Below are 72089 nucleotides of genomic sequence, written 5' to 3' on the forward strand. Positions count from 1 at the left end.
GCATCAAAAACTTCATTTTTTGTGTGGAAAACTGCCTACAGGTCAACACATACGACTATAGGTCGACATATAGAAGTTTATTTTTTGCTACACGTCGATACATACGATGCATAGATCGGCTCATGTGCTGCAGTATTAAAGCCTATAGGTTCTATCTCATGTGCCGCCTCTACATGTTGGCACATAACATGTCCAATGTAACAACCCAATTTTAGTAATTATTTCTTATATTATTATTATTATATTATATTATATTTATTTAGAGTGTTAATTAATTAATTGGTTGTTAGGTAGTATAATAATTGATTATATTAATTAATTTGGTGTGTTAATTAATTATTTAGTTGATATAAGATATAATGAATAATTGAATTAATTAACTTGGTGTGCATATTGAGTTGGTTTAATTTATTTGAATTAAATAGAGATATTATAATACTAGGTCTTATTGGGCCTAATAATTAAATTAGGGGTATCATTCTTTAAGCCCAAATATAATAATATAAATAGTAAGAGGTGAGGAGAGTGAGAAGTAGGATTCATTTGCTCATTTGACGGCAATAGAGAAAAAGAAGAGGAAAAGTAAGGAGAAGAGGGGAAGAACAAGAGAGAAGCTAGGGTTTCTAGAAAATTGAAGAGGTAAGGGGGAGAATCCTTATTATTATGGGTTAGTATGATTGGGTCAATGGGTAGAAGTATGTATAGGTTAAAATCCCTAATTTTGTATGGTTGTTTGAAATTGTTAGGTTTTGATGAGTATTCGTGATTTATGGTGATTTATTTGTGTTAAAACTGTAAATTAACTTTATACACTTAGAGTATTGTATGAGTTATAATTTTCTGAACGTTTGACTTTTTACGGAATCGAAATCGGAGGTCTGAAAGTCCTCCAACGATGAAAAACGCAGAAAACTCTGCATTCTGTTTTATGTTAACCGGTTACCCCCTGAGCGCTAACCGGTTACTTGCTTGAAAATTTGCGCAGGAAACTGATTATGTTTTATGTTAACCGGTTACCCTCCGAGCGTTAACCGGTTACTTGCTTGAAAATCTGCACAGGAAATTGATTCTGTTTTATGTTAATCGGCTACCCACTGAGCGTTAACCGGTTACTTGCTGTGAAAAATGAAAAATTGAGATTTTAAGAGTTGTATTCAATTTGGAATGAAATCTAAGTGTGCGTATTTGATAATTAGCCTATATTTGTGAATGATATATTGTTATGAATGTGTATATGTACCATTGGTGGATAATTCATAGAGTTGAATTATGGTGATATGTGGAATGTTAAGATGGTAGAGATGATCTTAATTGCATATGTGTTGGTATTTGTACATTCATTCATGGCATGGTCGGCTTCATGGTGGAAGCGGTGAAACTGTGGGTTCACATGGCATTAGACGTTGATCCTTGAATGGAAATAGGCGTAGCAGACGTTGATCCTTAATTGGAAATAGACGTAGTGGCTTGGATTCTAGATATTGAATCGGAAAGCGGTGGAACATTGGGTTCACATAGACGTTGATCCTTAATTGGAAATAGACGTAGTGGCTTGGATTCTAGATATTGAATCGGAAAGCGGTGAAACGTTGGGTTCACATTGCGGTACCACATGCATAGAGTCACATGTCTTGCATTGAGTCACATTAGAGTTATGTGATAATTGAGTGTATGCATTATTGTGATTGTGATGTGTGTATTAGATATGGTAATTGAATTTGATGATGTTTGGATACATAACTTGGCAAAGTATGTGATTATGTGATAATTGTAGTTATGTGTATTTTTGGGAATATAATATTGGATTTGAATATTATACTCCTTGAGTTTTGATGTATGCTTGAAACCTGTGAAATAAATATTGGTTAGTATTATTTACATGGTTATACAAGGTGTGATGAATTCCGTTAATTGTTAATTTAATCATTGTTCCTTATTATACTTCTTCATAATGATTTGAATTCTCACCCTTCTGTTTGAATGTTGCCTTATATGGCATCGTGTAGATACTCCAGAGTAGTATTGCTGAAGTAAGCGGAAGGTAGCTCATTCAAGATTTAGCCGGAGAGCTTCCGTGTTTTAGCTTAGAGACTAGGTAATGAGTCAATGCTCTGGTCATGTAACACGGGGTAGATTAGTAGTATTGAACTCGTATCCTATACTTGTTTCAGGTTCAAGAATAAGTATTATATTATTTCTTGTGAACATGCTTATTTGCAATTGCTGTTTGAGAGGCCATAGTGCCTAATATTCTGAATATGGTTTTATTTTACCTTGAGGAGATTATTGAGAGATGATCATGGTATGGGACATGGATCATTTTATGAAATACACGAGTATTCATTGTTTTTCGCTGCGAACACATATTCTTGAATATTCATGATAATTGAAATGTGTTATTTTAAATGACCAGGTGTATTGTGTATTGATGATGAATGATGTTTGGTTTTTGAAAGCATTTAGTTTTTGAAAACGTCGATGTGACGCCCTTTTGTTTATATGCTTGCTTATTTACTCTGATTATATGTTAAGTATTTTGGAGTAGAAAAAGGGGTGTTACATTAGTGGTATCAGAGCAGGTCGGTCTGTCCGGCCAGGTTGCTTAATTATGTTTGTTCCCTAGTATGCGACATGTGTGTGAGAACACTGTCGATGCTTGTTTTATTTTCCATTGGCAGGTTGGGAATGAAATAAGTGGGGGAGAAGCGTATGCTTCTATTGGATGTTCCAATTGTATCGAGCTTGGACATTATGTTGTTGCATGCAAAAGTGTAGTGTTGGCTAGTTAACCTGTTTTGAGAATGTTGTGCTTTTCCTGAACCCGAAGAGAGGTCGGTTTCGAGGTTGGTGTTGGTTAGAAGTTAATCGGGTGTATATCAACTGTTTTGAGAAGACGGTTATTTTTCCTGAGGTTGGTGCTAAGGAAGATTGGTTTGTATCTGCTAAGCAAGTTGATGAGTCGGTGCAAGGTGGTGCCGAGTTGTTTATGTTGTTGGCAACTTTGGATATTCGTGAGAAGAGGACGATTGAAGAATTGCCAATAGTTTGTGAGTTTGCGGAGGTATTTCCGGAAGATATAAGTGATTTACCGTCGGAACGTGAGGTTGAGTTTTTGATTGATTTAGTTCCTGGAACTAGTCCTGTATCGATGGCTCCCTATCGAATGTTTGCTTCTGAGTTGAAAGAGTTGAAGAGTCAACTTGAAGACTTGCTCGAGAAGAGGTTTATTCGTCCTAGTGTGTCGCCGTGGGGTGCATCTGTTCTGTTGGTCAAGAAGAAAGAAGGTTCTATGAGATTATGTGTTGATTATAGACAGCTGAATAAAGTGACGATTAAGAACAAGTATCCACTTCCGAGGATTGACGATCTGATGGATCAGCTGGTTGGAGCTTGTGTGTTTAGCAAGATTGATTTGAGGTCTGGGTATCATCAGATTCGTGTAAAGGCTGAGGATATTCAAAAGACTGCTTTTCGGACAAGGTATGGTCATTACGAGTACTCCGTGATGCCTTTTGGTGTGACTAATGCACCTGGTGTATTTATGGAGTATATGAATAGAATTTTTCATGATTATCTGGATAAGTTTGTTGTTGTGTTCATCGATGATATATTGATTTATTCCAAGAGTAAAGAGGATCATGCCGAGCATTTGAAGGTTGTGTTATCGGTGTTGAAAGAGAGGAAGTTGTTTGCTAAACTCTCCAAATGTGAATTTTTGTTGAGTGAAGTAAGTTTTCTTGGACATGTGATTTCGAGTGGTGGTATTTCTGTGGATCCTACAAAGATTGAAGTTGTATCTCAGTGGGAAGCTCCTAAGTCTGTTGCTGAGATTCGAAGTTTCCTTGGTTTGGCTGGTTATTATAGGAAGTTCATTGAAGGATTTTCTAAGTTGTCGTTACCATTGACGCAGTTGACTAGGAAAGGTCAAGCTTTCATTTGGACTTCGCAGTGTGAAGCGAATTTTCAAGAGCTTAAGAGAAGATTGACTACGACTCCTATTTTGATTTTACCGGATCCGTTAGAAACTTTCGTTGTGTATTGTGATGCTTCTTTGTTGGGTTTGAGAGGTGTTCTGATGCAAAAAGGGCAAGTGGTAGCTTATGCTTCAAGGCAACTTAAAGTTCATGAGAGGAATTATCCGACGCATGATTTAGAGTTGGCCGCCGTTGTGTTTGTGTTGAAGCTTTGGAGACATTATTTGTTTGGATCGAGATTTGATATGTTTAGTGATCACAAGAGTTTGAAGTACTTGTTCGATCAGAAAGAATTGAATATGAGGCAAAGGAGATGGTTGGAATTCTTGAAAGATTATGATTTTGGTTTGAATTATCATCATGGAAAGGCGAATGTTGTAGCCGATGCATTGAGTAGGAAGTCATTGCACATGTCTATGTTGATGATTCGAGAGTTTGAATTGTTGGAGCAATTTAGAGATTTGAGTTTGGTTTGTGAAGCGACGCCTTCGTGTGTTAAGCTTGGTATGTTGAAGCTTACGTGTGGCATTCTTGACGAGATTAGAGAAGGTCAGAAGTCAGATTTGAAATTAGTCGATGTTATGACATTGATTAATCAAGGCAAAGGTGGTGACTTTCGGATTGATGAGAATGGTATCATGAGGTGTCGTGATCGAGTTTGTGTTCTGGATGTTGCAGATTTGAGAAAGAGGATTCTTGAGGAAGGGCATAGAAGTGGTCTGAGTATTCATCCTGGTGCTACTAAAATGTATCAAGACTTGAGAAAGATGTTTTGGTGGCAAGGTATGAAGAAGGATGTAGCGGAATTTGTGTATTCATGTTTGACTTGTCAAAAGTCAAAGATTGAACATCGAAAGCCGTCTGGTTTGATGCAACCGTTATCTATTCCCGAGTGGAAGTGGGATAATATCTCTATGGATTTTGTTTCGGGTTTGCCGAGAACATTGAGTAATTGTGAGGCGATTTGGGTCGTTATGGACAGGTTGACGAAATATGCTCATTTTATTCCGATAAGGATGGATTATTCGATGGAGAGACTGGCTAAGTTGTACATCGAAAGGATTGTGTGTTTGCATGGTATTCCGTCGAGTATTGTTTCGGATAGAGATCCGAGGTTCACTTCGAGATTTTGGAAAGGTTTGCAAAGTGCTTTGGGTACGAAGTTGCGTTTAAGTTCGGCATATCATCCTCAAACTGATGGTCAAACGGAGAGGACTATTCAGTCACTTGAAGATCTTTTGAGGTCTTGTGTTTTGGAACAAGGAGGAAATTGGGATAGTTTCTTGCCTTTGATCGAGTTTACGTATAACAACAGTTTCCATTTGAGTATTAGAATGGCACCTTTTGAGGCTCTTTATGGTAGAAGGTGTAGAACTCTTTTATGTTGGTACGAATCGGGAGAGAGTGTTGTGGTTGGACCCGAGTTGATTCGAGAGACTACGGATAAGATTAAGATGATTCAAGAGAAGATGAAGGCTTCTCAGAGTCGTCAAAAGAGTTATCATGATAAGAGGAGTAAAGCTCTTGAGTTTGAGAAAGATGAGCATGTGTTTCTTCGAGTTACGCCAATAACGGGTGTTGGTAGAGCTTTGAGGTCGCGTAAGTTGACGCCGCGTTTCATTGGTCCTTATCAGATTTCCGAGAGGATAGGTGAAGTGGCATATCAGATTGCATTACCACTGTCACTTTCTAATCTTCATGATGTGTTCCATGTGTCTCAATTGAGGAGGTACATTGCGGATCCATCGCATGTTGTTCCATTAGATGATGTTCAAGTGAGGGATAATTTGACGGTTGATACATCACCTATGCGAATTGAAGATCGAGAAGTGAAGAAGCTTCGTGGTAAGGAGATTGCTTTGGTGAAAGTAATATGGGGCGGAGCCGCCAATGGCAATATTACTTGGGAACTCGAGGATAAGATGAAGGAATCGTATCCGGAGTTGTTCGTTTGAGGTATTTTCGAGGCCGAAAAACTTTTAAGTGGGGGAGAGTTGTAACAACCCAATTTTAGTAATTATTTCTTATATTATTATTATTATATTTTATTTTATTTATTTAGAGTGTTAATTAATTAATTGGTTGTTAGGTAGTATAATAATTAATTATATTAATTAATTTGGTGTGTTAATTAATTATTTAGTTGATATAAGATATAATGAATAATTGAATTAATTAACTTGGTGTGCATATTGAGTTGGTTTAATTTATTTGAATTAAATAGAGATATTATAATACTAGGTCTTATTGGGCCTAATAATTAAATTAGGGGTATTATTCTTTAAGCCCAAATATAATAATATAAATAGTAAGAGGTGAGGAGAGTGAGAAGTAGGATTCATTTGCTCATTTGACGGCAATAGAGAAAAAGAAGAGGAAAAGTAAGGAGAAGAGGGGAAGAACAAGAGAGAAGCTAGGGTTTCCAGAAAATTGAAGAGGTAAGGGGGAGAATCCTTATTATTATGGGTTAGTATGATTGGGTCAATGGGTAGAAGTCTGTTTAGGTTAAAATCCCTAATTTTGTATGGTTGTTTGAAATTGTTAGGTTTTGATGAGTATTCGTGATTTGTGGTGATTTAATTGTGTTAAAACTGTAAATTAACTTTATACACTTAGAGTATTGTATGAGTTATAATTTTCTGAACGTTTGACTTTTTACGGAATCGAAATCGGAGGTCCGAAAGTCCTCCAACGATGAAAAACGCAGAAAATTCTGCATTCTGTTTTATGTTAACCGGTTACCCCCCGAGCGTTAACCGGTTACTTGCTTGAAAATCTGCGCAGGAAACTGATTCTGTTTTATGTTAACCGGTTACCCTCCGAGCGTTAATCGGTTACTTGCTTGAAAATCTGCACAGGAAATTGATTCTGTTTTATGTTAACCGGCTACCCATCGAGCGTTAACCGGTTACTTGCTGTGAAAAATGAAAAATTGAGATTTTAAGAGTTGTATTCAATTTGGAATGAAATCTAAGTGTGCGTATTTGATAATTAACCTATATTTGTGAATGATATATTGTTATGAATGTGTATATGTACCATTGGTGGATAATTCATAGAGTTGAATTATGGTGATATGTGGAATGTTAAGATGGTAGAGATGATCTTAATTGCATATGTGTTGGTATTTGTACATTCATTCATGGCATGGTCGGCTTCATGGTGGAAGCAGTGAAACTGTGGGTTCACATGGCATTAGACGTTGATCCTTGAATGGAAATAGGCGTAGCAGACGTTGATCCTTAATTGGAAATAGACGTAGTGGCTTGGATTCTAGATATTGAATCGGAAAGCGGTGGAACGTTGGGTTCACATAGACGTTGATCCTTAATTGGAAATAGGCGTAGCAGACGTTGATCCTTAATTGGAAATAGACGTAGTGGCTTGGATTCTAGATATTGAATCGGAAAGCGGTGAAACATTGGGTTCACATTGCGGTATCACATGCATAGAGTCACATGTCTTGCATTGAGTCACATTAGAGTTATATGATAATTGAGTGTATGCATTATTGTGATTGTGATGTGTGTATTAGATATGGTAATTGAATTTGATGATGTTTGGATACATAACTTGGCAAAGTATGTGATTATGTGATAATTGTAGTTATGTGTATTTTTGGGAATATAATATTGGATTTGAATATTATACTCCTTGAGTTTTGATGTATGCTTGAAACCTGTGAAATAAATATTGGTTAGTATTATTTACATGGTTATACAAGGTGTGATGAATTCCGTTAATTGTTGATTTAATCATTGTGCCTTATTATACTTCTTCATAATGATTTGAATTCTCACCCTTCTGTTTGAATGTTGCTTTATATGGCATCGTGCAGATATTCCAGAGTAGTATTGCTGAAGTAAGCGGAAGGTAGCTCATTCGAGATTTAGCCGGAGAGCTTTCGTGTTTTAGCTTAGAGACTAGGTAATGAGTCAATGCTCTGGTCATGTAACACGGGGTAGATTAGTAGTATTGAACTCGTATCCTATTTGGATAAGTATTATATTATTTATTGTGAACATGCTTATTTGCAATTGCTGTTTGAGAGGCCATAGTGCCAAATATTCTGAATATGGTTTTATTTTACCTTGAGGAGATTATTGAGAGATGGTCATGGTATGGGACATGGATCATTTTATGAAATGCATGAGTATTCATTGTTTTCCGCTGCGAACGCATATTCTTGAATATTCATGATAATTGAAATATGTTATTTTAAATGACCAGGTGTATTGTGTATTGATGATGAATGATGTTTGGTTTTTGAAAGCTTTTAGTTTTTGAAAACGTCGATGTGACGCCCTTTTGTTTATATACGTGCTTATTTACTCTGATTATATGTTAAGTATTTTGGGGTAGAAAAAGGGGTGTTACATCCAATTCACACATGACTTGTATAGGTCGACCTATAGATCAAAAATCTTGAAAAAATGCATTTCTTTCGATTCCTTTTTCATTCCTTTTGCTTCTCATATTTGTTTTCATACATATACTTGATACATGCATCATTTACTAGTAAGGTTTCTAGTGAGTAAAACCTATACGAAATCAGGATTTTAAAGTATTCTCATCATCTTCAATCTCGATTCTATGCATACACACAACCAAACTACACATGATCATTTTTTATTGGGTGCCATCTAGATTAGGGTTGATAACTTTCAATTTTGGTTTTTTGTACCGTATATTAGGTTGAGAACTTTGAGGATTTCAAATCAGAAAACCAAAGTGAGGTTTTCCTTCACGATCTTTAGGGTTTGGAGGTTTTGGACAAGATTACTCAATCCGGATACGACTAGGTGAAGTCTTTGAAGAATGAGAGGTTCTTGGAAAATGAATAACGTCGGACGGTGGATCGCATTGGTAAATCTTGGGTTTTAACAAGTGTGTGCTTGGAATTAATTTGACTGAGTGAAAGTTTTGAAAAACAAGGGTTTTCGTTCAAAGAAGTAGTGCGAGACGGTGAGTTTAAGCGACATTCCTGTTTACTTGATCAATCTTTGATCAAGGGTTTTAGAGGTGGTAGAATCAACATCAAGTCTAGGGTTTATAGGGTTAGATTTCTAAATCTCTTGTATACACACATTTGCAAAGTAAGATATAATATATTATCTCAATTCATATCCGAATTAAGGGCAGACGTACTTATAGCAAGGTCGATTGAGGAACTGTATAAATAAATCCTTGTGTACTCTCTCTATCTCTCTTTTATTTTCGGTTTGCAAATTGTCGATTGCATTGACCGTTTGATCAATATTGTTTGGATCGTAATTTTGAACATATTTTAAAATTGGTTTTGTTGTTTAGATCATAAACCAATTGATTATGATTGGATTTTTAGAACAACAATACTACATAGAATTCCAAACATTATTGATTGTACACTAAGTGTTCGATAATTTATCTCACTTTATTTTGTGTGTAAATTTTCATCGGAGATAGACTTTTATGTATTACTTTGCAATCAAGGAGTTGTGATTAGTTGTTGTTGATCGATTTATGGGCCATCATCACAACATTGTCGTTAATACACATATCTAATCTTTTTGGTAGCGGGTTCGGTTAGACGATTTCTGATCCAGGATATTTGTAATTTGGTTCCACGCCATAAATTTTTCAAACTATTTTTTTGTTAAGTTTTAAATCGGGATCTATTCACCTCCTCTAGATCTAGGCCTATCGTCTAACAATATTCATGTGAAATAAGATGTGGATATATTTAGAGTTGAGTATTGATAGTTAGAGTTGAGTTTGTGCATTAAATGAGTTGTGTTTTTTAGTCACTGGTATGTTCAGAATTGAGTTGGAGAGTTAGGGTTAGAGTACGCCTTGTGACTCTTAATTTTTGAATAAAAAGTGGTAGAGTTATTTGTGAGCTTTGCTGAGTCATGAGAATACCTTGTTGAATGTTTATGGTTGTATGATGTTGTTTTTACCCTGTTGATGAGCATTGTAGAGAAATTATATATTTAACTATTATGCCGAGTTATAATGAAATTGTTGAGTTATGTTGAGATGCGTGGTTCAGAGGGGAACCAGTGTTGTGGCGTTATATTGAGATGTTTGGTTTAGAGAGGAAGCATTGTCGTGGCATTGTATTAGCGATGTTTTAGGTTCAGAGACGAACCTGAAACAAGTATTAGGTAGAACTAACTTGGGATTTATTCGTCTTGATCAAAAGAATTATCTTCGGGAAAAAAGGCAAATGAGTATGGTACATGGAGAAGCCGGTTATCTATTGCAATATTTTCAAAGAAAGTCTATAGGAAATCCAACTTTCTATCATGCATATCAAATGGATGCTGAAGAACAAATTACCAATGTGTTTTGGGCAGATGCATTGATGTTAATTGATTATGAGTATTTTGGTGATGTTATATCTCTTGATTCAACATATTGCACAAATAGTTCACATAGACCACTGACACTATTCTCGGGATTTAACCATCATCGAAAAGCTGTGATTTTTGGGGCTGTTTTATTATATGACGAAACAGTTGAGTCATACAAGTGGCTCTTTGAGACCTTTTTAGAGGCTCATAAGAAGAAAATGCCACAAACAATATTTATTGATCAAGACCACGCAATGGCAAGAGCATTAATTGAGATTATGCCCGAAGCTTATCATGGCTTATGTACATGGCACTTAATGCAAAATTGCATCAAACACTTAGGAAATTTGATGAAAGGTGAATCTCATTTTCTTAGTGATTTTAAGAAGTGCATGTGTGAATATGAAAATGAAGACCAATTTGACAAAGGTTTGAGAAATCTTTTAGTAACCTATGATGTTAAAGAAAACAATTGGTTTCAAAAAGTGTACACTATAAAGGAGAAGTGGACATCATGTTATATGAAGAAAGTTTTCACATTAGGAATGAGAAGCACTCAGCTTAGTGAAAGCGTGAATGCAGGTATTAAAGGATTTATGAATGTGAACTTGGATATAATCAAAAAATTTAAGTGCTTTGAGGATTTTGTAGAAGAAAAGTGATATAATGAATTAAAGTGTGAATATGAAGCACGACAAAAAATTCCAAGACTAAGGAATTCATATTCAAAAATCTTGCAACAAGTGTCTGAGCTTGATTGATTGTGTTATTGCCATGGAAAGTAATTTGGGCGAGTGGCGAGTGTCACTTGATTTGGATAAGAATTCAGTTTGTTGCTCTTGTCGTAAGTTTGAGAGTTTTTGCATACTTTGTTGTCATTGTTTAAGAGTTTTTATTCATATGGATGTCAAATCAGTTCCAGAACATTATATCTTAAAAAGGTGGACAAAGTTAGCTAGAAGTGAGACTTCATGTAATGTTGATGTTAGCTATGTGGACGAAGATGTTGATTTATCTCCAGCCCAAAGCTACAAGGATATTTGTCCTCGCCTTATTAGGATAGCCACTGAAGCATGTAGAAGTCCAGAAGCATTCACATTCCTTTACAAAATCACTAATAAATTGGATAGGCACATGCTAGAGTCTCAAAAGAATCAAGTCAATATTTCTCAAGTGAATGGGTTTATTGATAAAGTTAAGGAGTCTACAAGCATCCATGATGATTTGGCACAAACAAAAGGATTAAAAAAAGAGAAGGCAACAAGAGTTCAAAACGCTCAAAAGGTTGGGTAGAGTCTCAACCTCCCAAAAGAAAGAAAAATGTTGGCTCTAAAGCTTCACAAATTCAGGTATTGTTGAATTATTTCATTTAATTGTTGTCTTTAGTCAATTACAAAAAATTATATTTTTATTTTATGTCGTGTAGAACAATAAAAGGCGTGATTCACAAACACAGGTTCAATATGAGGTATCCAATACAAGTGCGTCTATTTGACTCAATAATTCATACAACATATCATCAATTGTAAGTCAATATCAGATTGAGTATGTGAACGTATCAAGAAATATTTAGTGATTGAATGATTTTATGTTTTTATGTTTTGTGTAGGAAATAATACTCAATTCGGTGCCAATAGTTTTACTCAATTATTGATGATAAATTTTAAAAATTATATAAATTCTACTATTTATTCAGGTTATTTTTTTAACTATTAACTTATGTTCTTTTAATTATAGGAAAAAATTCATGGAGATATTATAAAATTAAACCATCCATAAAAAAGTGAAGAAAACATATTTTCAACAGTGACCTGCTAATATTTCCACCCCTGGGTTATGCGGATCTAGTGACTATTTTTTTTACATGTTCTTCCTTGTATGTAAATAATTCACACTGTTCTGCATATTTTAAATTTTGGTTTATGATTTGTGACTTTGTGACTTTGTGCATTAAATATATTGGTTAAGTTATTTTGAAATTTGTTTATGTTTTTTTTTAATTAGAGATATTAGTAATTGTTACTTGTTAGTATTTTACTGAAAGTATATATTTAGGAAGAAATGATTCAGATTGATGAATTTGTTAATTTTTTTTTAATAGTAATTATTATTTAAAGAAATGAGATTGTGATTCTATCTCTTTATAATATTTAATTTAATTTTAATTATAGACATCATTTTAATTTGAATTGAATTAATAACAATTCTAAAAGTATTTAACATAAAAATATTAGAAATTTCAAAAGTAATAGTATAATTGATATTTTCTCTTCAAAAATGTATCTTTTTAATTAACTATTTATTATAATTTCTTAGTCATTAGATTAAGAGCATGAGAGATGATAAAACATATTCCCTCCGTCCCATATTATAAGCAAATTTCACATTTCTAGATTTATTAAATAACTAATGTATTTAATCTATATATAGACCAGATACATTAATGATTTAATGAATCTAAAAAGATAAAATTTACTTATAATATGGGACGAAAGGAGTATAATACAGGAGAGGATCCAATTTCCATTTCCGTAAGTGTACCTTCTTTTTATCAATTTATTAAAAAAAATAATGTAGTAATTTTAATGTTTTTAAAAAGTAGTTGACTTAATTGAAACATTACTTCTTTATTATCACATTTTTTTATTTTAATTTTTATATTTATTTGATTTCCATATTTTAAAATCCCGAAAATGTAATCATTGTATTTTGTTTTTTTAGGAATTTAGTTTTTCTTCATATTTGAGAGTATTTTTAATAATATGTCAGTATTAATCGTGACGTGTTAATATTTTTTTTGTATTTTTGAAAATGAATTCTACAAAAATATTTTTGAAAATATTATCAATTATTTATTTATTTTTTATAAATTAAAAGATTAAATTTGACGTTCTATAACATAAACATATATTATTCAAACCATAGTCAAAATCACAAATTTTTCAAAAAGTTATCTCAAAAATGATTTTTATGAAAAGGTATTTAAAATAACTTTAAAATTAAGTGATTTTTGAAATTTTAATATTTAAATTTTTTTCGATAAAATAATGAAATATTTAAAATAATATTTTGAAAATAATTATTCAATCCAAATTTTCATTTAAATTCTTTATATATTTTATATATAATACTATAAAAATTATTTTAAAAAACAAACAAATCAAATAGGCTCAATATATAAATCAATCCTGAAACATCATTTTATTATAACTTGGAAATCATGTCAATTGCCGTTATAGGGTATGGATGACAACTTAACCAATACCAGCGGGGATCCATCACCAACTCATCCTCCAACATGTTCAGTTTATTTTACTATATATTTTATTATTTTTGTTTTGATAATTTAGAATATTAAATATGTGGTTAATGTTTTAATATTTTAGTTTGTATATATTATTTAAATATTAAAATTGTATAAATAAAATTTTTTGAATTTTTTTTATTTTATTATTTATAATATAATTTGAATTTGAAAAACTAAATATTTTTATTTAAAAAATTGATTTTATTATCTATAAGAATATATAAAGGGAAAACTTGATTTTGGTGTAGCCTATTTTTCTACCAATTTTACTCTTAGATAACTTACATAATAACTTCTAATAACTTCTATTGAAGCCACTATTATCATCTTTCACATAACTTCTTACTATTAGCTTCTTATATAACTTCTAATTAAAATTAACACTAAATAAAATAATATCGTATATATTTTCACGTATGTTTATTAAAAAAATGCGGATACCAAAATCAACCCAAAGCTGTTTGGGATGAATTTGAGTTTTAATTCTTGATATGGATTGAGGCGCCGAATATAGATGATTGTGAGATTCGAGTTTAAATTTGAAGATGTAAAACTATCCCCGATCCGCTCCATTGCTATATCTATTACGGAAGAAGAGAGATGCTGTCATGCAATTTCTGTAAACCAGGTCCAATTCTGCCCAAAACAATGTAATGTCAGCGCATATTCATTTAATCTGAAAAAATACTTATTCTTGAGATTCATGATAAATCAATGTATCTGAAATATATATAATTTAGATATATTTATTTTTCAATAAATTTAGAAAATAATTATTTTTTATATTAAGAATATAATATCTATATTTAATTTATATTTGTTAAATAAATTAAAAAAATAAACTTTATTTTTTCAAAATATATAAACTATTAAATTACACATGAGTTAGTAGTATTTTATTGACAAAGACAAAATCTAAAACAACGCACGATGCTTCCTGTGAGTGCATATCAGCTTAGCCCCATACAAAGATGACAGAAGCCTGATGGTAGGGACGTAATTCATGGAAAACTCCTACTACAAAACTGACGCATCACAAATCCATTTTTCTAATTAAAACAAAAAATCTAAATTATATTTACCACCAACAAAAAAATTATATATAAACTCCTAAAAAATGAGGCCACGCAGAGACACTCATAACAGATTCAATTTCAATTTCCACCATTCAACAAGAAAACGAACCACCGAATCCCCACGGCGGCGAACTCCTCCGTTTACGAAGCGATTTCTCCTTTTCATGGCGGGACAATCGCGAAAATGGATGATCCTAGTTGTTACGATTTGGATTCAAGCTTTCACCGGAACGAATTTCGATTTCTCGCAATACTCTTCGTCGTTGAAATCCGCACTCGGAATCTCGCAAGCTCAGCTTAATTATTTAGCCACCGCGAGTGATATGGGAAAGGTTTTCGGTTGGTCTTCTGGTTTAGCGCTGATATATCTTCCTCTTTCGGTTGTTATGTTTATAACGGCATTCATGGGGTTTTTTGGGTATGGTCTTCAATGGCTCATCATCAACCATTTCATCTCTTTGCCTTATTTTCTGGTAATTTCAATCTCTTCTTACACTTTTACAGTAATTTAAACTTAGATTCACTAATGTTAATAAAGTAGTATTTTTTTTATGGATTATTTTATAATTAGTTTTTTTTTTAAATTTATTTTTAATTTGAAAATAATAATGTGAGATGATTAAAATTAATAATCAATGTAAATTTTTTAATAGTTATGTGTTTGAAAATTTCAAGTATAGTTTATGTTATCAGTAGTGCTAGTTGAATTAAATTGTAAAACAACATTTATTATTTATATTTATGTATTAACATAAAAGTCATTAATATTTATAAATTAATTAAATTTTTTTATATATTATGTGATGTTTTGTCGCTTATGTTTGCGATCTGGTTTTTTCGGTGGCTTTCAAGGATTCATTCATTGTATATCCTTGTGGTTTTAAGGATGGTTCCAAAAGCATACCTAAGCACTTATTTCTTTTTATTTACTTAAATACTAACTATGGAAGCAGCCATGTTTTAGCAATTAATTATTAACACCGCATAAATTATTGCTATTATTATTATTATAATAGTACTCAACTTATGTCACCTGTACCAGAGAAAACCTGTAGTGAGATATTGGTTACCATTGGATTTATATTTCTTAATCATTAGTAGTAGATTATATATTTTATTTTTAAAACTATATATGAAATAATGAATACATGTATTCAAATGTATGTATTTTGGCTAACTATCAAGTACTAGTAATTGAGTTATGTTAGATCATGAAAATGATCATACACATTAAGCTAAGAGTAAAATAAGTGCAAGACACTACATATTTATATCTGAATTCTCCCATTTATAAATGATTAAATCTCCACATTTATAACCAATGTGGAACTCTAACTCACACTTGATTTATTATTCTTAACAAGTACAAGTATTTGATTATGTCTAATCATTTGGAAAGTAAGTTGTAATTTTAGGTGGAGCAATTTTTGGAGAGAAAGATCAGATGATCTGATGATGAGTAGATCAAATGAACAGAAGTCAAATTACTGGACATAGATGAATACTTAGAAAAACGAGAAGTTATTAAGAAAGATCTTGAGATTAACAAATTGAATAGAAATACGGTCTTGAATAAAACATTATGACAAAAGCCGATTCATGTGACCGATATGTTTGTTTCCCCATTAAAACCATTTCTTAAAATCACATTAAAATATACATTGGGGTGTGATTTAAATCTTACAAAAGCTAAACCAATCATATGATTAGTGAAATAATGAAATAAGACTCGATTGTTATGATCATAGATTTTATTCATCTCAACAGAATACCAGCTTACCATGACCCTTCTCTTCAAAAATGGAGAATTAAAAAGAAGAGTGTATTTTCTGCCGATTGTAAAGAGAAATATTGAAATAAAAAACTTAAACCTACCCAATATATTTTCTACCATGTCTCCATTAATTTTCATTGTAGACTATAGAGCAATAACTGAATGAGATGCCTTGTTTTAATCCATTCACACACTACCAGCAGATCAATGTGTGAATGTGTTGTAATTTACAAGTGAATATCTCTTAAATTCAATTGTAGCTTGCATCAATCAAACAAATTTTACTTTATATTTATTTTGGGTTCTTATTTCACTTGGTTTTACTTTAAAATAAAATACTTATTATTTATTTGACTTGAGCTAGAAGTTTCAACATGACATATATCTGGTTTCGTGTTCAAATCACGTCACATTCAATTTCTTGTGTTCCAATGCTCTTTTGTCGCAGAGTTTGTGAAACTAAAGTTTGGTTCTTTCGGATTGCCACACGGTGTCACCACAGTTTCACAATCTCTTCATCAAACGCACACATAATGAAAGTTACCTAATTTAGTCTTTCCCTACAAACTATAAGAGCTTGACAAGTGATGTTCTAGATTTGGGACACAGCTGACACTGTCGATTTCCCTGTAAAGATATGCTGTATATTCAATAGAAGTTTTTTTTACCCGAGAGGAATACATTAAAACAATGAGTTTCAGTGATTTTGTAGTTATACATGGTAATTGGTTACGGGTAACTGAGGTAAGACTGATTAACTCTTACACATTCATGAATTCCAATATGTTGATAACTATCCAACCAAGCTGACTTACTATGAATTCTTATTGGCAGGTGTTTCTTCTGTGTCTTTTAAGTGGTTGTAGCATTTGCTGGTTCAACACTGTATGTTTTGTTCTCTGCATTAGAAATTTCCCAGTTCACCGAACACTTGCCTTATCACTTACTGTGAGTTTCAATGGTGTTAGCGCAGCCCTTTACACCCTTGCTGCCAATTCCATAGACCCGTCATCTCATGAACTGTATCTTCTTTTGAATTCCCTTGTTCCCCTTATTGTTTGCATTGCAGCACTTATTCCAATTCTTCGCCAACCGCCTGTAGATTCTCTAACACCTGACACAGTTAACCGTGACTCGCTAGTTTTTCTAATCTTGAACTTCCTAGCCATTTTCACTGGCCTTTATCTCCTCTTGTTTGCCTCAACTGCTTCTTCCATGACTTCAGCTCGGCTACACTTTGGTGTAACTATTCTTCTCCTCATCCTCCCGATGTTCATTCCTGGCATTGTATATGCCCGGGCTTGGGCTCGACGTACCATCCATTCCAGCTTTAAGATAGAAGGATCCAGCTTCCTTCTTGTTCATGATGAAGATCTTGAGCTGCATAAAGAACTACTTAGCCGTCACAATAGTTTTGCGGGCAATGGAGATTCTTATAGCCTGCTAAGTAACAATGGATCCATGTATTCAAATCCGAAGGAAGGCAATAGTGATGTTCGTTGTGAGAGGATTATTGGTCAGGATCACTTGACAATGCTAGGAGAAGAGCACTCGGCTGCGGTGCTTCTCCGAAGGTCAGACTTTTGGCTATACTACATTACATACTTCTGTGGAGGTACAATTGGTCTTGTCTATAGCAATAATCTGGGACAGATTGCTCAATCTCTAGGTCTGAGTTCAAGTACTTCCACCATTGTTACTCTCTACTCATCCTTTTCGTTTTTCGGCCGCTTGCTTTCAGCCGGACCAGACTATATTCGTAGGTAAGCATTATCTTCATTCTATAAGACATTATGGTTCTATTTTGATAAATTGTTTAGTAAGTGTTTATAGCATATCCACTAATCATATACATGCTTATGTATAGCTGTTCTATAAGAAAAGATAAAATATACTTTTACTGTTTTCAATGTAAACCATAAAAGTTGTTTTCATCAAATATCATGGAGAGTTTCCATATACTCTTCCAAACATGTCCTACAAAAGAGAAAATAGTTCTTGTTATCTTTGTCTTCAATTAGAAGTGAATATTGTAAATAAAGTTATAACATTTATGATAAAACTATTTTCTGCATTGCAGTAAGTTCTACTTTGCAAGAACTGGCTGGCTCTCAATTGCACTTATACCAACACCGATTGCGTTCTTCTTGCTCGCTGCATCAGACAGTTCTCTGACTCTGTATACAGGAACTGCACTAATAGGAATGAGTTCTGGTTTCATATTTGCAGCTGCAGTTTCAGTTACATCCGAGCTGTTTGGACCCAACAGTGTCGGTGTCAATCACAACATTGTCATAACAAATATCCCCATCGGTTCGCTTCTCTACGGTTTTCTCGCTGCACTAGTTTATGATACCAATGCACGCTCAACGCCGGGAAACATGACAACGTCTGACTCAGTAGTTTGCATGGGAAGGCAATGCTACTTCTGGACATTTGTCTGGTGGGGGTGCACATCTGTTCTAGGACTATGTTCTAGTGTGCTGTTATTCCTAAGAACCAAACATGCATATGAACATTTTGAGGAACACCGGACTTCAACACATGCTATTGTGTCTTAACTTTTGCTGTTAATGAGACACGATGATCAATCATAGTGCGGCTGAATTCATTTCAACAGTACCATAAGCTTCGCTTGTACAGATGTCGAGAAGCAGAGTAAAAGCTAGAGTGATTTTTTAAGGAATGTATGTATTGTAGTGTTGTATCGTAGAGGCTAGTTAGATACTCACAAGCAAAGAGGATAAGGAATTTGCTTTGCTCTACAGTGCACACACACAAAAAAAGAAGAAAAAAAATTAAGAAAAGTGGTTTGATACACTGAGGAAATAAGACTCTAGTGCCCAATTTTACCTTATGTTTCTTCATTGCAAAAGTAAAAAATAGTGAGAACAGAACATATGTATATATAAGCTTCATATCTTTTTATGTATTGAAAAAAAATCAAAAATGAAATAAATAAAGAAAAAGTGTTTCTAGCCTAAGCCTCAAGGGTAGATACAAAATGTATGATCTTTTATACATAGAAACAACCTCTCATATGCTAAAGCCATTTTTTTTGCTGTAAACATTGAAGCTGCATATTCACGGCAAGCCTTTCCCCTCCTAGCTAGCCTCACAGGTCCATCCTTCACAACCTCTTCAAGTGCCTCTAATAAAGACTCTACATTGGGAGAGAACATGAAACCATACTCATCATCAACCAAAAGAGTACCTTTAATACTTGGAAACCTTGATGCCAAAAGAGGCTTCCCACTCATCATAGCTTCCATCAAAGTAAGATCAAGCCCCTGTGGCCTAAGTGTTGGATTGACAAAAATGTCGATCGCGTTATAAAATGCTCTCAACATGGAAGGACTCATTGATCCCAAAACAAGAACCTGGTTTCCTAAATCCTTGTACCTGCTCCCCCATGGTCCAGAACCAGCAACAATCAAATACACATTAGGATGTTTTGTTATTAGCCTTGAGTATGCTTCATGAAGTAGAGGATGGCCTTTATCTTTAACCAATCTCCCAGCTACACCAAGTACTAAACTAGCATTCCTCGGAATCCCGATTTTGATTCTAAATTCTCTTCCCAATTCAACATCTTCTCCAAACTCATCTTCATCAACTCCATTCACAATCACATGAACTCTTTTACTAGGAATTTGGTAGAAATCCCTTAGCATCTCACCACAGCTATCACTAATAGCAACATGATGAGCATAGCTTCTGAAGAATCTTATCTCATTCAACACCTTAGGTACAACACCCTGTAAACTTTTGTTGAAAAGAGGTGAAATTGGTTCATCAGATCTTCTAGCTAAGTCCTGAAAAATACCTGATTGCAAACTCTCAAGTGCTATTCCATGCCAAGACACTGCAAGATTTGAGAGGTTCCTAGCTACATAATGAGGAAGTGCAACACTTTCCGAATGAATAACATCAAAAGGCTCTTTTTTGTTCTCTTCCTCATATTGCTCCCATGCTTTGTTGTATCTCCATTTTCCCATTTCCCCTTCATGAAAATGGATAAAAGGGTAGTTACCTTGTTGAGTTTCTGAGGTTTTTTCATCTTGGGGTGATGTAAAAATATGAACTTTATGGCCTCTTTGAGCCAGAGCAGTATGAAGAGTGTAAGCATGGCGTTCCATGCCACCCGGGGTTGTAGCTATAGGCCATTTTCTAGTGAAAACAGCGATTTTGAGAGGTGAAAGTGGTTTTTTGTGTTGAAAAAATTGAAGCTTGTTCCATGAGAATTCAGCTGAAGTAAGATCACCAGACCAGGTTTTGGATTGGTGGGAATGGGAGGTAAAGGTGGTGCAAATAGAAGTGGTGGTGGGGGTGTGGAGAAGGAAAAAAACTGGTATAGTGAAGAGGACAATAAAGAAAAGGGTTGTGAAGAAATAAAAATTTGATGAGGAATTAGAATTAGTTTTCTTGGATTTGTTGTTTAAGGCCATTTCCTCAGAGAGTTGTGAAGATGTTGTTGTGTGCATATAGATTATAGATAGAGATTTCTGTTTTGGTTTTGAATTGTGCGTTGAAATTGTGAAAGTTGAAGAGAAATGGTGGAGACTATGTGATGAGGTATTGAGGGGGTTGGCATGAAAACACTGATGAAAAGAAAGTGCGTTTGGGTTGGAATGTTATTGAAAGTGCGTTTCTCACGCCTATCTTTGAGGCAAAAAGTGGACTTTACGTCTTTTTAAGTAATGAGATTATTCAACATGTTGAGTAAAAAAAAAGAGATTATTTAACATGCACAACTGTTGTAATGAGAATAGTTTAATTGAATGATGAATTCATGGTTAAGTTTTCTTGGCTTTTGTTAGAAAAAACTTGACTGTTACAGCATCTTGTACCTTTTTGAATTTCGATTCGATGCAATCGTGAATTGTATGTAGTCAAACAATTTGTGACCATTGGATCAATCTAAAATATGTATTTTTTTGAATCGTAGACAATTGGATATTAATTGAACTGTCACGTTTCTTTAACTACTTGACTATACGAAAGTTAACAAGGATGTTTTTGAAATTTATTTCTTTCGAGTTAACTTCAAATTTAATGTTCAATTAGTGTTTGTTATTTTTTTTACTCAAGTCTTTTGTCTATGAGTAAGGGAAAAAATTATTTTGTTACTCTGGTCAAGATCGATGATAGGATCTAAAAGCAAAATTGTTTTACTTTTTTAAATTTAGAAAAAGAGTATATTTTTTCTAAAAATAGTTGCATTCAATTGTTGTGGATGAAAAAGATAATTAAAGAGTATGATGTTATACAAGATGTTATGATATTGTACTATGACACCATGAATTCTATCGATATCTCTAAAAAGAAATCTATCAAATATAATAGAACCAAATATATTTATATTTGTCATCATTTCATTAAAAAAAAAGTTTAAGACAAAAAGATCAAAATTGCTGAGAAACAATTAGTTGATAGATTTACAAAAACTCTCGATGTTATTTAATTTGAAGTTTTTCGTCAATCTTAGGTCTTTGCATTATCAACTCATAATAATTATTAAAAGTGTGGCTGAATAGTATTTTTGGGTCAACTAAATTCCACACATTTCAGTTATCATCACTTTTCTTTTTCAGCCTAACAAAGAAATGTTATGTTATTTAAATAATCAAAATGTTTTATTTTTGAATTTTCGCATATATGTCTCAAGTCTATCTTTCCAACTTAAAAATTGTTCAAACATTTTATAGATACCGTAGAAACAAAAGGAGGGGTGAACCCTCTAACACCTCAATTTTAATATTTTATTTTTATGTAATTCATTTTGATTTAATTATGTATTTTTGTGATAAATTATGTGTGTGATGTAGAAAGATTATTAAGAAGGATAGTGTAGTTGTGGGGTGTAGAGAAAGGGTTAGAGGTTGATAAAAGTAATTTAGAATTATTTTTAATCACTTAGAATAATAGTAGTTATTTAGTTTAATTAAAATAAAATGGAAATTAAGGAGAATGACAATGTAGGGATTTTGGGAGTAAGGAAGGATAAAATAGAGAAAAGCCAATTAGGGATTTTGTATTTTAAATAGAGAAGTTGAGAAAAAGTGAGGGTTTAATCAATACGTAAAAAAATTGTTTGAAGAGGTAAGGGTAGCATTGAAAACTTAGAGCTATGGGAGAGGGAAGAACACCAAGAAATTCAAATTCCTTTTGTTGCAAGGAGAATCAAGGTAAATGTGGGAAATTGTTTCAATAATAAGGGGTGTGATGGAATGGTAGATGGAGGAACCTTTAACCTCCTTAGAAATAGGTATTTTAAATCTCAGTTCTGATGTTTGTGTTATAATTGTTGATTGTATGATGAAATTGGTGTGAAATTCATGTACCCATGTATACTCATGTTTTATTTTTATGTTGTGGATGATATTATGTTATTGATTGATGTTTGAAGGTTTTAATCTTGATTGCGTTATTGATGATTTAGAGATGAGTATGATGACGTGTTGTAAATGATGTTGATTCATGAAAATTATGGAGTAGATGATGAATTAGGAAGATATAACCATGAGAAATTGGATTTTATTTGATAGATTTTCATAGCATATGTTTGGCACATGAGATAGTGTTTGGATGGTTTAAAAACTGATTTTTGGGAAATTTTCGCAGTATGTGTTGATCTATGAAAGTCATGTGCCGACCTGTATAGGTCATAGGTCAACACATGCAGTCTGCACATATGACATAACATACAAACTTTAAAAATGAAGTACATGTGTCGACCTGAAAAGGTCATGTGCCGACCTAAAAAGATCATGTGTCGGCCTGAAAAGGTCATGTCCCGACCTGAAAAGGTCATGTACCGACATGAAAAGGACATGAGTCGATCTATATGAGTCATGTGTCGACACATAACTGCTAGAATGTTGTTTTGCACTGTTCGACGATTTTGACCATAACTTTTGATTCATATGTCCAAATGATGTATCTTTTATTAGAAAGCTAACGTCCAGATTTATAACGTGATAGTGATAGGTGAATTATTTGAGTACTATTACTATGCCTACTGTGTTGGTGAAGTTTTGATTCATATGTTCGGTTAATGAATTGTTGACATATTCTAACGATTTTGATCATAACTTTCATTCTGTAAGTCCAATTTTGATGTCGTTTGAAGCATTAGAAAGATAATTCTCAAATATATAACATGGTAGTGATTGATTAGATGTTTGAATATTATTCATGTGCCTATTATATAGGTATATGTATTAGTTATTTGTTCGGTTGATGAATCGTTGCATTGATGTAATATCATTGTGTGATAATGATGTTGTTGTGTCGAGATGTTATGATCATGTTGTTAAGGTGTTGATAAGTTATTGTTGTTTGTTGATCTTATTGACGTTGTAACATGAATTTATTGTTGCATGATGAATGATGTGATGCATAAATGGTGAGATGTGTATGAGGATCCTTTTAGTGAACCTTGTTGTGTAAATGCATGTTATTTGAGAGTTATGCATCATGGTGTACGGACTTCAGTCCAGTTTCGGTGAGTCTTGATCCTATGGTGATGGATCGGGTGCGAGTAGCTAATTCTTATTATGGAGGATTAGTGAAGCGTTACCTATGGTGATCGTAATAAGTTTTGGTGAGCCTCGATCTCATGGTGAAGGATAGGGTGCGAGTAGCTAATTCCTATTATGAGAGATTAATGAAGCGTTACCTATGGTGATGGTAGCAATTTGGTGTGCCCCGGTTCCAATAGGGATTAGTGAAGTGTTACCTATGGTGATGGTAGAAATTTGGAGTGCTCCAGTTTCAAGAGGAAATTTGATCCTATGATGGGGATCGAGGAGTGAAATGAACCCGGGTGTTCGTATTTGGTACCACATGCATGTCGAGTCGGTGTTGAGTATATTGCATAAGTGTTGCATTTGTATTGATTGATGTTGATGTGTTGTTGAATGAGATGTTGTTGCATATGATGTTAATGATAACTGAGACGTTGTTGCATATGATGTTAATGATAATTGAGATGTTGTTGCATATGATGTTAATGATAATTGAGATGTGGTTGTGTATGATGTTAATGATAAACGAGATGTGGTTGTGTATGATGTTGATGATAATTGAGATGTCGCTATGTATGATATTGATGATGAAATGGGTGTGAGAATGTGAGATGTTGTTGTGTATGATATTGATGATGAATTGGGTGTGAGAATGTGATATGTGTCGTACCTCGGGAAATGGGAATACGACCTAGAGAAGTGCAATCGCACGCTCGCAATGATGGACTGAACAGAGTCGCCACCGAACTTTATTTATTCCTAAAAAGGAAAGGGGAGAAGCAGGGCAAAGCAAGCTACCTGAAAAGGGAACACCAGTTCGTCGCACCGCTACCGTAACCACGCCAAATCTTGTTTTAAGGAGGTAATCATCACATTTCTTTCGACATCCTCGCGACCTGTGACCCTTGTTTGTATCTTCTGATTTTGCTTTAAGGAAGGTTTAACGTTTCATAGGTCTTTGTTGTCGATTCGTTTTTGGTTTCATTATGAAGGAGATGATAGGATGAGACGAATGTTGGTCGTTTTGGTTTTTTGTTAGCGTCCTTCATCGCCGGAGAAGACGGTGGCAGCCTCCGTGTGTCGCCGCTTCTCCGGGAGAATTTTGGTCTAGGTTAGGAGTAATGGTTTAGGTTTCTCTGTGAGTTTGCTTCTGTTTTGAGTGAAGAAGGAGACGAATGTCTCAAGCAGAGAGAGAGAATGAATTTGAGGCGGAGGTGGGCGCCTTCGCCGTCTGATGATGTTTGTTGATGTTTGGATCTTATCAAGGCTTTAAAGTAATTAATGACGATGCCTTTCCCACTACCCAAAGCTGGCTGTTTCGTTTGACTCTCCCTCTGCATTATTGCTTTTCCAAGTTTCCATGTGACTGTTAGTTTGGAGAATATCTTCATTCCCCATGCGTTCCCTTGCAGCAGGCGGCTGTTTGCTTTCTGTTTGTCTTCCCATGGCATTCCCACGTTGGGCCAGGAAATGGAATTAGGTTTCAGTCAATCCGGGCCCAATGGCCCATGTTTGTTTATTGTTTTGTTGACTAGAGGTTTGCCACTTTGTTTGTGTACATTTATTGGTCCTAGCCTAATAAGCAAGTCATTCGTGGCCAGGTTGAGACGGAGTTAGTTTATCTCTCCCTAGGTAGTGGGTTCAATACCCATATGCAGCATTTTGTTTCTTTTAGCATTCAAATTTTTCATGCTTATGTTAATTTAAATTCTCCTATACTCATTTGTTAATATTTACCCCTTTTATTTATTATTAATTGACAAAGTATCGATTTTAATTTATAGATTCAACTACTCTCATGTTGTTTATCCATGATTATTTTATCGAGATAATAATAGAATTTCGCCGCGTTATGATTAATCGCATATGACATTTCAATCATTGTCAATAAGTGCAAACCGGCTTGGAGCACATTATTTAGGTTTTATGCGTCCCTCAATTTCCATCTGTGCAAATCCCGATTTTACTCTTTCAATTTAATTTTTGAGTGTTTTGTAAATATAACTTGTTGTGTTATTTATTTTTTTCACATGGCTTACTCTTGAGCCTTCTTACAATGAGACAATTCTCATGCACTTACACTCATACATTGCATTATTTATTGTTTGGGCTCGATTTAATTATTCTAGTACTTTGAATCCCCATTTGACAAAATGTACCCCACTCCCCCGATGTGTAATAATTTTACTGCTTTTCATTTCTTTATTTGTTTGACTGTTTAGCTAGTTGCTAACACAAGAATAAAATCGACCATTTCCAAAAAGAAAAAAATAAGACTCGATCCAACGTCGAGTATTTTATTAATAAACAAATCAATCCATTTCTTCCTCTCATTCTATTCCATTTCTTTCAAACCTTCATCAAATGCTTGATCCAACGTCAAGCCATTTTTCATAATAAAAACTCAAAAAAAATTAATTCATATTTAAGACCATTTCAATAAAGATGGAAATGGATCGTGGTGGATACCACGCACTCCTGAGACTAGGATTCGAGCTGGATATCTCGCCTATCTTAGCTCTCGCCATCATCCAAATTTATCTATTTTGTTTCTCTCAAACACTCATTCAAATTTCCCTTAAACGTTCATCAATGCTTGATCCAGTGTCAAGTCATTTTCACAACAAAACTCAAAATACTTAATTCCTATCTAAACACTTTTCAATAAAGATGGAAATGGAACATGGTGGATACCACACACTCTTGGGATTAAGATTCGAGGTGGATGCCTCGCCTATCTTAGTTCTCGCCATCGTCCAAAATTGTCAATGCGGTTTCTTCAAACCCTTTCTCAATCAAACCTCAAAACACTTAATTCTTATTAAACATTTTTGCAAATAAGATGGAAATGGAACGTGGTGGATACCACGCACTCCTGAGACTAGGATTCGAGATGGATATCTCGCTCATCCAAGTTCTCGCCATTACTCAAAACACATCAAACCAATCAATTTCTTTTCTCGCCGCCGTGCGATTGACTCTTAAACCTTTTCTCGCCACCGCGCGATTAATCCTTCAAACCCTTTCTCAAACGAAAGGTACTTTGTTTCAAAACAATGCAAGGCAATGTTTCTCCACCTGTTTTGGGTAGTCCAACAATGTTTTCGTCGATTTGACACAAAGTAGCTTTCGCTAAAATCGACCAACAAACAAACATTTTTCTACCCAGAACTACGTAAGCCTTGATTTCTCTGTTGAGATACGTAGGAGCAGGATTTGTAAATCTTGTCAGGCCCACTAATAAAAAACTTAGGTTTAGTCCTTCGTAAAAAAAAACATTTTCCTCTCTTCTATTCTTTCTTTCCCATCTAATAACTTAAAGTCTAACATTTCAACTAACACTAATGCACACAACTAACCTAATGGTTCCCGTTGAGTACAACGAACGTGAGGGGTGCTAATACATTCCCCTTGCGTAATCGACTCCCGAACCCTGATTTGGTTGCGGCGATCATAATCATTGTCGTTCTTTCTTGGGTTTTATCTATATTTCCCCTTTCCTTTTTAGGAATAAATAAAGTTCGGTGGCGACTCTGTTCAGTCCATCATTGCGAGCGTCCGATTTCACTTCGCTAGGCCGTATTCCCATTTCCCGAGGTACGACAGATGGTGACTCTGCTGGGGATATCCGATCCCTAAGTGAGTCAAGCCTAGATAGGACGCTTGTGTGCCTTTGTTTGTTTAATTTTATGGCTTTTCCTTATTTATTGCTTTTATTATCTTTATTCTTACATTGATATATTTGTTGTATATTGGTTCCACTATGTTGGGTACTTGGATATTTGATTGCAAACCATGTGGGAAAGACTCTACACCAGGGTCTATAGTGAAAAAAAAATACATAAGATAGGACGATGGTTGAGTAGTACAGACTCCCGAGGTGAATACTTCGTAAGAGTCGGTACGAGAACCTCACTTAGAGTAGATCCTTTTGCAAATATTGTCGCTTGAGGTGTATACCTCGTAAGCTTCAATGTTTCAAAGGGGTCCATGACTCTAAGAACCTTTTAGAACATTGAACCTTTGGCCAACTAGAAATGATGGTTGCGTAGTATGGATTCCCGAGGTGAATACTTCGTAAGAATCGATACGAGAACCTCGCTCAGAATAGATTCTCTAGATGGAGTTGACGATCGGAAAGTATTTTCCGTAAGCGTCAAACATTATTTTGAATCCATGACTCTGAGTACCCTGTCTAGAACCAAGTCGATGGTTGCGTAGTACGGACTCTCGAGGTGAATACTTCATAAGAGTCGGTACGAGAACCTCACCCAGAATAGATTCCCTTGATGGAGTTGACGACCGGAAAGTATTTCCCATAAGCGTCAAACATTCTTGTGAATCAATGACTCTGGGGATCCTTTGTAACAAAGCCCTAGATCATACCCGGTGAGAACCCCGTTTTGGAAAGCAATCAGATTTATCTATACCGCGGACCTTTGAACCTGGACCAAAAAAAACATTGCATCCATCCATTCATTGCATACGCATAAAAAGCAAAACTCTTAGTTTGATTCGCATTGTTTCAGGAATCCAAGACTTGTTAGCAAAAATGAATCCTAAGAGAAGAAGCACTTTTCAGTTCAAATACAAGAATGTGGACCTTGCCAGCCTGCAAAAGTTGAGTGCCAAAGTAACACCAATCAAACTCAACAACTTTGTGCAAAACTATGGAAGAATCGTGGATATCCTAAATGAGAAGATGGACATGATGACCGCAGTGACTATTGCTCAATTCTATGATCCACCTCTACGTTGTTTCACGTTTTCTGACTTCCAATTGGCTCCTACCTTGGAGGAGTTTGAGAGGATCATAGGCCGGAATTTGAAGGATCATAATCCATTTCCTAAGTTTGAGGAAGATATTCCTCCCAAGAGGATAGCTTTAGCTTTGGGTCTAAAAGTTTCTGAAGTCGTGGACAATTGGGATGTGAAGGGAGCTTTCAATGGTTTTTCTAGGAAGTTCTTGGAAGATCAAGCTAAGAAGATGGAAAAGGAGGGGAATTGGGAAGCCTTTTATGCTGTGTTAGTCGTGTTGGTATATGGGATAGTTCTCTTCCCAAATATTGACCATTTTGTGGACCACCTGGCGGTGAGAATTTTCCTCTCTGGTAACCTCGTATCGTTCCTCCTGGCAAACCTCCACTACGCTCTCCATGATCGCCATGAGAAGAAGGGAGGAACCATCTTATGTTGTGCGCAGTTGTTGCATGCCTGGTTTAGATCCCATATGCCCGAAGAAGGCCCTTTTGTCTCAAAGGAACTCAAGCCTTCCCAGAAGTTAGCTTCCCTCACCTCGAATCATGTTAAGTGGTATATCAGGGACTGGGAAACTGAGGATGTTATTGTCAGCATTGGAGACTTCCCCAATGTGCCTTTGATAGGAACCAAGGGTTGCATCAACTATAACCCCGTGTTATCTCTGAGACAACATGGTTACCCTACGAATGGCCCTCCAAAAGTTGAAGCTTTAGAGCCTTTCATCTTACATAGTGCTGAAGCATATCATCCCATGGTGAAAAAGATCAAGAGGTCTTGGCAAGCAGTTATCAGAAAGGGTAAGGAGTTGGGTAAGAGAAATGTCATTGCTCAAGAGCCTTATACTTGTTGGGTTAGAGAGAGGGTTCAAATGGTTAAACTCCCTTTTCCATTTGATCCTTCTATCTATCCGTCGGTTCCTGAGCCAGAACCCATATTACCTGAAGATGTAGAGAAACTCAATGCCCGTATCAAGGAGTTGGAGTTGGAGAATGCTAACTTGAGTATTAAGCTCGGCCGAGTCTCGATAGAGAATGGGAACTTGAAAGACAGTCAACAAAAGAAGGACAAAGAGCTTGAAATCTCCAACAAAAGAGCTAGGGAGTCTGAAGCAAGGAGAGAAAAATTCGGACAAGCGCTCTACAACACTAAATCTGTGTTCAAGTCAAAGGAGGAGGAGTTGGATAGAGCTTTACTCCGAATTCAAAAACTCAACAAGACTATGGAATTGACCCTTGAAATGAAAAGGGAAGCACGACTGATTTCTGAGATTCGTACTCGTGAACTGGAGAATACCATTCAGAAATACGAGGATACTCTAGAATGCGAGAAGCTGAGGACTGAAGAGTCAGAAAGAGTTTGCACACGGCTAAAATATCATTTGGAACGAGTCGATGCTAGAATCCATGCACTTGAAGGCGGGGATCAGGATGCTGCCTATATGATGTTGCTAGGTGAATGCAGATATTGGAGAAACCTCTATAGGGACATAGAGGTGACCAAGGCTGAAGACTTGCGCATCATTCAAGACCTCAAAGAGCTTTACACTGAGTGGAAGGGCAAATTTCTGAGGCTGTCCAGATTTGCGAATTTTGTCATGCGAGAGCTACCTGAGAAACTAAAAGAAGCTGATTGGTGCATGTGTCCAGAGAACACCCCGCATCAAGTCTTTAATTTCATTAAATTTTGTAAGGCGATGCTAGAAGGGCTGACTATCGACCTTGCTACGGTTCGGAAAGCCCATAAGGCATAAGCACGTTGTTTGTATTTGAACTTTGCTATGAGATTAATGGAAAAATCGCTTTTGAGATTCATTTTTATTGTGTTTCATTTCCTTATTACTTTAAATATTTGCGAATAAGTGTTGTGGCATTTTTGAAATGAATGACTGAAACTAACCAAGAGTTTTGCAAACAAGATGCATCCATACATGCATTCATACATTTTTAAAATAGAGTCTCACTCCGCCCTTTCTTCCTCCAGTTTCACACTGAATTTTCAACACCAGTACAATACTCGCGCCCGAGCAAGACAAAGAATGGCTGAACAAGAGCAAGAGAGCGCCCGAGTTAGAGCTGAACTAGACGAAATCAAGGGAGGCATGTCCCAGATGCGAGAAATGCTGCAAGCTTTAGCCTTCAGGTTTGAGGTTCCGCAAGCGACCGTGATTTCAGAGACCATGGGCCCAGCAGTGGAAGTCCAACCTCAGAGGACGTTACCCTCAACCCTTCCTCCATATGGGCTACCTTATGACTTCGTTCCCCGAGCGGAAGTAATGCACGACATGGGGAAATCTGTCAACAAGCCGTGCCATTACCGGTTTACACCGACGCACGTCCAGTCATCCATACTGTGGTTCCACCAGCTGCCTATGCTAGGCATATTCCTCACTATGAAGATCAAAATCACATGTATCAGACTTTTCAATAAAGATGGAAATGGAACATGGTGGATACCACGCACTCCTGAGATTAAGATTCGAGGTGGATACCTCGCCTATCTTAGCTCTCGCCATCGTCCAAAATTGTCAATGCGGTTTCTTCAAACCCTTTCTTAATCAAACCTTAAAACACTTAATTCTTATTAAACATTTTTGCAAATAAGATGGAAATGGAACGTGGTGGATACCACGCACTCATGAGACTAGGATTCGAGATGGATATCTCGCTCATCCAAGTTCTCGCCATTACTCAAAACACATCAAACCAATCAATTTCTTTTCTCGCCGTCGTGCGATTGACTCTTAAACCTTTTCTCGTCGCCGCGCGATTAATCCTTCAAACCCTTTCTCAAACGAAAGGTACTTTGTTTCAAAATAATGCAAGACAATGTTTCTCCACCTGTTTTGGGTAGTCCAACAATGTTTTCGTCGATTTGACACAAAGTAGCTTTCGCTAAAATCGACCAACAAACAAACATTTTTCTACCCAGAACTACGTAAGCCTTGATTTCTCTGTTGAGATACGTAGGAGCAGGATTTGTAAATCTTGTCAGGCCCACTAATAAAAAACTTAGGTTTAGTCCTTCGTCAAAAATAAAAAATAAAACATTCTCCTCTCTTCTATTCTTTCTTTCCCATCTAATAACTTAAATCCTAACATTTCAACTAACACTAACACACACAACTAACCTAATGGTTCCCGTTGAGTACAACGGACGTGAGGGGTGCTAATACATTCCCCTTGCGTAATCGACTCCCGAACCCTGATTTGGTTGCGACGACCAACATCATTATCGTTCTTTCTTGGGTTTTATCGATATTTCCCCTTTCCTTTTAGGAATAAATAAAGTTCGGTGGCGACTCTATTCAGTCCATCATTGCGAGCGTGCGATTGCGCTTCGCTAGGTCGTGTCTGCCATTTTTTTCGAGGTACGACAATATGTTGTTGTGCATGATTGTGTATATGTTGTACTTTATTCTTCATTATAAGTCGTTTATTATTGAAATGAATTCACACCCCTTATGTTTGAATGTTGCTTTTACATGGGCATCGTGCAGATACTCAGGAGTAACTTTGTTGCAGTAAGTGAAATGTATCTCTTGGAATGACTTCCTATAGTTTGTCGTTTCCTTTAGTAGGGTCTTACTCAGGTCAATGTAACATCGGATTGGGAACATTTGATTTAATTTCTTTTGTTTTGTTGAATTATTATTTATGTTTGATGAGATTTCAACATTGTGATGAGTTGAACAATACAACTCTTGTTATTGCGTTATGAAAGTTTGAGTTATGAGACTTAACGTCATGAGTTGCATTTATTATGTTTAAATTGATTGATAATGATTTCGTTGCGATGATACCCTAAGTGAAGTTAAGCACGCGATGACAGGTCTTATGTGATATTTTATAACCCGTGTTACAGAGCAGAATATGTTTGATGTGAGTGACACCCTATGTGTTTGTGATTTTTATTAAATTATACGATAAAATTGTATGTGGCATTTAAGGATGTTCCAAACCCATATGATATTGAAAAGAAGACATCAAAGAAGAATAGCATCGAGAGAAACATTATTGTTACAAATGCGCATGATTTTCAAATGAAGGGTATAATGATTAATGAAATTAGTTAGTTTTATGCTTTTATTAGTAACCAATGTCGGCATAGTTGCCAGCTTTGATATACTCTTTGAATTATTAATCAACTTACAAATGTTCTTATCTTTAATGCATTAGTCTAACAATTTAATGGTTAGAATTTCATTTTTTGTATAAAAAAAACAATATAACTATATTTGAAGGATTAAATTTAAAGTTTATCCTATGTATTATGGAGAGTAATCTTTCATAATCAACAAATTTCTCTTAAAAATGTTACAACTAGTTCAATTTTTTAATCAAACTTAAATTTAATACAAATAAATTATTCTTGTGTGGATTTGGAATTGAACACACAACCTTCTGATTTATAGCCATATGTGTTATCATTGAACCATAAATCCTTCATGTTAATTTATTTAATCATATATTTAATATACCGTGTATAATTATAGTAGACTAATAAGTTAGTAAAACTTATCACCGGGATATTTCTGCAAAGTTAAATAAAATAATACTAAGCAATTAAATAATAGTTACGCATTGCACCATGAAGAAATATTATATTTGGTAGACGTTTTTATATTAAAATAAACATATTTGCTTATTCTATTTGTTAAAAAATAAATATTTTTAGTTTATATAAAAATTAATGTCGAATAAAATATTCTTAGTTGAATTTTTTTTTGCTTATTCTATTTTTAATAAATTGAAAACTTCATTTTGATTTATGTTAGTAACTTTTTTTTAATAAGACTTTTAACCTATCATTATCTCTCCCTTCTCATCTACCAAATTATTCTTAGTATATCCTAAAATTTGAAATAAAAAAAATCATCATTATTTTATTTAAAATAATAGGAAGACAAATGAAATTTTGGTCAATTAAATAAATACTATTAAGGTAAATTACAACTTTTTTATTAAAAAGTTTAATTTGAGTTTCAATTCCATTCAACTTTTTTAAATAAAAAATCAAACTAAAATCTTATCAATATAAAATATTCATATTCAACGTTCATGACTACATATTTGAGAGTACATTAAAAGGTAATTAAAATTGTAGCATACTAGTTCATATTTAATTTAGGAGTACATTAATAATATTAGAAAATTTAAGTAAAACTATTTGAATAAACTATTTGAATAACTTTTAACCAAAATTTATTTTATTATAAAAACATCAAGTTCTTTAAGTATACCAAATATAATATTTTTTTATGGTGCAATGCGTAACTATTATTTAATTACTTAATATTATTTTATTTAACTTTGCAGAAATATTCCGGTGATAAATTTTACTAATTTATTAATTTACTGTAAGTATACACGGTATATTAAATATATGATGAAATGAATTAACATGAAGGATTTGTGATTCAATGATAACACATATGGCTTCAAATCAGAAGGTTGTGTGTTTGATTCCTGTTGGATTCAAAGTTAAGTTTTCTTTTCACAAGCACCTTTAAAAACACACTAAGGCGCCAGTAGCATAAACCTTTAAAAACACACAAGACCATTGACGCCTCCTCTTATTGGTATGGGGTGCGCCAATTCATCTTGCGCATCTCTACCAAATTTGATTATTTTGGTAATTTTTTTGAAAATTTGATTATTTTAGAGTTAAGAGTAATGATCAAATATATATTTTTTAGAGACTTTTAAAAATATACATATTGACCGTGTTTTCATTAATATCAATTGTGTCCGAGTTTTTTCTTTATTCCACCTAAAATTTATTTATTAATTTAATATTGTAGCTATGTGGAATTGTCCTCATTTTTTGGATTAAATAATAAAAAAAAATCAATAACTGTTTGTTAAAAAGTGTGGTATATTATGGAATTTGTTTGAATTTATTTCAATTTTTTTAATATATTATATTAATATTCAAAAAATATAATTAAATTATTTAAATAATAAAATAATAAAAAAATTAATAAAATTTTTTTTTTAGAATATTCACATTTAAAAAATCTATTTAAATGTGACTATTTTAAATAAATATTTGGTTTTCGTGGATGTTCTATAAAATAACATCAAAGCATCAATGCAAAAGTTCTCTTTTGTAGCTTCAAAAAGTTACTGCAATTGTGTTTTGGTATTGAACTTTTAATTCGAAAGCAATATCTAAAAAATCCGAAAATTCAATATCTAAAAAACCCGAAAATTAGAAGAAAAAGATAAAGTGAATATTCAAAAATGACATAAAAATGGATTTTACTTTTTTTTTTTGAGAAGCAACATAGAATTAATAAAAATCAAAGTACATAAGACACTTTGTTTTTCATATGCATGTTCCACTAGCTTATCATTGACATTCGTTTTAGTTATATGGGCCTTTCATATGCATTTGATGCAAACAAGTTGTTATTAAGTCAAACAAATTCTGCTTGTTCTAAATCTAATTATGCATTGACCCTCTTCAATTTGCATATTATAAATAAACCTCAACCAACCATTATGCATATCTTATTGTATTGACCAAGGCGAGCACGTCTGCAAAATAAAATTATTTTAAAAATAAATGGTGCATAATATATATTGCCCAAACAAACTTTTACCCATGTACACTTCAAAATATTGTCACTAAACTTTGAAATGAGATTCGATCACTATGTACAAAATTCACATACCACAATAACTTCGGCCCATTATCCTATGATCATGTAGAACACATGAAAGATATTAATATAAAAGGTGATAAGTTGATACTCGGTACATCATGAGTGATGATGTATACATGAGAAAGTCTCAGAAAAATGCAAAATGCTACTTGCCGTGATTCCTAAAGGAATATGACATGATTTACTAAATCTAAGGAGGAACATGAAGGTGGTTGTGATTTTCGTTAGGTCTAAAAGACTATAAATATATATCTAGAGGATTAGGTCGAACAACACATTGACAAATAACAGACTTGAGACTTCTTACTTTATATGTTGTCGATGAAATCTATGTTATTGTACTCACCATAAGTACAGTTGATGCTCACCATGGAGTCGGGTAAAACGTTCTCAGGCCACATCCTTTCAACAAGATATTTCACTCAATCACTCGTCATTCAACAATGGTGCCCACAATTCACAATCTTATGGTAGTGATTTGGAATCTTTAGTAGTGATGCATGTCACAATGGAAGAGTTGTGTTCCCGAAACGAAATCATGTAAGACATCGTATAAAAGATCCAACGACAAGAACAACAAGAACAAGGTGATGATCACTAAGAAATGGTAGAGATTGAAGACTCTTAACCCCTCTCAGTCGAATCTGGGACTCCCTAGCCCTAGTGAATTCCAAACCACCTCCACTAACAGTGGTTGATGGAAAAAGTGACCCCAAGATCACATCATCGCCTTTAACACACATATAGAAATTATCGGCAAGATAAACTTGTTAAAATGAAAACTCCTCTGGAGACTTGAAAAAGGCAACCTTATGGTGGTACACGAATCTTCCTAGATTCTCCATAATTGGTTATCATGACATTTCTAGGAAGCCAAACCACCAATTATCGGCCAATAAACATCACAGGTTATCCACTATGAGCATGTTTAACGTGATATAGTGTCATTCTGAGCTCCTGCATGAATACCTAGCAAGCTTCTATCAAGCCATAATCAAAGTGGTGAATCCTAATAAAGAGATGTTCATAAGAGATTTTTAGGATGGGATAAAGTTCAAACACTTCAACGAATCCCTATCCCATAAATTAGATGATTGAATAGAAGATATAATCGTGAAGAGGGCCTGAGATTCCAAAGAAAGAAGCAATGATATGCATAATCATCTAGTCAATGCGAGAACAACTTCTCACAATTAATCATAGATAAAAGAAATTCCAAACCACCTCCCACAAGGAATGTGGAGAACTACAAGAGAATTGTTCCTAATCCCTAATGTCAAGATGTGAGGTAAGGGGAAACACACCCAAAAATATTGCAAGTATGACAAGGTGAAGATCCACCACACCAATGATTGCCACCAACTAAATAAAGAGATAGAGAAACTTATTCAAGAAGGACATATGGGAAGGTATGTCCAGGATCCACAACCAAGATCTTGATCTCTTGGCCAAACAAATCTAGAAAGCCCTCTACCTAAAAAGGATAAAGAGCTTGAAGATAAAGGTAGAAATGAAGGGAATTGAGTTCCTCATGTAAGATGTATGCTCACCAGATAATCCTTGTTGATGACTTTCCCGCCAAACCCCATTTATATATTGCTCATGAGATTACATTTTCTATGGAACAAACGGCTTCAAACACAAGAGAGGTGGGGGGGGGGGGGGGGGGGGGGGGGGGGGGGGACCTGTGATATTTGATTTTTTTTTTTTGCGAAAGATTAACTTTTAAGTTACTTAATCTTAAGAAAAGGGAAGAAAAAGATAATTAGGTAGAAAAAAATAAAGAAAAAAGACTGAAATAAAAGAGATAAAGTTAGAAAAATCACACCATAGATTATACTGATTTGACCTTAAACCATGCGACCTGCTTCATCCCAGCAATCTTCCTTACACCAAGAATTTCAGAGGTTTAACTTGAAAACTCCGATTCAATTACAAATGTACAAGATAACTAAACTCTTGAATAAAAAAATTAAGCACAACTAATTTCTTGAATAAAGAAATTAAGCTTAACAACAAAAACACACAACTCCTAATATAATATTTCATTATCTCAGCACTAAGACACTCTGTAGTGAATAAATATGATTTTAGAAGGAGAATGAGTGAGATAAGAGAATAGACAGTTCAAAAACTTTGTGATTTAGAAGTGAGTACAACACTTTTTTATATAGGAAAGAAATGTAGCTCAAAAGGGAAAAAATCTATGAGTATGATCATTCTCTAATCGATTATAAATGATAAGCTAATCAATTAGATTAAGTAAAAAAAACCCTGAAATAGATTCGCTCCTTAATTGATTAGGAAGTAAACTATAACATCCCAAATTTTAACAGCGAGAATGTACTTTTAAAAGGTACTATTTTTATGAATAAGTTTTCCTTATACAAAAATACCGCATATATATATATATATATATATATATATATATATATATATATAATATATATATATATATATATATATATATATATATATATATAATGTACTTTTAAAAGGTACTATTTTATGAATAAGTTTTCCTTATACAAAAAACCGCATTATATATATATATATAATATATATATATATATATATATAGATATTATATATATATATATATATATATATATATATTATATATATATATATATATATATATATATATATTATATATATATATATATATATATATATATATATATATATATATATAATATATATATATATTATATATATATATATATATATATATATAATATATATATATATATATATATATATATATTATATATATATATATATATATATATATATCTATATATATATCTATATATATATATATATATATATATATATATATATACAGACACGTTTACTTACCTTGAAAATTAGTTATCTTCAAAACACATAAGAAGATACTATTTAGATATGAACATATTTTTATGATTAGAAAAAGCATATAAAAATAGATGAATGCCCATAAGGTTACAACTTTCGGAGGAAAAGAAATTTTGTTGGAATCGGTTAATTGTACGTGCACCTACGTTGTATACTCTATCGTGTCATCTGATTTGTTTTTTAACTTATTATAGTTTTGTTTTTATGTCAAAACTACACTCCTAAATGTCCTCAAATATATTTTGTCATTTTTTCTTCTTCAAGTCAAAGTTAATAATTTTTCTTTAGAAAATTTAATCTTATAAAAAAATCAACAATTTATAATAAATTTAAATTTAGTAAAATTATTTTAAATTTTAATTTAAAGATATTTTAATCAAACCAACTCCATAATCATAAAAAATTTAAATTTTGGTTTCCTAAGTTTTTAAAAAATTTGTCGGAGTTTTATTTATATTAACTTTGTTTTTCTAAATTCCTTTCAAGTTTCTCAAAAGCTTTTAATGGGACATAGCCATTTTTTTACAGGAAGTTAATGGTCTCAATAGGGAGGATATAGTTTAAATAATTGATTTTTTAACCAAAAACTTTTATTTTCTTAAAATTGATTAAAAATAGTAAAAATATAATCATACTGCAATACATATTTTTCACATCACCAAAAATAAGTTAATCTTTAACCGTTTCATAACAACAACAATCAAACCTACTAAATTGATTTAAAATTTCATATAAAAAATTCTAAGGAATACTTTCTTTATCTTTCCTGTGAGAACCAAATTGTCGGTGTTTATGAACAAACACTAATAATATTTGATCTATGATTTTTACCAATAAAATGATGGCAAGAAGGATCATGGAAAATAGTGTTTCGCATGAATAACAAAAATCACAAAGTGAATTTGTGATATTTGTGTAACACCATAATCCACGACTTGACATTTAATAAAATAGTTCAAATAAAATTCACATTTTAGAGTTTCACACATGCTTTACCATAGCATAAAAACCTCAAATACCAAATAGTCATGTAAAAGTAAGCAGCGAAAAATAAAAGAGTTTGACATAAAGTCTTAACAACAAACTCCAACATAAAAAGACATAATACAAATAACGGAAGACATCTCATCCCCAATGCTAGATATCATAGCTCCTCCTCTAAGATCCAATGAAAAAAGTTAAAGGGGCATCAATGGCATCCTCTAACTCAATCAAACATATCATAATGCAAATGTAATGCAATGTCACTATCTCCATTTCAAATGCATGTGGTACCAAAATCACTGATATTCGAGGTATGTTACTGATATTTCCATGTATCTAGTTCCTCTCTAAACCATTCTCTCTCTCTCTGGACGTGAGACCTCCATAGTCCCTCTCTAGACCAAGTCATCACTAGACTGAAGTCCTACCTATTTCTGAAATACATGAATGCATGACCACAACCAACACATTATACAACATCATCATCATCTCAAAATCATAACGAAACACAAGTATCAATTATTCACAAAAGGTTATACTCTTGAACCTATAATTCGCCATACTCGGTCATCACTGTAATCCCTCTCTGAATTACTATGTTCAAAACGTCATTCAAGGTCATCAGTGTAATCTTTATCTGGATTACTATACTCAGAAATATGTTTTCAAAACAATTTTAACTATTTCTTCTCAAAATATAAAGAGATGTTATTACCAAAATTATAAACTCATCAAAATTCTCAAAGAACTCAAAAAGTCTCGAAAAATCATAATTTCTTTAAAACTCATATTTTCTCAAAAACTCACATTTCTTAAAATTCTCAAAATCTTAAAAAGGATTAAAAATTCACGAGTGATAACTCTACTAAATAAATTTTATCAATTTCTCAAATTACTCAAGGAGCTCCAAATGTCTCAAAATTTTATAATTCTCAAAATTCTCACAAACTCATCAAACAACCCCAAAATCATGTTTTATACTAGTGACACATCATATTCGAATAATTATTTAAAATATTGAACGGAGTCAGAATCTTGCAAATGAATATGTTCCGGAAATCTTAGAGATTCTATTTTAAGAATATGATTCTTATTTCAGGACTTAATACACCAAACAGTTCAGTTTAATCAAACAACACAGACGGATACTCACATCGGGCATAATATTTCGCCTGACTTCAAAATGGTGCCAAAAGTTGTATACTTATGAGAAAATTATGAAAAATTCCAGTTAAAAACATCATTAAACTCTCTTTCTAACGGAACTAATGACATCTCAAAAGGACTTATAGAATTCTAGTTATGTTTGAACCATGATGACCAACGCAAAACTGGAATTGACTACACCTCAGGTATAAAAACCAGCGAACTGCTACTGTTGTAGCGCCCATATACTCAATTTCTCTACTTCAAAAGAAATATTATCATGTTAGCTTTTCAACGCTTCGAACCACTTCCGAGTCCCAAAACTCATGATATGCCTGCAATAAGACGGTCAATCACCTTATAAGTCTACCTGCTTTTCTGAGTTTTTCTCCATATTGAACTGACTTTTGATTTTTTTTAAGTTCTGATTTTTCGATTATTTCCCAAAAATCCAATTTTTAAAAAAATAACTTTTTCAATTTTTAAGTTTCTGCCAAAAAGTGATTTTTCGTAAAAATAACTTAAAAATTAAGCTTCTCTTTATTTTGGAAAAAATTCTAAAAAATCAATCGACTAAAAAAAATTAGGGGAATCAGGTCAGAGTCTTTCAAATCCCTAGGAGCAAAGTCCCTACTCAACAGAAACCAAAACAACAAAGAAGAAAGTCATCAAAGTACAAAGTTATCACATCAAACAATAACTTATAGAGACTTGAGGAGATTTATCTCAAATTTCGTATTAGGGTACACGTAAAAACACACCGATCAATAGATTTCAATATTGGCAAGAAAGAAAAATAAGGGAAACTCAAAAAATCCCTAAGGACGCTGATAGGAGAGTAAGGAACCCTCACTATCTATCATCACTTAAATATAGACAATTCCCCTATCTCGAATTTGTCATAAAGTTGATCCTCCTGAAAAATTCTTGAATCTCTGCTCCTAAACCTTCACTCTTTCCCAAAATTTCCTCTCCCTCTTTCACGTTATGACAAAATGGATTTGCAATCTAATTTTCTCACCACTTTTAGTATTTATATGACCTTACTTTTCAAAATTATATTTTTTGCCCAATTAAATCCAACTTTCTCCTTCTACCTCCTTCTCTCCACCATTTACAAAATTAACTCATTCTCTTATTTAATAAATTGAATAATTATTTAAATCAAATAAATATTTAAACTAAATTAATATTTATTTAAATAATTATTTAGTCAAAATTCTCCAATTCTTATTATTTTATTTTATTATCAATAATTAAGTATTAATTAAATAATACTATTTATCTGCTCTCCCAACTCTTAACCTCGATAATTAATAAATTGTCAAAATACTCATACACTCCGAAAATATTACAATTTTCATATAAACCATAATAACACGAATAAACAACTAAAATGCGCTAAGTATAGGTTGGGATGTTACACTTTGCATTACAAGAAATGAGAAGTAAAAATTAAAATATAATTGAAGAGTTCAAAGATGTTACCTTAGTTTAGTGTGGAGAATGAATTAACAGAAGAATGAAATGATTTCTTTTAGAGAGTGAAGAAACATTGAGAGGAAGTGAAGAGAAAATGAAGAGAGTAAATGGAGAAAATAATTGTGTTTCTAACTTCTCTATATGCAATAGATTAGAAGTCCTCATTAAGTTCAAACTCAACCACTAATAACCAAGTAATGATCATAGATCACTTCTCACAAAAATATCTTATCATGAATATCTTTTACTTAGTTCGAATCTTGTTCAGGTAAAAAAATTAATTGCGTTAGTGCATATTTCGATGTTATGTGACATTGATAAAAATGTCTGAAATATTTTTTGCTAATAATTTTTTCTTCGGTTATTCTATACTACATTATAAAAAATATTGATTGAAAAAAATAAAATCTATTATTATTATTATTATTATTATTATTACTTTTCATTAATCTATCAAAAATAATTTTGTGTTTCCACGATTAAAATTTTGTTACGAACATAGGGTGTTTTAAAAATTTAAAAGGGTGGAACTATTGTTTATTGGAGAGATCGAAAATTAATTCAGATGGAGAAAATATTTTTATTTTATAATCCTATCATAAATAATTTTTTGATTCTATAATTAAAATTTCGCTACAAATAGAGGTTGTTTCAAAAATTAATACGGTCAATTTGTCGACCGTTAAAGACACAAATTCAATATTTTTAGAATTTTTTTTATCGTGGGTCACTATTGTAATAAAATCCTAAAACACTATTTAATTTTATATGAGATAATAATTACCATATATATGTGAATAGTATTATATTTAAAATATTTATTTATTTTTAAAATTACGGGTCTTACACAAAGTCACTCCTTAATCGATTATAAGAAATCTCTAATTGATTAGACAATGAATTTAGTTTTTCTAATTGGTCACATATTAGGGAGGTGACTTAAAAGATAGGTTATGAAAAAAAAGATTAAAGTATACTCCCCCAACTTTAAGACCATTTTACTGGGTATAAGTTTTTTTGTCAGTCTTCTTCATATTAGTTGATATAAAGACTTATATTTTTTTTTGCATTTCATATTTCTTAAGTTGATCTATTTAAGTATGCCTTTTTCTTTTGATATTTTTCCTTCGTTATTCGTCAAGATGATAATCCATCAAAGTTTCCCACTCTTTGGGTTTGATTTTCCTCGTATTTATCTTCTAAGAGACTTTTTATTAGAATATATGCATAACCAAAAGATTTTACATCTATAATAGATAAAATCTTAGTTCATTAAAGGTAACATGCATAAATTCTTCTATAGTGATGGCCTTTTATAATTATGAAAAAAGTTTTAATAAAAGAAATTTGTTTCCATATTTTAGAGGCCTTGTGTAAGACCCCAATTTTGTCCCTAAGATCCCTCATGGCATCATATCATATCATATCATATCATTGCCTCAAGGATCATTGTGCACCCTTGCCTCCTTCCCTGTGGGTAGGTTATCTTTTGAGTGTGGTCCTTGATCACCAAGCATGTTTGGAATTTGTATATCATTGCTTTTCATTTGTTTACTAACCAAAAGTACAAAAATATTGTCATCTAACCTTGTTACTTGCAGATGAAGCAACATTAGGTCAAACCAGTCAAAGGCATTCATTGAGCCATAGATGGTGGTCATTCTGAAGAATTTGGGCACCATGATCATTCATAAGAGGTTCATATGAGTTGTGATATCATTTGGAATCAAGATCTCAAGTGATAGAGGTTTGAAATTCATCAAGGCATTGTTCAGTCAACCCAAAACCCTAGATAAGTCAACTGTGGTCAACTGTGCATAAAATCAGGGATTTGATGGTGGAAGATGGTTAGAAAGGTCTCATTCATGTCCATACAAGTCTCATATAACATTTCAAAGATCATCATTAAAGAATTTGAGGTCAGACAAAAAGTTTCCAAAAATAGCAAGTGACTTGTAATTTCAAACTGTCAAAAATGGAAAGGTCTTCTCCTCAAGATTACATGACTAAGAAAGCTTCAAATCAAATTCTGTCCAACAGAAAAGTTGAAGATCTTGCTCTCACCTTTCCAAAAAGTCCAAGAACATTCATTTCTCATTTGTGGTTGGCAAGTTATGATCAAATCATTGGCAATGGATTTTGAACTTCAACAAGGCATAACTTTTGCACCAAATGGCCAATTCATGTGGTTCTTTTTGGAGAAATTTTCTCTTGATCTCTACTATCATAATCATGCATCACATTTCATCAAAACTCATCACAAAAATATTTCATTTTTTACTTGAATTAATTTGAATTTTGGAGGGAAAAAGTGAATTTGAAAATAATGCATTCCATTCATTTCCAACCAATTCCATTTGCCTCCAAATGACATTTTGAACTCATTTCATGCAGCTTGGTACTGTTTCATTTCTCATACATGCATAAAGGGTGTTTTGGCCATTTTGCACAAACATGCTCATTTCACTAGTCCACTTACATTTTGGCTAATAGTGATTAAGGACTTGATTAGCAGAGGGTATATAACCTTAATCCTAACAGAATTCAGTAAGAACACATTCACAATTTCATATCCAAATTTTTTCATCTCAAATTCTCTCAACTTTTTTCATCAATTTCCTTCATCTCTTTTGCTTGGCTTTCGATTGGTTCATCATCTACAAACATTGTTGAGGATTATTGGAGCAGGATCTTGAAGAATTCACTGAGATTTGCAGCTGTTGAAGTTGATGAACATCCATGGCATTTGAGATTTCTGGAGCAAGGAAGTACGATTGAGCTATTCTGCAGCATCCATTCATCTATCCAAGTGTTGTAGAAGTTCTGTTTCAACCTCTCCAAGCCAGATTCACCCGATTTCAGTTCTGCATCATCATTGAGGTTAGATTTCGATGCTCATAATTATTGAAACTAGGATATGCATCTTCTAGATCTCATCATGATAAGAACACTGAGCTTTGAATCCATTGATTTCGTGTTGTATTAAGTTAGTTATGCTGATTTGAATTTTGACATGCGAAACTTCCATGGCTCGATCCGTTTGATATGTTTAGAATTAGGTTAAATTGTTGTTTGATTATTGATGTGTGAAGTGAGATGGTTTCAATGATATGCTTCTCATGAATTTTGGTGATGTTTTGTCCTTGATGATGATGAGTGTTGATGAACGCCAAGAACCCTAGCTGTTTTTCATTTCCAGATCGCTTTTGATCCTCCTGGCCCGTGTTTGCATGCATTTTGGTGTTTCTCGCACATGTGTTGGTCCATTTGTCACTATCTGATTGGGCTGAGTTTCCTTTTAATGAAACGCAGCGTTTTTGCTAGGCGCCAGATTTTTGAATGTTCAGCTTATTTACAGCTTTGCCATTATTCCACTTAATTCATTTAATTTCATTTTCTTACTCAATTTTCATTTCATTTTCATCTTGCATCTTCAAAAATTCATATCTCCAAAAATACTTGTCCAATTCACATGAGCTTTTTTGTGATATGATCCTTGTAATGTCTACTATTTTTTGGATATTTTTTCAGAATTTGTGCTCGGGTGAAATTGTTTTTAGCCTAGGGTTTGTTCTTGTATGTCATTTCTTGCACATTGCTTGCCATTTCTTTTATGAAATCATGATGCTTGATCCAATGAATCTGAAAATTTACATGCATAAACTAGACACCTTGATGAGCATTTTGGCTTTGAGTTTGCTATTTTTGCATTTCTTGTTTGTGAGATATGATGTGATTATTGGAGGTGTGACAATGTGTGTCACACCATTTCTTGTTCATGTTGCTGATTTTATTTTCCATGCCATTTGATTGCCAATTTTTCTGAATTTTTGCATGATGCTACTTATGGAGGTTAAGTTTGAGCATGATTTTTTTATAGAATTTTTAGGTTCATTTCCAATTTGTTTGAGATTTTCTCTTCTGGCTTGTCATGTTTGGACTTTTGATGAGTGTTGAATTTAGATGATTTGTGAAATTCTTATGCCTTATCATATGGACTTAAAATTTTACACATGTTCTCTAGACACATTGAAGTTTGTCTTGGCTTTGGTTTGAATCATTTATCACTTGTCATCTCTGTTTTAGGATTGCCTCAAGTTGAGGTATCATTTTGTGCTTCCTTTGAGCTTGTTCATGCTTACCTTGACTTGTTGATTTTAATTGACATGCTTCCACTTATCCAAATGCCATGATTTTTGGTATGTTGTTAATTTGATATGTTCTGTTTAGGCATGATTTTTCTTGGAATTTATTGAGCCATGTTTGATTTGATCTGAAGTGGTTCATTCTGTTTGCTCCAATGTGATTCCAACTTGCTTGTTTGACATGATTTGCTTATGAAATGGATTTGGTGCATAGTTTTGACATGAGACCAATTGGACTTTGTTCTTAATTGTTTAATATTGATTTTGGTCCATTTTCATGTTCTGTTTTAAATTTTTTCCCTTTCTTGGACCCTAGGCTTTAGCCTAAGGGTTTACCTCTCATGTTTGGAGCTTTGTTTCAGGTTGCACATGCAAGTTACACAATTGATGATGCCTCATCTTGAGAGCATTTGATATTTGCTTTTGATTACTAATGTGTGTTTTGTAGGTTGAAGTTGATTCAATTGGGATTGATTTGTGGCTTATGCCTTTGCCTATATTGGTAGTCTGTTGCATTAACTGTTGGTTGATTGTCTGTATAGTATACTGATTTGTTTGATGTTTCCACAGGTACCTTAGTTGCTATAGTTCCTTTGTGAACTTGCTTTTGCTTTGCTTGATAGCTTAAGAATTGAGGTATAACATCTCTTCTTCATGTAGTCTGGAAGACCTGGCTTGTTACTTGGCCAGGCACCTGTCTGAAGTCCTCCTTAAGAGGCAATGTTTGTGATTGTTTATCTTTGTCCCCAAGCAGGAAAAGTCCTTTTGATAAGGCAATTGGTAGATAGAAGAGATGTGTAGTCCATCTCCTACTATTCTGTGTGTCTTCCCTTTTCTCACATTACATGTTGTAGCATTATGGATCTTAACCCAAGATCTATAGAGTCATTAACTTGTGGAGAGAGTTCCAACTTTCTGAACTCCCACACCTTCTATCATTTGAAGCTCTCCCTGACCAGGGATAAGAGCAATGAGGCACACCCCTCATATCCTTTATCTGCTTCACCTTAACTCTCAATGTTAAGGTTAAGAGCACCACTTACCCCATTCCAGTTGACTTTAAAAGTCTAACCCTTGCTTGAGCCTAATTGCTTGGATATAGTGTGTGCTAAATGACTTTGTTTGATTGATTGCTTGGTTCATTTGTGCATATATGCTTGTTTGCCTTTGTGCATTTATCATTATTAAGTGTTCATTATTGCATGATCATCATTTCATATCTTTGTGATCCATCTTTGGTTTACCCATTGAGGATAACTGTAAGTCCATTCATTGGCCATTGTTCCTATGATTTGGAAGGGATTGAGTGTAAGACCATTTCATTTGGCTACTTATGTCCATTTGCTTAGTGCTTCTATTTGTTTGTTGTATGTGAGGATGCAATTGTAAGACCATGTTGTTGGCATTTGTTATTCCTATGATCATCTGTTGGAGATTAGAGTAAGTCCAGATAGATTGGCATCTGACATCCATGTTTTGTTTTGTTGTTGGGAGATTAGAGTAAGCCCAGATAGATTGGCATCTGATATCCAGGTTTTGTTTTGCTTTAGGAGGTTGGAATAAGTCCATTTATTGGCATCTGACATCCTTGTTTATTTTAGGAGACTGGTGTAAATCCATCTATTGGTATCCGGTATCCACCTTTGTTGTGAGATTGGTATAAGCCCAGCGATTGGCCTCCGGTATCATTTGTTTTGCTTATTTGTTACTGCTCATTTGCCTATTCCTAAGGACACACTTGAATCATCTTCTATATGATCTCAAGAGGTGAACCTTTCTGAGAAGTTTTACACTCCTTTATCCATTCACCCTCTTTGTCCTAAACCTTTTCACATTGTTAATTCAAAAACTTTGAACTATTGTGCAAACATCTTCATGTCTTTTCAAATTAGAAACCTGGACCCTAAGTCCTTGACTTTTCAAACTCCATTTCATAACACTTCTTTGAATTGAATCCTAATCATACCTTGACCATATTTTGTGAATACTCATAATCAATTAACTTCACCCATTCAATTATTTTGTGGCTTTGTCCATTGTTAATATGTTTTCATACATTAGCCGTAGGTTTCAATTACCATAGTGGTTGATGTAAATCTTGCCTTATCCTTAGTGAGTTGATTGTAAGTCTTCCATACTTATTATAGGGTTAACCCCTCACTAGTATGTTGAAGTCGTCCTCGCATGGTGGATTGTTGATTCGGGTTGAGTTTTCTCCCATTGGTAATGAAAAGCCTTAATGCTTGTGTTTTAAAATGAACTCACTGATATTTTGGAAATCTTTTAGCCGGACTACGGCGTTTTGATCCTTACCTTTCATGGAAGGTACGTAGGCAACGGGTTCATCCGTTCAAACACAAAAACAATAAAAATTGTACATTCTTTTCTCATCATCCCATTCATGTTTGCATAATATGTCATAAACAAATAAACATTTTTTTTACAACAAGTGTGAAAAGGGCTCCCTAGGAGTACCTAGGACGTTTTGGGTGCCTAAACCTTCCCATTGCATAATTTACCCCTTACCCAGATTCTCTGATCTTTTTATTAGTTTTCTATGTGTAAAACTTCTTAGGCCTTTGTTTGCTTTTTAGCCATTCCTTAGGATAAATAAAAGTGCGGTGGCGACTCGATTTCTTTGTATGCTTTGCTTTTGGTTTAATCAATAAATCATAAAGTGACTAATACACCGCTACAGAAAAGTGGCGACTCTGCTGGGGAAAACATTAGACCTTTCTTGGTGGTTTTGCCTACTTTTCACCCTTGTTGTATGATATTTGTTTATTTGTTATATGACATATTTTTGTATAACTTGGGATAACTGTATTGATTGTAATGTTTGAATTTCTTGATATACAATTGCTGTTTGCTTTGGTGATCTCTGTGAGATGAGTTCTATACCCGAACTCGAGTGCACTGTAGGATAGGAGAATGACGTAGTCTTGTTGACTGGTGTGGAGTATTCCTTAGCCAGTTGACTTGCGAGTCCATTCACTTGGTGGAGGTCATGTTGGATTAATAATGTCACACAAGTTATTTGTGGTTAGGCATTATTCTTTCAATCATGTGCCTTAGAAGCCAAAGACCTTAGTTTACCAAACCCATCTTGGCCTATTTTTAGGACGTAGTGCGGAGGTCGTTCAGATGTCAGGTCTGATGCGATTGTTACGCGATACTACACTCATAAGAGTCTCTCTTGAGAATATTTTTGGAATACGAGTATTTGTTCCTCCGATAATATCCGAAAGATGGGACGATGATTATGGGAACCTCTGGTAGAACCTGTCTGGCAGGTTTAAACCCTAGTACACTCCCTTTGGGTGGTTCTTAACCAGGACTCCATGCTCGTGACTCTCAGCAAACCCGTGATTCATGGTTGAGTCGTTCAGACAACCTTAATATCAATGGAACTTGGGCGTTGATAAGGTGAAAACCATAATCCGCCAAAATGGATGATTGATATTAAGGATGATTGAGCCGGTTCATGTATCGTTAATATCAATGGAACTTGGGTGTTGATAAGGTGAAAACCATAATCCACCAAAATGGATGATTGATATTAGGGATACTATGAGCTTTCCCATGACCTTTGTCTGGTGTGACTTGCTTGATCCTTGAGTGTGATTGTTGCATTCACGCATTCATGCATTCATCTGCACTTCATGTCATCAGAATCAGAAAATTTTCAAGGAACTTAAAGGGTTTATTTGCAAAATTTTCAGACATGGAAAGACCAAAAAGGCATACAAAGAAGTACAGCTTTAGACAGCCTGATGTGAAAGAGTTAAGGAATCTGACATCTTATGTATTAGATCCCTTGGGTTTCAAAGCTCGTTATGGGAAGCTTCTGCCTCTGTTGACTACTCAGGTTGATGAGGGTTTGATGAGTACTCTGGCTCAGTTCTATGATCCTCTGTATTACTGCTTCTCATTCCCGGACTTCCAGTTGTTGCCTACCTTGGAGGAGTATTCTCATCTTATTGGGATTCTGATTCTGGATCAGGTGTCGTTCAGTGGCTTAGAGATTATTCCGACTGCTCGAGAGATTGCGGACTTGTTGCACATAGATGAATCTCTGATTAAAGCTAACCTGACTACCAAAGGTGGAATTCAAGGTCTTCCTTCTGATTTCCTCATCACTCAAGCTACCATCTATGGGAAGGCCATGAGTGAGGATGCCTTTGAGGCTTTATTTGTTTTGCTCATCTATGGATTGGTATTATTTCCCAACTTCGACAAATTTGTGGATGTGAACGCCATTAGGATCTTCTCGATTCTTAATCCCGTTCCGACTTTGTTGGGTGATGCCTATGTCTCTTTGCATCTGAGGAATGCAAAGGGTGGAGGAGTCATTGTGTGCTGTCTGCCGTTGCTGTACAAGTGGTTTATTTCGCACTTGCCGCAGACGCTTGCTTTCAAGGAGAACAAGGGATGTCTACGGTGGTCTCAGAGACTTATGTCTCTCACTAATGATGATATCTCTTGGTATGATCGCGTGTACGATACTGTGCAGATTATTGACTATTGTGGTGAATTCCCTAATGTGCCTCTTCTTGGTACATGTGGTGGGATCAGCTGCAATCCTATCTTAGCACGTCGTCAGCTTGGGTTCCCCCTAAAGGATAAACCTCATAACATTCTGTTAGAGGGTGTGTTCTTTCAGGAGGGTAAAGATCCCCAAGGCCTGAAATCCAGATTTGTCCGCGCTTGGCGCAAGATCTGCAAGAAGAGTAGAAATGAGTTGGGTCCAAAGAATTGCATTGCTTTGGAGCCATATACCTCTTGGGTTAGACAGAGAGTTGCCGTATACCTTATGCCTTATGATCATCCGAGACCTACACCATTGGATGTGGCTGGGCCTTCAACCCTCCCCACCCAAGATGTAGAGGAGTTGAGAGAAGAAGACCTTTCACGTGCTTGGATCCGTGAAAGAGAGGAATTGCTGCAGCAGATCAAGGAGAAGGACGCTTTGATTGAGTTTCTCGAGCATCGGGTGATCGACGATCCGAATGATACCTGGACTTCTCTGCTTCCTCAGTCTTCCAAATTCTGGAAGAGGAAGTATGATCGGCTTGCAAAGGAGAAAACGGATATGGAAGCTGCTTATGAGAGAGAGATCAAGAAGCTTTGTGTTTCTCGTCTTCCAGCATCCCGAGCTTCTAGGGATCCATAGGATGTTATTTTCCTTTTCTCTTTGTAATATAATCAAAAATGATGTACTTCTTTGTCTCGATTATATTGAATGAGATGTTTTCCATATGATAATGAATGCTTTAAAAATTCAAATTTGCAAAGAATGCCCTAAGGGTTCCTTGAAAATAATCAAAGCATATGCACAAGCATTGCATGCATCATTTTGCATAAGCAGGTACCTTGTTCTTGGTCTTCTTGTCTGTGGCCTAACTCTGTGCTCTTCATTTATTTTGAAGACAAGATGACTCACCGGTACTATACAAGAGCCAATTCTGCCAGAGTAATGGATCAGTTGGAACAAGATAACCGTGAATTGAAAGAAGAGGTCGCCAGACTTGGCGCTTTGATGGAGCAACTCCTTGCTGCTCAGAATCAACCTGCTCAACCGCCTGCAACTCCTGTCCAGGGGACGGTTATTTCAGAAATTGTAGCTCCGACTGTGCCAGCTGCCAGTGCTCATTTTGTGCCCAATGCCATGCCAGCCGGGTTTCCTTGGGGAATGCCTCCAGGTTTCATGCCTGATATTCCAGCACCGACTTTTGCTTCTGTGTCGGCATCTAGCCCGGTCCTTGCTGCTGCTCCTCCTGTCGTGCATACCATTCCCAGGGTAGACGACACCATCTATCATTCTGAGCCGTCTGAGGGCTCATATGTTAATGAGAAGATGGAAGCTATGAATGATCAATTCCTTGAGCTGAGGAAGGAATTGAAGACTCTCAGAGGGAAAGATCTGTTTGGCAAGTCCGCTGCTGAACTTTGCCTTGTTCCCGATGTTAAAATTCTGATCAAATTCAAAGTGCCTGACTTTGAAAAGTATAAGGAGAACACCTACCCTCTTGCTCATCTGGTCATGTACGCCAGAAAGATGTCTACGCAAACAGATAATGATCAGCTTCTGATCCATTATTTCCAAGATAGTTTGTCCGGTGCGGCTCTTCGCTGGTATATGAGCCCGGATAGCGCAAACATCCGATCCTTCAACGACCTTGGCGAAGCCTTCGTCAAGCAGTATAAATACAATGTTGATATGGCGCCTGACCGTGATCAACTCAGGGCCATGTCCCAGAAGGATAAGGAGACATTCAAGGAGTATGCCCAGAGGTGGCGAGAGTTGGCTGCTCAGATCACTCCTCCGCTAGAAGAGAAAGAGATGACTAAGATCTTTTTGAAGACTCTTAGCTCATTCTATTATGAGCGGATGGTAGCAAGTGCTCCCTCTGATTTCACCGAGATGGTGAACATGGGGATGCGTCTTGAAGAAGGAGTCCGTGAAGGACGATTGGCAAAAGATGAGAACTCTTCTTCTAAACGGTATGGGGCGTTTAAGAAGAAGGATGGGGAGGCACATGCTGTGCAATCCCATGCTAAGCCAAGAAGACCCTCTGTTCAGAGGAAGCCTGCACGCCGTGCAAATAATTAGCACCAGGTGGCTCATATAGCACCTATATTCAGAGACAGTGCTCAGTATTAGCAACCCAATCAGCATCAGCATCAATAACAGCCTCAGTATCAGCAGCAACACTGTCCACAGCAACAGGCTTACCAGCCTCGTGGCAGCACAACCAACCAGGCTAATTTGAGTTATGATAGGAAGAAGATCAGCTTCGATCCGATTCCTATGTCATACGCTGAACTGTATCCTTCCTTGTTGGAAAGGAAGTTGGTTACTCCCAGGGATCCTCCTGCCGTGCCTGCAAATCCTCAGTGGTGGTATAAACCAGATCAACACTGTGTTTATCACTCCGGTGCTCCGGGTTACAACATAGAGAACTGCTTTCCGTTGAAAACCAAGGTGCAAGACTTGATGAGATGCGGTATCCTGAGCTTCGAGGACTCAGGACCCAATGTTACAAAGAACCCATTGCCCGAGCATGGGAAATCTGTGAACATGGTCCAGGGGTGCCCTGGGAAATACAAAGTCAAATATGTCAGTCATATTAGACAGTCATTGGTCGAATTACATCGTCTCTTATGCGAGTACAGCCATATGGAGCATGACCATGACAGATGTCGCATCTGTTCAGTGAATCGGTTGGGTTGTCACCAAGTGCGTAGAGAACTTCAAGAGTTGCTAGATGAAGGTACCATTGAGATTCTTCAGAATCGAAATGTTGATGAAGATGAACCCGAGGTTAATGTTATATCTCCTGTGTTCAAGTTGCCTGAGCCTGTTGTTATTCGCTATGATAGCAGCAAGCCGAAGGTCTCTCCTTCTCTAACAATCAAGCCTGCAGGCCCTGTGCCTTATGCTTCTGATAGAGCGATTCCGTTCAGATACAATCCCGTTGCTGTGGAAGATGGGAAAGAAGTGCCTTTGCCTTCAACTTCTGTCACCAACATCGCTGATGTAAGTGGATTGACCCGGAGTGGTCGTGTGTTCTCTGCTCCTAAGCCTCAGGCTAGAGCTGTTGCTTCTGATTCTGTTGAGCGTCCGGTTGGAACGACTGTTAATGTTCAGAACCCGGCACTTGTTGTTGCCAAACCCTCCTTTGTACAAAAGACTCCTGATTCTTCAGTTGGCCCGAGTGGCATAGTGGATGAAGAATGTGATGAGATGCTGAGGCTCATCAAGAAGAGTGAGTACAACGTTGTAGACCAGCTTCTACAAACGCCATCCAAAATCTCCGTATTATCTCTGCTTTTGAATTCAGAACCCCATAGGGAGGCTCTGCAGAAAGTTTTGGATCTGGCTTATGTTGATCACGACGTCACCGTTGAACAGTTTGATGGTATAGTTGCAAACATCACCGCTTGCAACACGTTGAGTTTCTGTGACGCTGATCTCCCTGAGGAGGGAAGAGACCACAACATGGCTTTACACATTTCTATGAATTGCAAGTCTGATGCAATGTCCAATGTGCTGGTGGACACTGGATCATCTTTGAATGTATTGCCAAAATCCACTCTTTCGAAGCTGTCATATCAAGGGCCTCCCATGAGGCAGAGTGGTGTTGTTGTGAAAGCGTTTGATGGGTCGCGTAAGACCGTGATTGGGGAAGTTGATCTCCCAATCAAGATTGGACCAAGCGATTTCCAGGTTACCTTCCAGGTAATGGATATCCACCCATCGTATAGTTGTCTCCTTGGTAGACCATGGATTCACGAGGCTGGCACCGTGACATCCACCCTACACCAGAAGCTGAAATTTGTCAAGAATAAGAAACTGGTTGTGGTAGGGGGAGAAAAGGCTCTCCTGGTTAGCCACTTGTCTTCTTTCTCGTATATTGACGTTGAGGATGAAGTTGGAACTCCTTTCCAAGCTTTATCTATTGATGAACCAATTAAGAAGAAGTCTCCTTCATTTGCTTCCTACCGTGATGCAAAACTGGCCATTGAATGTGGTGCAGTTGCTGGTTTAGGGAAAATGATTAAGCTTGAAGACAATAGATCCCGGGCTGGCGTTGGCTACTGTTCTGGGGCATTCAACGAGCTTGGGTTGTTCAAGAGTGGAGGATTCATCCATGCTGATTAACCTGAAGAAGCTGCTGCTATCTTGGAAGAGGATGCAGAGGATCTGAACAATTTCATCATTCCTGGTGGTGTCTGCCACAATTGGGTCGCTGTAGATGTTCCTACAGTCATCCATAGATCAGAGTAATTGTTCACCTTGTTTAAAACCATTCTCTCATGCCAAAAGGAGAAGTGATGACATTGTTGGCAGCATTTAATACAATGATGTTTTCATTCAATTAATGCATTGTTAAACATTTGTTTTTCCATTTGTTTTCACTTTTTGCCTTTGCATGAAATCAGTGATCACAAAAAACCCATAAAAACAAGAATAAAAACAAACATTTTTCATCTGCATAATGATTTGCTTGTTTAAATTCTAAAGTTTTTCATTAACCAAAATCATTATGCAGGTTGATTCTAAAACCCATTGAACATAATGATCCAACGCCATCTCCCAATTTTGAATCCCCTGTATTCGAGGCAGAGGAAGATGATGTTGAAGAGATTCCTGATAAGATTACCCGTCTCCTTGAGCACGAGAAGAAGATCATTCAGCCGCATCTCGAAGATCTGGAAACAACCAACTTGGGGTCTGAGGATTGTGTTCGTATGGTGAAGATTGGGGCACTTCTTGAAGAGTCTGTCAAGAAGAGATTGATTGAGTTGCTACGAGAATATTCCGATATCTTTGCTTGGTCATATGAAGACATGCCGGGTCTAGATACAGATATTGTGCAACATTTCCTGCCTTTGAAACCTGAGTGCGTGCCTGTGAAGCAGAAGCTCAGAAGAACTCATCCAGATATGGCAGTGAAGATCAAAGAGGAAGTTCAGAAGCAAATTGATGCGGGGTTTCTGGTGACTTCTACATATCCTCAATGGGTGGCCAATATTGTGCCTGTTCCTAAGAAGGACGGAAAAGTCCGTATGTGCGTTGATTACAGAGATTTGAGTAAAGCTAGTCCCAAAGATGATTTTCCGCTACCACACATTGATATGTTGATAGACAATACAACTAAATTCAAAGTCTTTTCGTTTATGGACGGATTTTCCGGATATAATCAAATCAAGATGGCACCCGAGGATATGGAGAAGACAACATTCATCACACCTTGGGGAACATTCTGTTATCGAGTGATGCCCATCGGTCTGAAGAACGCCGGAGCCACGTATCAACGAGCTATGACTACCTTGTTTCATTATATGATGCACAAGGAGATAGAGGTCTATGTTGATGATATGATTTCTAAGTCCCGAACGGAAGTTGAACATGTTGAGCATTTGTTGAAGCTTTTTCAGCGTTTAAGGAAGTTTAGACTTCGACTGAATCCGAACAAATGTACATTTGGAGTCCGTTCCGGCAGGTTGTTGGGTTTCGTTGTCAGCGAGAGAGGTATTGAGGTTGATCCTGCAAAGGTCAAAGCAATACAAGAGATGCCTGCACCCAAAACTGAGGAGCAAGTCCGAGGTTTTCTGGGCCGCTTGAACTATATTTCCAGATTTATATCCCACATGACTGCCACATGTGCGCCGATATTCAGGCTCCTTCGGAAAGATCAGTCTCATGATTGGACCAAAGATTGCCAGAAAGCTTTCGACAGTATCAAAGAGTATCTGTCTGAACCTCCGATCTTGTCTCCGCCTGTGGAAGGAAGACCCCTGATTATGTATTTGACTGTGCTTGAAGACTCGATGGGTTGTGTCCTCGGTCAACAAGATGAATCAGGGAAGAAAGAATCTGCTATATACTACCTCAGTAAGAAGTTTACTGATTGTGAGTCTCGGTACTCTATGCTTGAGAAGACGTGTTGTGCTTTAGCCTGGGCTGCTAAGTGTTTGCGCCAGTACATGATAAATCATACAACTTGGTTGATATCCAGAATGGATTCAATTAAGTATATTTTTGAGAAGCCTGCTTTAACTGGGAGAATTGCCCGTTGGCAGATGTTGTTATCTGAGTATGATATTGAGTATCGAGCTCAGAAAGCTATCAAGGGTAGTATCTTGGCTGACCATTTAGCGCACCAGCCGATTGAAGATCATCAGTCTATTCAGTACGACTTCCCTGATGAGGAGATTCTGTATTTGAAAATGAAAGATTGTGATGAGCCTACACTTGATGAAGGTCCGGAACCTGGTTCCAGATGGACGATGGTGTTTGATGGTGCTGTGAATCAGTATGGAAATGGAATTGGGGCAGTAATCATTACTCCTCATGGCACACATATTCCGCTTACAGCAAGGCTAACTTTCAAATGCACGAATAATATGGCTGAGTATGAAGCCTGTATTATGGGACTAGAGGAATGTATTGATTTGAGAATCAAACATCTTGATGTGTATGGTGATTCGGCCCTGGTTGTCAATCAGATCAAGGGTGAATGGGAGACGAATCAGCCAGGTCTCATTCCGTACAGAGATTATGCGAGGAGGATTTCAACGTTCTTTACAGAAGTTGACTTTCATCATATTCCTCGAGAGGATAATTGGATGGCAGATGCTCTTGCTACGCTTGCTTCCATGATTGTTGTGAAGTATTAGAATGAAGTACCCAATATTGTCGTGATGCGCTTGGATAGACCAGCTCACGTGTTTGCAGTTGAAGAAGTGAATGATGACAAGCCTTAGTATTTTGATATCAAGAATTTCCTCCAGAACCAGGTCTACCCGCCTGAGGCATCTGTGAAAGATAGGAAAACTTTGAGAAGGTTGTCAGGCAGTTTCTACCTCAGTGGTGAAGTGCTGTATAAGAGAAATTTTGACATGGTTTTGCTCAGATGCGTGGATAGACACGAAGCAAACCTGTTGATGACTGAGGTCCATGAGGGTTCATTTGGTACTCATTCCAATGGACATGCCATGGCTAGAAAGATGTTGAGAGCAGGCTGTAAGACCCCAATTTTTGCCCTAAGATCCCTCATGATAACATATCATATCATTCATTGCCTCAAGGATCATTGTACATCTTTGCTTCCCTCCTAGTGGGTGGGTGTCTTGTGAGTGTGGTTCTTGATCACCAAGCATGTATTGCATTTGTATATCATTGCTTTTCATTTGTTTACTAACCAAAAGTACAAAAATATTGTCATCTAACCTTGTTACTTGCAGCTGAAGCAATCATCAGTCAGTCAGTCAAATCATTCATTGAACAATGGATGGTGACCATTCTTGCAGAATTTGGGCACCATGATTATTCATAAGAGATTCATATGAGTTGTGACATCATTTGGTATCAAGATCTCATGTGGTAGAGGCTTGAAATTCATCAGAACATGGCTCAGTCAACCAAAATCCTAGCAAAGTCAACCGTGGTCAACTGTGCATTTAATCAGGAATTTGAAGGTGTGAGATGGTTGGAAATGTCTCATTCAGGTCCACATAGGTCCCAAATAACATTTCAAAGATCAAGGTTGAAGGATTTGAAGTCAGGCAAAAAGTTTCCCAAAATGGAAATGACCTGTAATTTTCACCTGCCCAAAATGGAAAGTCATGCTCCTCAAAATTACATCATGAACCAAGCTTCAAATCAAAATTTGTTCAACATGAAAGTTGAAGATCTTGTTCTTGCCTTTCCAAAAAGTCCAAGAACACTCATTTCTCATTTATTGTTGGCAAGTTATGATCAAATCATTTTCAAGAATTTTGGAATTTCAAAGTGGCATAACTTTCACATGGAATGGCCAAATTGGATGATTCTTTTTTGAGCAAACCATATTTGATGTGTACTATCCAAATCCATCATCACATTTCACCAAAAACCTTCACATAAAAAGGTCATTTTTGAAGTGGACCATTTAAAAATTGGTGGGGAAAAAGGCCAAATTTCAAAATACAAGGAATTTTCACATGGGACCAATTCCAATAGCTTCCAAATGCATTTTATGATTTGCTCAAGGTGAAAAACTACTGTTCCATTGGTCCAAGCTATCCAAGGGCAAAAAGGCCAAAGTGCATAAATGAGCTCATTCACTAATCATCCAATTTTGCTTAATCATGATTAAAGCTTGGATTAACCCGAAGTATAAAAGGTTAATTGTAACATAATTGAGGGGAAATAATCATTTTTTCAGATAAAATCACAAAAACTCAGAAATTCTCTCACTTTTTCTCCAATTTTCACATACACTTTTTCATCAATTCATCAAGAATTCACCAATTTCTTTACTAGTGCTTTGTTGATTCTTCATGTGCAGGTAATTTTGGAGTGCTGTTGAACAAGATTGAGAAGATAATCGTGCCAAAACTCCAACTGTGCAAAGCTTCCTCATCAATGGCAGTTGCGAATTCCCACTGATTCAACCACTTTCGAGCTGAGCTACACCTTGCATCAACCTTCATAATCAATATTCTTCATCTGTTTCATTAAATTGGAGCAGAATTCGCGCGGATTTCATACGGCACCACCAAGAAGGTTGGAATTCGAAACCTCTAATTATTGAAATTGTTAGGTGGATTCAATAGATCTCTAAACATAGAACATTCTGGTGTTTGAATCATGCATTTTCATCGAGTAATCATCGAGATATCTTGAATTGAAGTTTATGCATCAAAACTTTTCTTGAGTAGATCCTTGTGTATGTTAACTTCTGGACCAAACCATTGCCATATCTATGACCTACGTGGAGAGATGGAGAGAACGGTATATAGTTTGTGCGATTTGGTGCGAAAATGTTCATAGCGAAATCTGCAGATGATGAACGTGATGAAGCTCGCGAGAAATTTTGGAAATCCCGTGTTTGATCCGCTTCCGTGCCTGGCCATTTTCAAAACTTGTTTCCCGCCGGATCCGTCCATTCACATGAAGCCACCGCATTAATGAAGCTGCGTCATTTTAGGCCTTGGACTGGGTTATTACAATTATGCCACTCGCTGATAATTAATCCATTTAATCAATTTAAATCATTATTTCAATATATTAACAAATCTTCTAAAATTCATAACTAAATCATCCTTAATCCAAAATAGATGGGAATTTTTTTGTTGGATTCAGAATTTCCTCTAGTTTTTTTAGGCATAGTAATTCAAGTTGTTCCTGGTGATTTCTTGGAGTTGTATATTGATCTTTGACATGTATGCTATATATGTATGTTTTACCATATTGATCATAAAATAATCATGCATTATCCAAAATGAGTGAAATTTTACATGCTTGTTCTTGACTCATGCCTGGTGATTTTGGTATATAGTTTGTAATTTTTGGATCCCTGGATTGGTAGATATGATATAATCTTTTTGAGTGTGACAATATGTGTCACACTATGCTATACTGTGTTCATGATTTAATTTTCCATGCTTTCACTAGGCCTATGGCTCTGATTTTTTGCATGAGATACCTTGTATATGTCTAGTTTCACCATGATATTTTGTGGATTTAATTGATCCATTTCCCATTTGATTGGGATTTTTGATTGCTGTTTAGCATTTTTAGGGTTTTGCTTGAGTAGCGAACTTCCATATCTTGTGAAATGCTCATTTCTTACCATATGAATGTGAAATTTGGTGGAGTGTTTCTTGACATGTTTAGCTTCATTGTGGCTTTGGTCCCATTCATTTCTCATTTGTTTTCACTTGTTTTACATCTGATTGAAGTTGATGCTCCATTTGATACCATGCATGGGCTTGTTTCATTATGCTTTGATTTGCTGATTTTCATTGACTTGGTTCCCATTATCCAAATGCTATGAAATTTGATATGTAGCTCATTGAATGTGTTCTGTTTGAGCTGGAACTTTTGTGAAATTTATTGAGCTGTTTTGGTATTTGTTTGATTGTAATCATTCTATTTACTCATATGTGGTTCACACTTGCTTACTTTGACCTGAATTGTGCATGAAATGAAATTGGTGTATTGTTTTGATATGAGACCAATTTGACTTTCTTCTTAATTGAATTATCTTGGTTTTGATCATGTTTCACTTGCTGTTTTAAGATTTTTCCCTCCTTTTTGACCCTAGGCTTGTCCTAGTGGTCTTACTTCTCATGTTTGAGTTTGAGTTTGACTTTTCAGGTTAAGAAGCAAAGTGCTTTAAAGGAATTAATGCAAGTTGTTTTGAGTTGTTTCATTTGACTATTGTAAACTAACTTGTTTGTTTTGTAGGGTGCTTAGCTCATTTGAGCTTTGATCTTTGTGCTTTGCACATGTTTGATTGTGTTATCTGTTGGTTTTTACCTTGCTTGTCTTTGGCTTTGTGATTGGTACTGATTATATTTGATTGATTTCAGGTACCATAGTCGCTTTAGTTCCTTGAGAACTAGCTATTGCTTTACTTTGCTTAAGCATTGAGGTAGACTCTCTTGTCTCCATGTAGTCTGGAAGACCTGGCTTGTTATTTAGCCAGGCAACTGTCTGAAGTCCTCCTTAAGAGGCAATGTTTGTGATTGTTTATTTTTGTCCCTAAGCAGGTAAAGACCTCATGTGAGGCAATTGGTAGACAAAAGAGATATGTAGCCTATCTCCTACTATTCTGTGAGTCACTCACATTGCTCACACTACTTGTGTTTGATGCATGTTGAGTAAAACCCAAGATCTATCGAGTCTATACTTTGGGGAGAGAGTTCCATCTTTCTGAACTCCCCCACCTTCTTATATTCAATACTCTCCCTGACCAGGGATAAGAGTGATGAGGCACACCCCTCATATCCTTTCATCTGCTTCACCTTAGCCCCCTCAATGGCAAGGTTAAGAGCACCATCCACCCTATTCCAGTGGACTTTTAAGTCTAACCCTTTGATTGAGCCTATTTGTTTGGTTATAGTGGGTGCTAAATGTTTGATTGCTTATTGCATTTGTACATGTTTGCTTGCCATTGTGCATTCATCATTATTGATTGTTAATTCTTGTATGATCATCATTGCATATCCTTGTGATCTATGTTTGTTTGCCCATTGAGGACAATTGTAAGTCCATGTTGATTGGCTTTTGTTCCCATGATATGGAAGGATAGAGTGTAAGACCTCATTGGTCACTCATATCTTCTTTGCTTTTGTTTGTTGTACGAGAGGATGCGATTGTAAGTCCCTGTGATGTGGCATTTGTATTCCTATGACCATACTTTGGAGGTTGGTATGAGTCCAGATAGATTGGCATCCGACATCCAAGTTTTGTTTTACTTTAGGAGGTCGGTGTAAACCCAGTTATTGGTATCCGACATCCGCTTTTTGCTTTGTGAGATTGGTGTAAGACCATTGATGGCATCCGGTATCATTGTTTTGTTTTAGGAGGTTGGTGTAAACCCAGTTATTGGTATCCGACATCCGCTTTTGTTGTGAGATTGGTATAAGACCATTGATGGCATCCGGTATCACCTTGCTTTTATTTTATTTGCTCACTTTGTTGCCTCACTCCTAAGGACACACTTGAATCATCTTCTATATGATTTCAAGAGGTGAACTTCTAGGAAGTTCTACATCACTTCATCCACACCCTTTTTGTTTCAAAACCCCTTTTCACTTGTTGACTTTTCAAGCTTGTAAATACATGTTGTGCAAACATTCTCACCCTCTTTTCAAATTAGAAACCTGGACCTTAAGTCCTTGATTTTCCAAACTTCACTTTTCATAACACTTCTTTGAATCAATCTAATCATACTTTGACCATCCTTTTGTGAATAAATATAATCCATTACTCCAACTCACTCAATTGTTTTGGCTTTGTCCATTGTTAATATGTTTTCATACATTAGCCGTTAGGTTTTAATTACCATAGTGGTTGATGTAAATCTTACCTTATCCTTAGTGAGTTGATTGTAAGTCTTCCATACTTATTATAGGGTTAACCCCTCACTAGTATGTTGAAGTCGTCCTCGCATGGTGGATTGTTGATGTTGGTTGAGTTTTCTCCCATTGGTAATGAAAAGCCTTAGTGCTTGTGTTTTAAAATTGAACTCACTAATTTTTGGAAATCTTTTAGCCGAACTACGGCGTTTTGATCCTTACCTTTGATGGAAGGTACGTAGGCAACGGGTTCATCCGTTCGAACACAAAAATAACTAACTTGTACATTCTTTTCTCATCTTCCCATTCATGTTTGCACAATATGTCAAAACAAATAAACATTTCTTATACAACAAGTGTGAAAAGGGCTCCCTAGGAGTACCTAGGACGTGATGGGTGCCTAACACCTTCCCATTGCGTAATTTACCCCTTTATCCAGATTCTCTGATCTTTTCATTAGTTTTCTACGTGTAAAACTTCTTAGGTTTTCGGATCAATCCCGAATTGGCATTTTGTCAGCTGTTTCTTGTACTTCCCTGTGGAAGAAATGGATGATTTGCCCAGTAACCGGCATCAATTCATTTATCCCCAGTGGAATTTGGTGGGCCTCTACCCAGTAACCGGTAGTTGTAAGTCCTATGTTCTTGCTCCTTGGCGGAATTTGGGGTTATATACCTTTTATTCCTCAAGCAAGAGTGTTGGTCTTCTACCCAGTAGTCGGTAGTCGTAAATCCTATTTGTCTGCTCTCCAGCAGTTTTGTGGTTTGTTATAAACCCTATTTTGTTTCCCGTGCGGATTTGTGATTCGTTCCATCCCCACGCGGAGTTGTTGGTTTTCTATCCAATATTCGGTAGATGTAAACCCTAATTTGTGGCTATTCCCACCAGAGTATGGCTTCTACCCCGTATTCGGTAGTTGTGAGTCCTATCTTTTTTCCTCTAGCAGTGGTAACCTTCGCGGTTCGATCTGTTTGTTGGTGAATTCTTCTGTTGTTGTGGTTTTATTCCCTAACAGGGTTGGTATCTCCCTGCGGTGATTTTTATCCCCAGTGGAGTTTGTGGTCTTCTACCCCGTATTCGGTAGTTATAAATCCCATGTTGTTTTGTTCTCCCCATCGGAGTTTGTACCTTATGGTATGAGTGGATAATTGCCAGATGCTAGCAATTTTATCTCAGCTGAGTCTTTGGTTTCTACCCAGTAGTCGGTATTGTTAACCTCTTGTTTCCTCAGCCAGATTTGTGGTATTCTACCCCGTATTCGGTAGTTGTAAACCCTAATTTCTCCCCTTTGCAGAGTTAACCTTGTTATTCATCCTAACCGATGACGGTTACTCTTTGTGGTTATCTTCATTCGTTGTTCGATGATTGATATTCCTCTTTGCTTTTGGATAATTGTCGGATGCTAGCAATTTATCCCCAGCAAGTTGTCTTCTGGATCATTGCCGTATGCTCGCAATGTTATCCCTTTTGAAGTTGCCAGTGGGTCTTTTCACCGTTTGCTAGTGATTTGTTCCCCGGATCATTGACTGTTTATCAATGTATCCCCAGCCAGTCCCTGTGGATAATTGCCAGATGCTTGCAATTCATCCTCAGCGGATCGCCTTTCATCTACCCGTTTGCTCGGTAATGATTGTTGCTCTCTTTGATTGGTCATCATTATATACTTGGTTGGCATCCCGATGCCTTTCTTTTCGGTCGATTTATCCTTTGTTAACCCTTATACCGGTTGTGGATAATCTTCCTTTTCGAGTGTGTTATCCACGTTCTGACGGTAATGGATAATATATCTCATGCACTCTTCAGTCGAAGCCTTTTGTGTTTCCCTGGTCGAGTAAGATTCGTTATTTCCCTTTGCGGAGTCGAATATTTGTTGTTTGGATAATTGCCGGATGCTTGCAATTTATCCCCTTTGAGTTGTCTTTCGTTTACCCGGATGCTTAGTATCGATTGTCTCTCTTTGGTTAGTCACCTATTATATACTTCGGTATCTCTGGTGTCTATTCCCTTCGAGTGTATTGTTCACGGTCTGCCGGTAATGAATAATATATCTATTTCACTCTTTGGTGGAATCCTTTGTTGATCTTCCCCAGTAGGGTAAGATTCGTATTCTTTGTAGAATCGAATACCCATCCTTTAACCAGTTTGTGTTTTGGATGATGAGTGTTTTGGCATATATAGCAATTCACATTTTCGGTAAATCACCTATTATATACTTCGGTATCCCTGGTGTTTCTTACCATACGAGTGTGTTATCTACGGTCTGCCGGTAATAGATGATATATCTCATGCGAGTATTCTATCCACGTTCTGACGGTAATGGATATTATATCTCATGCACTCTTTGGGTTTGTGTCCCCAGTTGAGTAAGATTCATTTTCCTGTTGTGGATTCGAATGTTCACCCTGTAAGTCGTTTCGCTTTTTCAAGCCCTCCTTTCGGATGTTGAGTGTTTTGGCATATATACCAATTCACGTTCTTGGGTAGTCACCTATTATATACCTCGGTATCTCTGGTGCCTCTTCCTTTTCGAGTATATTATTCACGGTCTGCCGGTAATGAATAATATGTCTCATGCACTCTTGGATCAATCTTCTGATTGTTTTCTTCGGAGAGTAAGATTCATATTCCTTGTGGAATTGAATATCCATCCTATAAACAAATATGCTTTTCTAACTTTCTTCAGGATGATGAGTGTCTTGGCATATATACCAATTCACGTTTCGGTCGGTCACCTATTATATACTTCGGTATCCCTGGTGTTCCTTCCTGTCTGCTCCCTATTATGACCTCGGTCCCCTGCGGAGTCAGATTTGCCTGAGTTGATGTACCTTTTTCAGGTCTTTCTCAGATGTTTGGATTGATTGATATCTCTCACCCTTATATCGGTCTTAGATATCCATTCTTCCTGAGTTTGTTGCGCTTATACCGGTGACATCTCATCTTTAGCTTCCCCTGGAAAGTCTTTTCTAGATTTCCCCAGCGGAGTTGTGTTGCTATTTGTGTTGCTGTATTGGTGTTATCCCCAGTACCTGCATTTTTTGAGTCAGCTTGAGTCTTTCCAATGGATTGTGTTTCCTTTAGAATTGCTTCTCTCCCCAGTGAGGTCTCCAGTCTGATTTCTGTTACCCCCTAATCAGAGTCGTGTCTTGCGCACGTTGTGTCAGTTGTGTTTTCCCCAACTCGAAGTCGTGTCCTGCTCACGCATTCTTTTTCTTTTATTATCCCCGATAAGAATCCCCATGAGAGTCTTGTTAGAGTCTCTGTTCCTGGTGAGTGTATTACTCCGATGGATCGTCTTTTCTTCTGTGTGAACCATTATCCCCACAGAGTTTGTGTCTTTTGCATGCATACATATGCATCATGAGGTCTCTTAGGGACCAAAATTTGTCTCATTACTGTTATTTAAGCCCATTCTACCGCGTCGAGATGAAGATTTCTAAACTTCACTTCTCCGGCTAGAATGACCTTAAATAGGGGCATCTGTAAGACCCCAATTTTTGCCCTAAGATCCCTCATGGCTCACATCATATCATGTCATGACCTCAAGGATCAGTGCATGCCTTAGCTTCCCTCCTAAGGGGTGGGTATCTTATGAGTGTGAATTCTTGATCACCAAGCATGTATTGCATTTGTATATCATTGCTTTTCATATGTTTACTGACCAAAAGTACAAAAATATTGTCATCTGACCATGTTACTTGCAGATGAAGCAATCATCAGTCAAACAGTCAAAATCAGCCATTGAGCTAGATGGTGACCATTCTTGAAGAATTTGGACACCATGATCACTCATAAAGAGTTCATTTAAGTTGTGATATCATTTGGAACCAAGATCTCATGTGAAAGAGGATTGGAATTCATCAGAACATGGCTCAGTCCACCAAAACCCCAGAAAAGTCAACTGTGGTCAACTGTGGTCAACTGTGTATTTAATCAGGATTTGAAAGGTGTGAGATGGTTTGGAAAGTCTCATTCATGTCCATATAAGCCTCGTTTGGCATTTCAAAGATCAAGGTTGAAGAATTTGAAGTCAGACAAAAAGTTTCCCAAAATGGAAATGACCTGTAATTCTCACCTGCCCAAAATGGAAAGTTTTTCTCCCCAAAATTACATCATGAACCAAGCTTCAAATCAAAATTTGTCCAACATGAAAGTTGAAGATCTTGTTCTTGCCATTCCAAAAAGTCCAAGAACACTCAATTCCCATGTATGGTTGACAAGTTATGGTCAGATCAATTTCAGAAAATGCCCAAATTCAAAGTGGCATAACTTGCACATGGAATGTCCAAATTGGATGGTTCTTCTTTGAGCAAACCACATTTGACATGTACTTTCATAATCCATCATCACATTTTTCCAAAAGCCTTCACATAAAAAGGTCATTTTTTAAGTGAACCAATTAAAATGCAAGGGCAAAATGGTCCAACTTTCAAAGTACATGGAATTTTGGCATGAGACCAATTCCAATAGCTTCTAAATGAAAATTATGACTTGTTCAAATTGAAAAATCACTGTTACATTGCTTCTAACTCTCCAAGGGCAAAAATGCCAAATTGCCTTAATGTGCACATTTTGCTAATTATCAAAAATTGCTAATCATGATTAAAGTTTGGATTAGACAATGGTATATAAGCTTAATTATAACAGAAACTCAAGGGGGGAATAATCACTTTTTCAGATCCAAGATCAAAATCCTCAAATTCTCTCACTTTTTCTCCATTTTCACATAAGCATTTTTTCACCATTTCATCAAAATTCACCATTGTTCTTGCAAGTTTTTGTTCGAATCTTCATGTGTAGGTACTGTTGAAGTTCTGTTTGAAGGAATTGAAGCAAGAAACCGCACCATTTCCAACTGTTGGAAGCTTGAGTTCTCACATGGCAGCTGCAAAAATCCACTTCCTCGTGCATCTTTGAGCTCATAATTCTTCATCATTCACCTCATACATCATCAATCGTGATCTGTTTCCACAAATCAAGGCCAAAAACACGAGAATTTCACGGCTGCGCTTCAAGAAGGTGATTTTTCGAAACCTTCAATTCTTGAAATCAAGATGTGGTTTAGATAGTGCGTGGAATGTAGGTTAATTTGATGTTTGAATCGCGCGATTCCGTTAAGTATTGAGCTAGATATGTTGATCTGAATATTTGTATGTGAAACTTCTTTCGATCGGTTCTTTATGTGTGTTAACTTATAGACAAAAGCTTTGCCATATCTGTGATCTACGTGGGAAGAGGAAGAGATCGGTATATCGTTTGTGTCATTTGGTCGAGATTTGCTCGTAACCGAATCTGGCGGTGAAGAACACACGAACGCGAGGAAGAAGCTGAAGCTTCCGTCCAAATTCCGCTGTAGATCCGTCAATTTCGCATGGCACTTTCAAAATCTGTTTACCGCCTGTTATAGCCAATGAAACGCTGACACGCAATAAGTGAGCACTGCGCGTTTTTGGACTGGCTGGGAGATGTTACGTTACTGCCATTGCATATTACATTAATAGATAATCCATTAAATAATTATTCAATAAATATTACAAATCTTAAAAAATTCACATAAAATCCAATTTTAGTCCAAATTAGGTGGGACTTTTTTTGATAGATTCCAAATTTAATCTACTTTTTTTTAGGCATAGTAGTGTAAGTTGTGCCTGGTAGAATTTTTAATTGGCTTATTGATTTTTGACATGTGTGCAATATTCATATGTTTCACCATTTTAATCACCAAATAATCATGCTTCATCCAAAATTAATGAAAATTCATATGATGATTCTTGACACATTCCTGGAATTTTTGACATATAATTTGTAATTTTTGGACCTCTGGTTTGTTAGATATGATTTATTCAATTTGAGTGTGACAATATGTGTCACACTATGCTATGCTGATTTCATGAATTATTTTTCCATGCTTCCCCTAGGCCTATGGCCCTGATTTTTTGCATGAGATACAATGTATATGTTAGGTTTCACCCTGAATTTTTGTGGATTTAATTGATCCATTTTCTAATTGATTTGGATTTTTGATTGCTGTTTAGCATTTTTGGATTGTTTTATGAGTGACAAATGTACATGTGTTGTTAAATGCTCATCCCTTATCCTATGAACACGAAATTTGATGGAGTGCTTCCTAACAAGTATAGCTTTGATTTGGCTTTGGTCCCACTCATTTCTAATGTGATATCACTGTTTTACCATTGATTGAAGTTGATACTCATTTGGTGACCCAATTTGTTTGTGTTTTTGCATGCCTTGACATGTTGATTTAATTCCCATAGTTCCTTTTGTCCAAATTGCATGAAAATTGATATGTAGCTCATTGAATGTCCTCTGTTTAGGATATAATTTTTGTGGAATTTATTGTGCTGTTTTGATATTTTTTTGGGATGTAATCATTCTGGTTGTTCATATGTGATTCAACTTTGCTCAATTTGTCTTAATTTGTGCATAAAATGAAATTAGTGCCTAGTTTGGATATGAGACCAATTGGATTCTCTTCTTAATTGAATTATCTTAGTTTTGGTTATGTTTCACTTGCTGTTTTACATTTTTTCCCTCCTTTGGACCCTAGGCTTGTCCTAGTGGTCTTGTTACTCATGTTTGAGTTTGACTTTGACTTTTCAGGTTAAGAAGCAAAGTGCTTAAAGGAATTAATGCAAGTTGAATTGTTTCATTTGACTATTGTGAACTAACTTGTTTGTGTTGTAGGGTGCTTGGTTCACCTGAGCTTTGTGCTATGCACATTGTTGTTTAATTGTACATTATTTGTTGATTCTTATGTTGTTGTTTTGATCTTAATGATTGGGATGCTGATTATATTTGATTGATTTCAGGTACCCTTTAGTTGCTCAGTTCTCTTAAGAACTTGCATTGCTTTGCTTGTATAGCATTTGCATTGAGGTAGACTCTCTTGTCTCCATGTAGTCTGGAAGACCTGGCTTGTTATTTAGCCAGGCAACTGTCTGAAGTCCTCCTTAAGAGGCGATGTTTGTGATTGTTTATGTTTGTCCCAAGCAGGAAAAGTCCTCATTTGAGGCAATTGGTGGATATAAGAGATATGTAGCCTATCTCCCACTATTCTGTGAGTCTTCTCCTTGCTCCCATTACATGGTTGTAGCATTGAGATCCAAACCCAAGATCTATCGAGTCTAATTTGTGGAGAGAGTTCCATCTTTCTGAACTCCCACACCTTCTGATATTCAATACTCTCTCTGACCAGAGATAAGAGTGATGAGGTACACCCCTCATATCCTTTCATCTGCTTCACCTTAGCCCCTCAATGGCAAGGTTAAGAGCGCCATTCACCTATTCTAGTGGACTTTTTTAAGTCAAACCCTTTGATTGAGCCTCCTTGATTGGTTATAGTGGGTGATAAATGACTTTGTTTGCTTGATTGATTGTTGCATTTGTACATGCTTACTTGCCATTGTGCATTCATCATTATTGATTGTTAATTCTTGTATGATCATTATTGTATACCCTTGTGGTTTGTTTAAGTTTACCCATTGAGGACAAGTGTAAGTCCATGTTGATTGGCTTTTGTTCCCATGATATGGAAGGATAGAGTGTAAGACCTCATTGGTCACTCATATCTTTTTTGCTCTTGTTTGTTGTGTGAGGGGATGCAATTGTAAGTCCCTGTAATGTGGCGTTTGTATTCCTATGACCATACTTTGGAGGTTGGTTTAAGTCCAGATAGATTGGCATCCGACTTCCAAGTTTTGTTTTACTTTAGGAGGTTGGTATAAACCCAGTTATTGGTATCCCACATCCGCTTTTGCTTGTGTGAGATTGGTATAAGACCATTGATGGCATCCGGTATCATTGCTTTATTTTAGGAGATTGGTGTAAATCCATTTATTGGTATCCGGTGTCCGCTTTTGTGTGAGATTGGTATAAGTCCATTGAGTGGCATCCGGTATCGCCTTGTCTTTTATTTTACTAACTTGTTTTGTCCCTTTATTCTAAAGGACACGCTTGAATCATCTCCTATATGATTTCAAGAGGTGAACCTCTAGGAAGTCTTACACTCTATCATCCACCCTTTTGTTGTTTCAAATCCTTTTCACATTGTTGACTTTTCAAACTTGTATACACATGTTGTGCAAACATTCTCACTTCTTTCCAAATTAGAAACTCGGACCTTAAGTCCATGATTTTCCAAACTTCATTTTTGTAAATACTTCATTTTGAATTGACTTAAATCATACCTTGACCATATTTTGTAAATAATCATAATCAATTAACTTCACCCATTCAAATTGTTTTGGCTTTGTCCATTAATATGTTTTCATACATTAGCCGTAGGTTTTAATTACCATAGTGGTTGATGTAAACCTTACCTTATCCTTAGTGAGTTGATTGTAAGCCTTCCATACTTATTATAGGGTTAACCCCTCACTAGTATGTTGAAGCCGTCCTCGCATGATGGATTGTTGATGTTGGTTGAGTTTTCTCCCATTGGTAATGAAGAGCCTTAGTGCTTATGTTTAAAATTGAACTCACTAATTTTTGGAAATCCTTTAGCCGAACTACGGCGTTTTGATCCTTACCTTTGATGGAAGGTACGTAGGCAACGGGTTCATCCGTTCGAACACAAAAATAATTAACTTGTACATTCTTTTCTCGTCATCCCACTCATGTTTGCACAATATGTCAAAACAAATAAACATTTTTTATACAACAAGTGTGAAAAGGGCTCCCTAGGAGTACCTAGGACGTGATGGGTGCCTAACACCTTCCCATTGCGTAATTTACCCCTTACCCAGACTCTCTGATCTTTTTCATTAGTTTTCTACGTGTAAAACTTCTTAGGTTTTTGTTCGCTTTTTAACCAGTCCTTAGGATAAATAAAAGTGCGGTGGCGACTCGAATTCATTGTATACTTTGCTTATGATTTAATCAATAGATCATATAGCGACGAATACACCGCTACAGAAAAGTGGCGACTCCACTGGGGATAAAAATCCTTGGTGGTATTGCCTACTTTTCACCCTTGTTGTATGATAATTGTTTATCCGTTATTTGACATATTTTTGTACAATTTGGGATAACTGTATTGATTGTAATGTTTGAATTGCTTGATATACAATTGTTGTGTGCTTTGGTGATCTGTGAGATGAGTTCTATACCCGAACTCGAGTGCACTCTAGGATAGGAGAATGGCATAGTCTTGTTGACTGGTGTGGAGTATTCCTTAGCCAGTTGACTTGCGAGTCCATTCACTTGGTGGAGGTCATGTTGGATTGATAATGTCACACAAGTTATTTGTGGTTAGGCATTATTCGTTCAATCATGTGCCTTAGAAGCCAAGGACCTTAGTTTACCAAACCCATCTTGGCCTATTTTTAGGACGTAGTGCGGAGGTCGTTCAGATGTAAGTTCTGATGCGATTGTTACACGATACTACACTCATAAGAGTCTCTCTTGAGAATATTTTTGGAATACGAGTATTCGTTCCTCCGATAATATCCGAGAGATGGGACGATGATTATGGGAACCTCTGGTAGAACATGTCTGGCAGGTTTAAACCCTAGTACACTCCCTTTGGGTGGTTCTTAACCAAGACTCCATGCTCGTGACTCTCAGCAAACCCGTGATTCGTGGTTGAGTCGTTCAGACACCGTTAATATCAATGGAACTTGGGTGTTGATAAGGTGAAAACCTAAATCCA

The 72089-nt window shown here is 35.7% G+C and overlaps 2 protein-coding genes and 1 pseudogene across 2 annotated transcripts; 2 read left to right on the forward strand and 1 right to left on the reverse strand.

Moving 5' to 3' along the window:
* Window positions 1-10188: 10188 nt before the first annotated feature.
* LOC127136867 (protein FAR-RED IMPAIRED RESPONSE 1-like) lies at window positions 10189-12096 on the forward strand (annotated as a pseudogene).
* A 2509-nt stretch (window positions 12097-14605) lies between these two features.
* On the forward strand, window positions 14606-19450 carry LOC127074830 (protein NUCLEAR FUSION DEFECTIVE 4). Its single transcript, XM_051016218.1, has 3 exons — window positions 14606-15165; window positions 17301-18229; window positions 18547-19450. Exons 1-3 carry the CDS (start codon window positions 14734-14736, stop codon window positions 19025-19027), a joined length of 1842 nt encoding a protein of 613 aa, XP_050872175.1. The 5' UTR covers window positions 14606-14733; the 3' UTR covers window positions 19028-19450.
* On the reverse strand, window positions 19350-21144 carry LOC127074831 (uncharacterized). The gene has a single exon (XM_051016219.1). It carries the CDS (start codon window positions 20948-20950, stop codon window positions 19454-19456), a length of 1497 nt encoding a protein of 498 aa, XP_050872176.1. The 5' UTR covers window positions 20951-21144; the 3' UTR covers window positions 19350-19453.
* Between the last annotated feature and the right edge of the window lie 50945 nt (window positions 21145-72089).

The sequence above is a fragment of the Lathyrus oleraceus genome, chromosome 4 (assembly GCF_024323335.1).
Source record: "Lathyrus oleraceus cultivar Zhongwan6 chromosome 4, CAAS_Psat_ZW6_1.0, whole genome shotgun sequence".
NCBI classification, from domain to species: Eukaryota; Viridiplantae; Streptophyta; class Magnoliopsida; order Fabales; family Fabaceae; genus Lathyrus; species Lathyrus oleraceus.

Bases quoted from the DNA above. Each gene is read 5' to 3' on its own strand.
- LOC127074830 (XM_051016218.1), top strand. From the start codon at position 14,734: ATGAGGCCACGCAGAGACACTCATAACAGATTCAATTTCAATTTCCAC. The intron at 15,166-17,300 runs GTAATTTCAATC...TCTTATTGGCAG, and splicing joins TCTCTTTGCCTTATTTTCTG to GTGTTTCTTCTGTGTCTTTT. The intron at 18,230-18,546 runs GTAAGCATTATC...TCTGCATTGCAG, and splicing joins GGACCAGACTATATTCGTAG to TAAGTTCTACTTTGCAAGAA.
- LOC127074831 (XM_051016219.1), bottom strand. From the start codon at position 20,950: ATGCACACAACAACATCTTCACAACTCTCTGAGGAAATGGCCTTAAAC.